This window comes from Cnephaeus nilssonii (genome assembly GCF_951640355.1).
Source record: "Cnephaeus nilssonii genome assembly, chromosome: Y".
Lineage (NCBI taxonomy): Eukaryota > Metazoa > Chordata > Mammalia > Chiroptera > Vespertilionidae > Cnephaeus > Cnephaeus nilssonii.
Genome location: NC_137096.1, coordinates 4153095 through 4224918, shown reverse-complemented (window position 1 = coordinate 4224918; position 71824 = coordinate 4153095). Strand labels below are relative to the sequence as shown.

General features: G+C 47.1%; 2 protein-coding genes and 1 pseudogene across 3 annotated transcripts; 1 reads left to right on the top strand and 2 right to left on the bottom strand.

Annotated features, from left to right (window-relative positions):
- Positions 1-32228: 32228 nt before the first annotated feature.
- LOC307096498 (melanoma antigen preferentially expressed in tumors-like) lies at positions 32229-35163 on the top strand (the record flags this gene model as incomplete). The annotated part of the gene is made up of 3 exons (XM_079766163.1): positions 32229-32521; positions 32913-33518; positions 34608-35163. 3 exons carry the CDS (start codon positions 32229-32231, stop codon positions 35161-35163), a joined length of 1455 nt encoding a protein of 484 aa, XP_079622289.1.
- An 11888-nt stretch (positions 35164-47051) lies between these two features.
- Positions 47052-48240, bottom strand: LOC307096476 (non-selective voltage-gated ion channel VDAC1-like; annotated as a pseudogene). The gene has a single exon. The product of its transcript is annotated as a non-selective voltage-gated ion channel VDAC1-like (transcript).
- A 10303-nt stretch (positions 48241-58543) lies between these two features.
- Positions 58544-65255, bottom strand: LOC307096497 (melanoma antigen preferentially expressed in tumors-like; the record flags this gene model as incomplete). The annotated part of the gene is given in 5 exon segments (XM_079766162.1): positions 58544-58725; positions 58728-59098; positions 60209-60502; positions 60504-60812; positions 65002-65255. Coding segments are annotated over 5 exon segments (1410 nt in total).
- Between the last annotated feature and the right edge of the window lie 6569 nt (positions 65256-71824).

The window sequence follows — 71824 nt, the reverse complement described above, 5'->3', positions numbered from 1 at the left end:
TGGGATCGAGGGTCCTTTCTCTGATGCACTAGAGCAATGGTATCCACTTCACCCCTTTGATTAGGAGCTACAGTGATGGGATGTCACATCATCCCATGTCTTATCCATGGGCTAACTGAAACCACATTGACCAAACAGCAAATTAGTCTCCTCCTAGACACTGCAGAGCAGGAAAGTCAATGGATATCAGCCAAATTTGAAGAAGAGTTTACATAAAGAAAATGGGAGAATTGTGAGAATAAACAAATCATCTTTTCTGTCAAAGAACAGTTTAGACCGCCACCATGTTGGACTGGGTGACTTGGCAGCTGCCAAGTTGGCCACATGGTTGCAGCTCTCCTTGGGGCTGCCATATTGAAACAGCAAAGGCAAACCCCTTACTTTGAATTAGCCAATCATGAAAGACTGTGCACCTGAGCTCCAATCAAGAGCAAGGACAGTGTATATCAGGGATTATAAACCCGAGCAGACCGCCTGCTTAGTTGCGCGTGCTGCCAGACCATGTGTGTGCACCCTTCTATGAAGAAGTAAAGATGTTTGCCTTGCTGCCTGGCTCCCAAGTTTGTTTTGTGTTCTACAAAGACCCCTGACGTGGGGGGCTCGCCTTATTTCTAATACCAGCCAGCCCACTCCAAATTTGACTCACTCCAAATTTGACTCACATGAGGTCCTTAATCTTCCCTTTGAGAACTTTACGCTATATACACTGAGTGGCCAGATTATTATGATCTTTGAATGCATAATAATCTGGCCACTCAGTGTATTTGTATTAGATATTTACTCAGAGTTTAAACAGTCCACCTGATTCCTGATAATTTGCCTGAGGAAGTTATATGACTTCCAGGGAGTTGATCAAGCTCCCCCTTTCACTCATTCGGAGTAAGCCTGACTGATAGGGGCCCCTACCTTACTGACTATGTTGAAAAGTGCAGAAGTGTCTGTCCACTTTCTCCAGATGCAGGCCAGGTCCTAGGCTGAGGTCTGGGAGCACCCAGAGACCCCGGTTCAATTCTGCTAAATCAGCAGAGGGGCACCTCCTGGAGGCCTATCTGGCTCCCCTGGCCTCCATACCCAGTCCACGCACCAGAGGCCAAAAGGCCAGTGTATTTAGCCTTCTTCTCCATTAGAGAACCAGTGATGTTACAGAAGAAATGATGCTTACAGAAAACCTGAGTAAAACCAAGCCACATCCAGAGAAATGGAGTTACACCATTTATTTGGCAGTGGGCCCAGAGGGAGATGTCTACCAAATTTCTTGGCAAAAACATGGAGGGAGCTTTCCCTATCTATATCTTTCTACCCGCTTTGTATCCCAAATAAGGGTTTTTCCAGACAGCCAAGTTTATCTTTCCTATTATTCAAGCAGCTAGAAAGCAAAGTTAATTTACTTTGTAAATTAAGGGGCCATCTAAAAATAAGAGCTGACCCACAGAATAAGAGATCGTCTAATAGCAGAGAATTTCAAACAGTAGTTTTTTACAAAAATAGGGGTTAGCCTTCTCAATGCCAGTGACATGAATGGTACCAGGAGACATAAATGTAACACCCAGTGCCATTGCTGCTTCCAGCAAGCAGATGGTGACCGACTTTCCAGCTGTGCAAGACTCTGAGAGCAGACAGGGCCCAGGACCCTGAAAAGAGCAGAAGCACCCTAGGGTGAGCTAACCTGAGATAATGGGAATAGTGTGACATGTTTCTTCTCACTCAGGACACACTGAGACCTAGCGACTGGAGCCAACCACGGATGGCCCTGTCCTTCCTCCTGTGGGCATCAACGTGGTTCTTAGCTGAGGGATTGAGGACTTCCCTCCTGAGACATTGGGAGGAAGGTTAGGACAGGGACTGAGTTTTCTATCAAAACAACCCAATCGCTCGGTTACCAAAGAACCAAGGGCAAATCTGGACTCTTTCATTCTTTCTCAGCCTTTTCCTTGATGCACCTCAGTTGAAATGAGTCTTCATGTACCCCTTGTCCACAGTGTCTGAGGCTCAGGGACATTTTGCCACTTCCCGAAGTAGAAATATTGGGATGCAACAGATACAGGATATTGCCCTCTGTGGCAGACACCCACTCAAGAGAATCTCCTGGTAAACACCTATGAGGACTTCATACAGGTCAGAGGTAAACCACAGCAAGTTCACTCCCCAAATTAGGGCAGAGCCACCCCCTGGAGGCCTCAGATGATTCAACTCCAGCACCAGATGAGGCAGCTGAGAGGGAGGTGGCAGACTCTTCTCTGCCCCTTTCTCCTACTCTTTTAACTCCCATCCAGCTCAGTACCAGGCCCCTCGAAAACTCATACATACATCCAAGCTCAGTTACCTTTTTATCCCTCTTTCTCCCACATGGGCTGACACCTGCCATAGGAGGTGGACCAGACCCTCCTGTTAGGGCCATTGTACATGTTTCTATGTAGTCTTGGCTGAGGGTTAGTGCTCCTGAGGTAGTGCTTGGCCTTGCTTGAGGAGACAATGGATGTTGAGTAAAATCAATTACAGGAGGAGAAGTGGATGAAAAAAAAAATACCAAGGAAAGAGAGACTTCCCACAATGTTGAAGGTAACAATACCCATGAACGAGAGAGTTCAGTGGGATTGATGGCCACTGCAAGGAAAGCAGGAAGTGGAGTTCCTGTGGTTCAGATTCTGGGAGGTAACAGGTCTGACTTGGCAAGGAGCCCTACCCCCAATCTGGTCCTAAGAGTGTGGCAGGATGTCACATCGGACACACAGTGTTCTTCACCATGCCCCTTACATGGTCCACTGAGAATCCTCATCTCAAAGCTGTGTGACTTCTGGAGGAAAAATCTGCCTCATGCACAGAGAGATGGTTGGCCTGGTGTATTCTCCTGGAAAGAGTTGGATTTGGAGAACAGACAAGTCAGGACCGGCTGGTCCTGGCCAGAGTGATATGGCACTGTACTCACGAATGACTGGAAGGTCTATGGATCAAAATACTCCGACAGAGCTAAGGCACAAAGTTAGTGCCCTTGTGCTTACCACACCACAGGCGTTCTGAAAAGAATAAGGCGGTGCCACTATGGCCAAGGGAGGACAGACATCTATGGTGGAGTAGAGCAGAGTAAATGGAACGTGGTTGGCAGTGAAAATTTTCTATGATACCATGGTTTCAGTGTGGGTGCCTAACCATGTATGTGCTCCATTAAGTCAGTTTCCACAATACTGTCTTTAGTGTGAGATAACAGTGAAATGGTAGTAATCTCTGACCTGTTCAGAAATCCACCAGCCGGACCAGTGGTTCAAGTAGACTGGACCCTCATCTCCTGGGAAAACCGTGGCGAGGCCCAGGCACATTCCAGTTATCCTCATACTTCCTGCAGGAAGCAGACCTCTGACCTTCACTAGGTTCCACCTTATCCTCATTCCTCATGCCTTGTTCTGTCAGGACCACAGGAACTGAGAGCCTGTGCTTCAGGAGTCCCCAATATAATTTAACACCATCCTCTACCCATGTGCCCACATGATAATGCATGCATAGAAATGCTAAGCATGATGGCTGCCATAGTAGGCAAAAGGACCACTTGCAACAATGATTAATAACCAATAGAGACAAGCAACCACGTTAAAATACACTAATATTTATTCCCAAGTCATACTTTCAGGTCAAATGAATACAATAATATCCTTTCAGAATCCCAATTAGGAAGAAAGATTAAACATCCAGAAATGGTACATTATTTATAGAAAAGCACCTGACACAGAGGTTCTGTGACACATGGAAGGTCATTGCCCTGTGGTGCTGAGTCCCTGACTGCAGCAGACAGGAGAACATTGCTGGTACATTGGCCATAGTGACGCCTAAAGCACCTCTAATCTATTCCATCAAAAATGACCCTCCTTTCACATCCAATAAAAGTGTAACAGGTGTCCAATAGTGTTACTTGAGAAATGCAGGGGCTATGGCTACCATTTGAGACTCCAAATACCCAGGGAACAGAGTGTGCTTGTTGCTCCAGCAAGGTCTCCTCAGAGATACCCTGATCACGCAACATGTTGCTCCTGGTTCTCATTGTAATAGTCTCTCTTATTAAATAGTGACTTCCCTCTCAAAAGGAAGTGGTGGTCCCACCTTTGAGGAGAAACACTAGAAGGGCAATGGGGTCTCCCACAGTCCTATGCACATGGAAATAATGTGCAACCTACGGGCCTTGCTTTTACAGTCAGGGGGCATAACATATCTCAGATGCCATGGTGGGGGTCAGCAGAGCCGTTTTGTCTCTGCTTCCTACTGGTGTCCAGCACAGGGACATTGCCACACACACACACACACACACACACACACACACACACACACACACACACACACAGAGACACACACACACTCTACAGGCAGGCTTAAGCTATGACCAGCATTACACAGACAGGGGGCTTGTGCTCAGGACCTTATCCTGAGTCTCCAATAGCATGGATCCTTCCCCACCATGCTGTGACCCAACTGGGGAGGGGTCCACTTGTGTCACTGTTACAGCGTGTACAATTAAAGCATGAAGTTACTGACCCTTCACAGGGAAAGAAAGCAGTACCTGGAAAAATGTCACCAAGTGACTTAAACAGAGAAAATTATAGCAAAGACTCAACTTCCAGGTAGGGTGACCATCCATGTCATTTTTAAGACCTGCCATCTGCAGGGTTGGAACTGGGAGAGGGCCTACAACCTTTGGATAATGAGGTCACGCACCAGGACTTAAGACACCTCAGCCCACCTTTGTTCAACAGTCCAAGGCATCTTGGTCTGATAGTTAGGTAGACTTGTACTCTTTGATTCACTTTACCTGGGATTATTGCTGGAAATGCGTTGCAGCATCACAGAAATCTTTGGGGACCCCTGAGGAATGGGCCACCTCCCACAGCTTCTGGAAGAACCAAGCAGCCATTTGGAAAGGCCCCTCGGTAATGGGATGAATGTTCCCATGCAGGACTTCTTCCAGGAGCATTCTTCAGGTATCTGAACAGAGTGGTGATTCTGAGAGAACACAGAACCTTTCACTCAATTCCCCACCTCAAACCTTCCTTGGTTCTGGGAAGTTTTGGGAGCACAAAAAGAAAGAAAGGCAAGGAGGAAGGAGGGAAAAAGGAAGGGGAGAATGTAAAAGATTTTCCTTATTGTCATTCCCACTTCATTTGTTGAGAACTGAATCCGGGTTGATATGCACAGGTATGCAAGGCCAAGGGATGTAAAGTGAGGATTTCCCAGAGGATTGTGGGAAATCTACCCAATGAGCACATCAGGGGCCTCCTTGTGGCTGTTACAATGAATGGATTGGAATGAGTGGCCATCTGGCTGTACAAAACACAAGCAAAGACAACAAAAGAGTAATAGAGAGTTTCCTTCAGGATTGGGTATGAGAGAGGAGACTATCTGAAGAAAAGAAGCTGCATTCTCAAAGCTTTGGGAGAGGAGGGAGGAACAGATAGACAATGAATTCTCATAGGAGCCATGTTGCATGAGCCCCTGCTTAGGGTGGGGAAGCATCTTCAGAGCAAGGAGGCAGCCTGTGAGCCCAGGGCAGGTGTTGGCCTCACTTCCCCATGAACTTGCACCCCTGTGGATAGTGCCACAGCTGGTGTGATGAACAACAGTAATAATCAGCCCCGTCCTCCAACAGCAGCCCGGCATGATCAGTGTAGTCCTGATTCTAAATTTGGAGCCAGAAAAGCGATCAGGGCCACCCAATGGCCACTTTTTGACTTTATAAACCAGGCATTTAGGGATCATGCCCTGTCATTGTTGGTGCCAGGAATCATAATCATAACCACTGAAATCATCGCTGCATCTAGCAAAGGAGGAGATGACCGACTGTCCCAGAGCCCTGGACACTGAGGGAGGCTGAATCAGAGCAGACTGGGCTCAGGACCCTGAAAACAGCCAAAACGCACTCACCTGAGTTCAGTACTGGGGCCCCAGTAAGCCTGAGGAGGAGGCAAAGAATCAGGCCGAGGTGAACCTACGGTCCCTTCCCTGAAGGCCTCACCTGGGCTCTGAGTGAGGAGGGTGAGCAGGAGCAGAGGTCAGGTCATGGTGGAGATACCCCAAGAGTGCTGCCTTCTGACACCCCAAGCCTGAGACTGGCTCCCTACACTTCTCTTATCCTTTCCCCTGCCTCAGAGGAGGGAGGGGCCTCCATGCAAATCTGCTTCCTTCTCCGGCCTCACCACATCCCACTCCAACCTGACCTAGATACCCCTGCAACCCTGGAAAGAAGAGCTTTATCAAGAATTAAGCTCTTGCCCTGGCCTGGTAGCTGAGTGGGTTAAGGATCATCCTGCTCCTCTTTGATCCCCGGGCAGTGAATATACAGGAATCCACCAATGAGTGATTAAGTAAGCAGAACAACAAATCCACGTTTCTCTCTCTCCATTCCTCTCTCTATAAAATCAATCAGTAAATATACTTAAAACAGTCAAGCTCTTTAATTTACTCTAAGTAAGGTCAGACTGAGCCCAGGACAGTTTGCAGAAATGGATCCGGCCAGGATATACCTGCCTTTTCTGTTGTGGGAGTCCTGGTGGCTCCTGGGTGAGAAATCACAGGACTTCCCCTCTTTGTGGTATGGACCAAGGTGTGGACAGCTTGGCTGAGAAGGTTCAGGCACTCCATTCCCTGGGTGTCAATGGCAGAGCTGGGGACTGCATATTGCCCTCCATTCCTTCTTATTCCCCTTAGTGAGGATGGTTCCTCCGCATGGCTCCATCCTCTGTCTTTGCAGTGGTTTGAGTCTGAAGCTGAGCCCTAGGCCATATTAGCTCTTTTAAGAGATCATGTATTGGGCACAACAGTTTGGTGACTTCAGGGGCTCCCAGGGAAGCAGCGATTCAAACTACATCCTCAGACTCATAAAGCCAAGCTAATACCTTCCCCTCATCCAGGCCCTTGATGCCCCTGGGGGGCCTTAGATGGTACAGCCTCCTGGTGGCCCAAGACTCTGCATTCCTCAGGGAAGGCAGCAGAGTGGGAAGGGACTATCCCCAATTACTTCCTTTGCATCATCTGTCTTTTCCAGCTCAGTACCGGGCCCCCTGACCCCTTCTATTTCCCGGTGAGCCCATTGCCCTTTGTCTGTCAACTTCCTCTAGCCTGGAATGTGTCCCCTGCCACACCAGGTGGCCCAAATGCTCATCTCAGGTCTGATTAGCATGTCCCACTATAGACCAGGCACGAGGGTGTTGCTTGTGAGGCAGCGCTGGGCTCAAGGCTGAGGACACATGAACTGAAACCAACCCAAATAGGAGGGTTGGATGAGAAACATGGGACCATGTGAAGACAGACTGACTTGTCGAATTGTGGGGAGAAAGGATATTGCACAAAGAAAGGGCTCTGGGGGACTGAGAAGCCCCAGGGGCTTAGAATAGCAGGAGTCAGGGTGAGAGATGGGCTGGTTTCTTCTGGAGATTCCTGGGAGAGTCTGTTTTCTGGCTCCTCCAGTTGCTAGGCTGCCAGCATTCCATGACTGTAGCTACATGACTCCAATATCTGCTCTGTGATCCCATCTCCTGCTCCTCTTCTGTCCTCAAATCTGCCTGCTCACACCCGGGAATCCATTGCCTTTGCATTAGTCAGGGTTCTCCAGAGCAGCTGGAGATTATGAGGACTTGGCTGGTGTGATTTCAAAGACTGAGAACCCCATGATCTGCAAGCTGCGGGGCGGGGCAGGAAAGCTGTTAGTCAAATTTGGCCTGAGTCTGAGGACCTGAGAACCAGAGGAGCTGATGGTGTAAGATGCAGTCTGAGGACAGAGGCCTATGAGATGAGATGTGATGTCCCAGCCCTCCAGTGATTCAGGAATAAAGGGGTGAGCTCCTCCTTTTGTCCTAGGCAGGCTCTCAGTGCATTGATGCTGTGCACATAGGGAGGGTCATCTCCTTTTAGGAGTCCACCAATTCAAGTGCTAATCTTCTCTGGAAGCTGGTCAGAGGCACATCCAGAAATCATGTTTAAGGTGGGCTCCTGTCCTGTCCGTGGGCCATGAAGCCAAGGCATACAATTAACAATGACAGTCCCTATCTCAAAGCCTTCATCCCATCTGCAAACTCCATTTTGCCTTATTAGGTAACATTCCCAGATCCCAGGGATGACCACCTGGATATCTCTGGGCGCTCATTCCTCAGGCTCAGGAACCAGCCTTTGAGTCCTGCCCAGGCACAAGCATGCATGAGCATGCGCGTGCGCGCGCACGCACACACACACACACACACACACACACACACACACACACAGGATGTTTTGCATAGTAGCTCACTGACATACACCTAACACAGGAACTATCCAAAACCGACTTTTAAACATCTTTTAAGATGACCCAGCTGTCCTTTTCTTGAAATACTTTTCATATTAATGGAAACCTGACAGGCTATCCCCACTGCTTGAGCCTGCACACACAGCAAGGGAAAGATCTAGAATACGCATTGGTGTAACCCAGCCTTGCTCACAGTCTAACTTCTGCAGCCCTCACGAGTGCTTGCCATTAAAATATGTCTTACCATAAACCAAAGAGGACATTCTCCTTCTACAATCAAAGCCATTTTAGGAAGTCACTTATGAATTCCCACACTGGTCCCCAAGGGGTTCTTTTTTTTAAGGGATTCCTTCCCTCCCATCCCAGGCAGGAAGGGGCTTTCAGTGTGGACGCTCGATGACATCCGGTGGTACCTGTCAACTTTCTGCCCTTTCCCTCCTTGATGTCTGAGGAGGCACGGGGCCCAGCCCCTAGCTAGCATTACAGAAATGAAGGACAGGTGATCAGGGTGTGACTCCACCTGAGAGAGGAGAGGCCTCCCCCTGGTTTCTGTGAGGAACTATTCAGGAGGGAGGAAGGAGAAGCATGAAGTGTGGACTGATGGCTACACTCTGGGTTTGGGAAAATACTGAAGGGAGAAGAGCTGGGTACACCAGACTCCAGAAGCACAAGCCCACGTTTGTTCAGAAGTTCCACACTAGACTCAACATGCATGACGCCTGTGGGTGGATTAATCTCTTCATGCGTTTGTCTAGTCCTGTTAGGTGGATGCAGTTAGGAGGAAGTTGGCTCACCAGACAAACTCCGATGCTATCTTTTGATGGGTGGGACAAACGAGCCAATTGGGAAACATTTCATCAAGATGGAAAGGACACTGTGCCAAGCTTGGTACAAGGGCAGTGGGTTGGGACTTTGGGGAAGTCAACTCTCTACAGAGCACAGGTTTTGTCCCTCCAATTCTCCCCCAGCTCAGTCCCCATGAAATACTGATTGAGTGTTGGGTCAAAGGAGACAGCGAGCCTAATGGAAGGTCTCATCTGTGTTCCTCTCTCTTCCTTCACCCCACCAATTCTTCAAGGCATCCCTCAGTTACCAGGGTTTCAGCAATGGACCTGCATAAGCAAGGCCCTAGTAAAGGACCATGCTGACTAGATTGCAGGCGAAGCAAAGTTGAATACGTGGTGTCCTGTGTGGTACACTTGTTTTTCCATTGGCCACCAAACTGGAGTAGGTTCCTCATGTCCATGATGAGAGGCGAGAGGAGTTCAGAGAGCACTCCAGCCACAGAGACATAAATGACCCTGCACACAGGGAAGCAGGAAGTAAGCAAGCAGGATCCTGTGAGCTCAGGGCAGGTTTGCTCTCATTTCCCCAGGGGGCTTGCAGCACTGTGCTAAGGGCCACAGATGGGATATAAAACAGTGATATCATCCCCCTTCTCAGGCTGGAGCCTTGAGATGGTCACAGAGGCTGGGGTGCTGAACCTGCAGCCAGAGGAACAGTCTGAGATCCCCGAAGGCTAAGAACTGACAGCATCCTTCAGGAATTTAGAGGGAATGCCCAGGCCTTATTGGTGTCAGGCCACCTCATTATAACCCCCACACACTGCCCCCAGAGTCACTGCCTCTTCCAGAGCTTCTGTCCCAGACCCCTGAATGCTGAGAGGTAGAGTCAGGACAGAACAGAGTTCAAGATCTTCAAAATGAGAACAAAGGCACAGACAGATTTGGTAAGTCCAGGACCATGGCTCCAGGTGAGTCACAATAAAATAACTGGTCACCCAAGAACCCAAAGGATGGTGTCTCACCTGTGGAGTGATCTGGGTGGTGAGGAGCACAGGAGCCCAGCCATGCTAGAGGCACTCTGAGTGCCTCCTGAGCCCAGAGCTGGACAGGGCAGCCTACCTATGGGGTTACTGGTCTCAGCAGGCTGCCCTGTGTTGGGGGTGGGGGTGGGAAGGTGGTTACGCATATTCATTCACAGGACTTCTCTGAGCATGGACAGTCTTTCCTGTCCCCTCTCACTTCAGACCCCTGAGGGTGGGCCTTCAAGAGTGTCCTTTCTCCTTGGGACCTGGCCAAGGGGGTGTGGCTGGTATATATGTTTACAAATAGATCTGCGAGGGGTTCCCCATGGGGACAGGGCCCCTGAGCAGAGTTACTCAAGGGAGAAGAGCTGAAATCAGAGGTCCCCATAACTGTGAGCCAAGGTTTGTTCCACAGTTCCACAGCAGTCTAAACAAATGGTCATGATAAGTATGCATAAGTCACTCTCTCATCGATTGGTGCAATTGGAATCTCAGTTAGGAGCAGTTTAGGGCACCTGGAGCCTCAACCACACCCCATACCCCACACCCCACACCCACCTTGGAGGTTTGGCAGAGCCCACAGACCTCTGCTCAGCACAAACTTAGTGAGCCCTGGACACTGGAGCCCAAACAAAGGCTCCCTGCTGTGCCCCTTCCTGTGGCTGCAGCTGCTACACAGGCAAACAGAGTTGCAGTGTCTCCCCTTGGACAGTCCCACCAACAGCAGCCCCGCTCCACCCCAGGAAACAATGTATTCAGCCTTGTAGTACCAGCTGTGCTGAACATAGCAGATGGTCAGACCTCCCTGTCCAGTATGGTAGTCACCAGCCTCATGTGCTGAGTTATCCCTTGAAATATATCTAGTGCACTTGAGGAGCTGAGTTTTTATTTTAATCTAACTTACATCATTTATTGTTTAGAACACCTTGGGTGTATGAGTGAATCTATTTTTTCAAATGTTAGGAAATGCAAATAAAGACCCAGGATTTCTAATTAAAAAAGATTAAAATCAGTATTCAATCCTTAGTGAGATGTCCTTTGAGAGACATCAAAGTAAGAAGACTTTGTGCAAAACATGAAGGTAAAATACCTCATTAATATTTTTGTGGTGGCTAAGTTCTTAACTAGGCTGGGCTAATAGCCAAACTAACAGAGAACGATTAATAGGAGAACATCAGGGTTTAATACATGTGCAATGAGGTTTCACATAGACATGATAAATCCATAAATATTTCAAACACTCTGAGGCAACATTGGCTGTATAAGACATTTTTTAAATTTTTAAAACATATTTTTATTGATTTCAGAGAGGAAAGAGAGGGAGAGAGAGCAACATCAATGATGAGAGAGAATCCTTGACTGGCTGCCCACTGTGGGCAGCACTCTGGGTATCCAGCAAGAAACCTGGCATATGCCCTGATGGGATATAGAATGTTGACCTCCTGGCTTCATAGGATGACATTCAACCACTGAGCCAGGTCGGATGGACTATCTACACTAATAAAAGCAAAAGATGAAAATTGGTCATACCTTTACTATGCCCACCAGCAAAATAGGAGTATACAAATAAACCCAACAAAGATGGTGAGTTAATTTGCATACACAGGCACAGAGGGAAGATTGAAGGTTCCAGCCTGAGCGAAGACTGAAGACTGAAGGCTGCCGTAACCGGTGTGGCTCAGTGGACAGAGCATCAGCCTGTGGACTGAGGGGTCCCAGGTTCAATTCCGGTCAAGGGCATGTACCTTGGTTGTGGGCACATCCCCAGTGGGGGGCGTGCAGGGGGCAGCTGATCGATGTTTCTCTCATTGATGTTTCTAATCTCTATCTCTCTCCTTTCCTTTCTGTAAAAAAAAATCAATAAAATATATTTAAAAAAACATTGAAGGCTGAAGACTGAAGAGGCTTGGCTTTTCTGCTGTGGCTGTGGCAGAGAAGCCTCCAGGCTTGGCTTCTCTGCAGTGGCCTGAATGGAGAAGCCTAGCATTGAGGTTTGGCTTCTCAGCTGCAGCCAGAGCAAAGGCCTGGGTCGCGGGTGCTGGAGGAAAACTGGTGCCAGCAGCCAGGGTAAGGAAGGACTATTGCATGAATCTTCATGCAACGGGCCTCTGGAATCTGACATATTTTGAACAAAGGAGAAAGTGGGGAAATTGTATATTATTTTCCAGAAGTGAGAATGGGAGATTTGCAGGTAGTCGAGGAAGAAGAGAACACACTTGTCAGGAAAATTAAGAAACCATGCGACACGGGTTATCTAGCTGACAGATACCTGCCTGAACCATCAGGTAGCCTATCATTAAGAATTAAAGGGACCAAGACTCTGCCACCCTGAAGCCGCTTTTGGGGATATTGATTTTCAGCTGTTTATTAAGAGGCAAAAGTCTCAGAGAGAACCTTTGGACACTCCTAGCCCAAATGTTTAGAGAGAGGGAAACCTGCTTCAGGAAGGTTGTTGCCTTTGCCTGATTTCAGTGAAACATGGTAAACAAGAGGGCTTCAGCAGGTGTCTATTAGCTAGAGTCCCCTCCTCCCCTGTGACAGCATCAATCAGGCGTGTGTGTGTGTGTGTGTGTGGGGGGTTTCCCCAGACATTGTTGGTCCCAGGTGGTAGGGTTATAAATTCCACAGTGGCTGCTGGGACTAGTGTTGAATATGGTGGCTGTTCAGCTCACCCAGAACACCTCCTGAGCCCACAGCAGGACAGGGAAGAGGCGGGATCCCGGTAGGCTTGGCCCAGGACCAGGAGAAGAGGGGAGAAGGCAGGGAGGGGTGACTCAGGTAAACTTGGAGGGGAGGGAGAGGAGTCAGTCCAGGTACCCACATAAACTGTCCTTCGGAACTGTCTCCTGGGCCCTGAGTGAGAACAGAGAGGGGAGTAGAGCCTAGGACTTGGGGGAGACCCCTCAGGGCTCTGCCTTCTGAGACTCTGACACTTGTAAGGACACCCACGACTGACTCTCTCATCCTCTCCTCCTCCAGCTTCTCAGGTGAGGAGGGATCTCCATGCAAATTTGTTCCTGAGCTCTGAGGATTCTAAGTTCTTTTGTTCCAAGCTGTGAGACTTAGCAACCAGGGGAGCAACCAGTGGACACCCTGTTCCAGGCAGGACTGGACCAGGACTGGTGGGGCAGCCAAGTCCTCTTCCCAAGAAGTTGCTTTGAGGCTGGTCCAAGGCCCTGGAGCTGTGGGAGCCCCTCCTGTCAGTGAGCAGCTGGCCTTCAGGTGAGTGTTCCTCTCCACACACCGGACCTCTCCCCCAACATTTACACACCCGGGAGGGCCCTACCCTCTTCATGTCCAGCCTCTCAGAGGCCTAAATCTGGGAGAAAGAGATGCCGCCCACAGGTGAAGGTTCCTGCCTTCCCCTTGGGCTCCTGGATGGGTACCCCAAAAGGATTTTCAAAAGGTGTGGTTCACCCAAATCAGTACACACACCCTAGGGAATGCTCACCTGCCACCCTGAGTACTCTCCAAGACCTTTCACATAGGCTAATCCTGCAGTGGACTGGGTGTCCAGAGGACATTGCAGGTAACTGTTACTAAATCAGGAGGCTAATGTACAGGGCGTGTGATGGAAGTGCAAGTCAGCCCCCAATTCCTTCCTGATTAGCCCACCCTGCATTTACCTCTGGCTTAACCTTTCTCATCTCAGTGTCTTCACCTGAAAGAAACAACAACTGACAGCATTAATGTTCAAAGTTTCCTGGCATGAGTCTGGCTAGAAAATCACCTTCCACTGATGCATCCCTTGCCCGTCTGTCACTCTTATCATCTCCATTGTACCCCAGTCTCTCTTGTGTCCTCATATTGGCCAAGCACTTTACTCTCCCAGAATTTGTGCAGTCTGTCCTCACGCCCAGAACAGGATCCTTCCAAGGCCCCAATGGACCCTCCTTGCTCAGGCCTCAAGGCAGGAGTCTACCTGCCTCTGTACGTTTCCATACCAGCCCCTGTGTTTCTAGACAGAATTAGTTACAAAGAACCAGTTGTAGACAATGGTATTGTTTGCTTCGGATATGTGTGTGTGTGTGTGTGTGAGTGAGTGTGTGTGTGTGTGTGTGTGTGTGTGTGTTCTATTTTTATTCTAAACCTTGTGAGGAGAGACTGTGTGTAGCTCTGAGCATGGCATTAGCAGCCACAGTTCGACAAATACATGCCAAATGCATCTAGAAGAGAGGAGGGAGGGTAGGCTGAAGCTCTAGTTCCAAGGTGAAATAATTGAGGTTTTTGGTGTTGTAGTTTCCTATCTGCTCTGCTCTAGGTGACAATCCCTGATCCACTGGGGATGAGTGCAGTGGCCTCATTTCTACTCATCCGTTCATCCATGTAGCTGCAACTCTAAAACTCTGCTAGTTCATATGCATGGGGAAAGTCTGGAGGAATGGCGGGGTAGGCTCACAGAACAAGGTAGACTTACCACCCTGCCTGTTACTCTCAACCCCACGACCTTCCCTCAGCCTAAGGTAAAGAGATGCAGGGCCACCTGCATGACAGGGACACAGTGCCCACTGCCACTATCCCTCTCAGGAAAAGTCTCACAGTTGGAGGAGTCTGAGTATTTCCCAGGCCTGAGTGAGGAAGTGAAACGGGACACAATGTGTCTGAGGCTGCCTGTCACTACTTGAGCCAAAATAAGCAGAGACAGGGTAGAAGCACATGTGAGTGTTTATTCCAACAATGCGGTCAATAATGGGGTCAGTAGTTGCTCACCCTGGAAAGGGTGCTCTGACCCCCTGGGGGGAAGATAGCTACCTGTAGCTGCCAGCTGCTAGTGTAACATGGAAAGGGGAGGGGAGGGCCTGCAGTCCGGCCTTCAGGAGCACAGACTACTACAACACGGTGGCTAATCTTCTATGACCCAAGCAACAGCTCAGCCCCTTCCTGGGAACGGAGAATGGTCAGCCTTCCTGAGAAAGGAAGGGTGAAAGCGTGCCCTGTCCTTGGTCTGTTCCCAAATGCAATTATTTTCTGAGTAAGCCCCATGGAGGCAGCTTATGTTTTTAGTACAGCCTGGTTCATCCTCCAGTGTCCCAGGGCCTCTTATTCATAGTTTGGGAGGTGAGTAATGATGAAACAACTGTGGCTCTATTCTTATTACATGCCCTTCCCCCCTGTCTGAAGCTGATTTCAAAAGAACCCACAGAGATGCTTAATGCCAGCATGAATGACAGGGCCTGGGCCTCTGCTTTGCATGTCACCTCTCCCTCTCCTCTCCAGCCTGACTTTTGTCTCCTAAAGAGACTATGGAAAAGCAGGCACCAAAACCTGTCACAGGGAGGTGCCAGCCCCCTGGGCCCCCTGGAGGCACCATCGCAGAGGGGAGCCCAGGTTAAGGTTAATCTAAGGGGCAGCTCTACCAGAGGCTTCCACCAGACTGTGGCTGGTGCCTCCCACCTCTCCTCAGCTTTGTTGGCCTGCTCCCCCTCAGGAGCCTCCTGCCCCTCTTTCTGTTTTCAGGCCCAGTTGCCACTTTGCCCAAAGGGATTTGTTGGGGAGAAGGCGGCTTGGGGGAGGTGAGCAGAGCAAACAGGGCAATTGGGGCTGCAGACAGAGCTCTGGTAACCCAAACCCCAGGGGAAGATGAGGAGAGCAGCTGTGGAGAGAGACACTGTAATTGCATGTGGCCGGCTCTCCTCTGCCCAGGGGTTTACAAATATGTCCCCGTCCAGACAGTAGGGACAGTGGCCTAGCCGGGGCAGGGAGCTCTTTTCTAGACAGAGGGCTGCGGTGGGGGTGGGAGAGGGGCCAAGCCTCGCTGAGGGACCCCTGGAGGTGAGTGGCAGCCCAAACCTCAGAGGGAAGGGCCCTAGGGAGAGGGCTGCAGGGAAACACAGACCAGGGGTGGCAGTGGGAGGTAAGCTGGGGGTCGGGGCCTCCTGTTTCTCCCTGCACATCCGAGCCCACCCCACCCACCCCACCCTCATACCGGAAGCACCGGGTCCCCCACACAGCCCCCCACCGGTTCCCACCCCTTGCAGCTGGTGGGCGGGCCCCAGCGCCCCCTCCTGGGCTCCCTGGGAGACCCCGCTGGTGATCTCGGGATCTCGCGAGGGTTCGCCCCTGAGGACCCGGGCCGCAGCTCCAGGAAGCTCCTGAGGCGGCCACCGCTGCTTTCCCTCCAGCCGCTGTGCTGTGCAGACCAGCTGGTGAGGAGCGCGGCCTGTGGAAAGGGAAGTTCACACTCTGGGTTCTTGCTTTCTCCGGGGTGAACTTGCTTCCTCCTTGGGGCAGCTTGTGCTGGTCATGGTACCCCGCAGCCCCTCCCCGCCGCCATTTCCCTCTGAAAATGAGCTCCCCGGGGGTTGGAGGGAAGGCCTGAGGGAAAACCTGGCTCTTCGTGTGAGGCCAGGCCCTGGGCTGCGCACACGTGGCGCTCGCTGAGGAGACTGACACGCAACAATTCATGGAACTCCGGCATCGGCGTTCATTGTTGGACCTCCGCTGGCCGCCTTTGCACTTGACAAAGGGTGCCCCCCACCCCCCACCCCACCCCACCCCCGGGATCGGCTCCTCTGGCTCCTCAAGTCTGTGGGCTCTCAGGCCAGCCCAGCCCTGCTCCAGGGCGTGGGGGACACAGAAGGGGCAGAAATGTGGCTGCTGGACGGTGGGCAGTGTCCACTTGGGAAAGGTCGCTGTTGACAGAGCATAAGGCCTGTGGCCAACGTCGTCCTCTGGATCAGCCGGTGAGAAAGTGGTGGTCAGGTTTGGGGATAAGAGGTGATGCCCACTGAGAGGACAGGGTCCTGTCCCCTGGTGTGTGTGTGTGTGTGTGTGTGTGTGTGTGTGTGTGAGAGAGAGAGAGAGAGAGAGAGAGAGAGAGAGAGAGAGAGAGAGAGAGATCTCACCTGATGATATGTGTGAGGGTTTCTTTTCTTTGTTATTAAGGTATTGTTACAGAGATTTGGATCAATCAAACAATGCAGGAGAGTTTGGAGTTACACTTTATTCACTGTGGTGGGCTTAGAGAAAATGAATTCAAATTCTAAGCAAAGCTACAAGCAGAACTTCCCTTTTTATTAAGGAACCAGCCCTCTGTGCAATTAGTGGTTATCTCGCTGTTGTCTTTGAAAACAAGCACATTTCTAAAAATTATGGGCATAACTAGTCTTGACCTGCAAGGTCAGACAGCTAAATTTATGGGCATATCTAGTTTCTAAGGTCAGATAGCTAAGTTTATGGTCCTCATTATTCAAGCAGTCTAAAGCAAGCAAGCAAACAAGCATTTACAGAAGCCAAATAGCAGGATTAAAATTCCAAACAGCAGTTTTTACAAAATAGGGGTTTGCCTTCTCATTCCCCGCCGCCCCCTTGTCCCACAAGCTTTTCAGCCTTGTGGTACAATAACCACGGGATGTTATGGTGAACAGGGGTGTTGAAACTCTTTTACTGCTTCCTGCTGTAAAGGGGCGCTGTCCAAAGGGTTAATATCCCGTTTCTTCCTCTTGGAGAGGTTTGTAGGGAATTCTTCTGGCTTGTAGGACCATTTGAACTTCAAATGCATCTAGATGGGATGAGATAAAGCTAGTTAACAGATTTAGAAGACATGGTCCTAGGGTTATGAGTAGCATTAACACTGGTCCTGTCAATGGAAGGAAACATTTCCCGACACCCCCACCTCCCATGTAGCCCAGGTCTGGGATAACTCCTGTCTTATTTTTGAAGCTCGATCAGCTAGTTTCTTGGCCCCATCTCTTACAATACCAGATTGGTTAGCATAAAAGCAGCACTCTTCCTCAAGGAACAGGCACAGCTTCCCTTCCCTGCTGTGAGAAGGTCTAGTCCTCTTGGATTTTGGAGAGTAACAGCTGCCAGTGAGTCAATCTGATCCTGTACTGCAACAATACTTTGAGCTATTTCCTCTAAACTGTCAGCAAGGTCTTTGGATAGGCTCTGATAGTAGGAGAGGGAAGTTACCAGTGCTAACCCCTGCTGAAATGCCAAGTGTTATAAGGAGAGGGATTAGCTGGACTGCTCTTTTGTATTGGATATGGTGTGTTACCGGGTCAGGCAAGGACTGATTGTTGGGGCAATATCTATTTCAGGGGCTAAGTAAACCAGAGTGCAGGTCCCAGTCCAGTTGGCAGGTAGAGATAGGTATTGGTGCCACAGAGGAAGAAAATTCCCTGGGTCTCCAAACAGAAGGTATTCTCAATGGTAAAGAGGTGTGTGAGCTTGCTCTTCTCCTGTTCCCAGACAGAGAGAGTTCCTGCCAAGGTTGCCCCTGTTAGGGGCTGAAAGGGGCCTCGAGGATTATTTTGTGTGGCCCCAGAGGTGGTGTTTTCAAAGGAAATAAATTTCCTGTCAGTCTCCACCCAGAATTTAGAGTGTGTGAGCCCATGGGAAGGGAGGTGACGGCATGAGGCCTTTCAGTTCAATGTGCAATCCTGCCATGGGTGAAACCTTGAGCAGGTGCGGGGTCGGCCTGAGCAGAACTGAGAGGTGTCAGTGGTTGGGAAGGCTGCTGAAATGGTGGGCCCTGCTGAAAATCGAACAGGGTTCCGAAAAGGAGCTGTTTGGGTGACAACATAGTTAACCCAATTAGAGGCAGGTTTTAGGTTGAGAGTAAAATTGCAGAGGCATTGATCAAGATGTCCCAAAGCATCTCCTCCAGGGAGATGCAAAGGGGTGACTGAAATGGTAAGGCAGTGTTAGTGGTTACCAGTCCTAAGGTAGGAACTTTGTTGGATCGGTGTGGTGCCATATCATTTAGATAAGTTTGGAGTAGCTGGACGGCCCTGCCTGTAAGTGTCCCTTTTGTCATCTCCGTGATTTGGAAGTTATAGAGTTCATTGAGGTGCATAAGTTGGAATGGAGGTCCTCCACGTATTTTATAATGGAAGGACAGACTAGAATCAGACCATGCGCGCAGGGAGGTGGGGGCTGCCGTGTAGCTTGTAGATGAGAGGGGAAGACAGAGCCAGCACTCCCTGGCTAGGGCTGGATTGGTCTGATTTAAGAGGGAAAGGGTAAGGTTAAGTGTTCAGTAGAGATAGTGAGGACTTAGGAAGCTCTTAAGGGGCAGAGTGTAGACCTGTGTGTGGTCGAGATTAAGAGAGTTCAGTGACAGTGGAAGAATTAGCCTTAGCTTCATCGTGATCCTTTGCTGTGTAGGGAGCAGTAATTTTATGGTTCTTCTGTGTCCCAGCTAGGGCAGAAGAGTTCTCATCCTGGAACTAGCCTTGGGTTCTGAAGGCACTCATAAAAAGACAAAATGAGAATTATTAGAAAGATAGAAACAATGAGCATCCAGAAATACCAGAGCATCTCCAATTTAAGAAAAGATAAAGAAAGATAAGTGTAAGGAAGAATTCAGCAGGGCGTTTCTGAATCCCTTGGAGCAGGTTGATCAGCTAGGTCCATTGTTTTCTTGAAGGTGAGCCGCAGGGGGTGTTTCTGGTCAGAGGTCACCTTCCACTCAGGCTGGGCGTCCCTCAGCTGGTCGGCTGCTTTCACCCGGGAGTGGCGAATCCAGGTGTTCAGTCCTGCAACCTTTAGCGCTGTGGGAGTGGTTAGTTTGACTGGGTAGGGTCCCTTCCAAATTGGCTTAAGGGGCTCTTTTTTCCAGTCTTTTACCCAAACCTGGTCTCCAGGTTTATAAGGATGTACAGCTGTTCCTGGAGAGATGGGTAGTCTATCAGTAATCTATCTGTGGATCTCAAAGACAGTTTTTCCAAGTCCTTGTAGTTGCTTCTGGATTTCTAAGTTTCCTATTTCCCCCAAATCTCCCTTTGGCCGAATTAAGGGAGGGGGTCTACCATATAGAATTTCAAAGGGAGAGAAACCTACCCTGGCCCTCGGGGCACAGCGTACCCGCAGGAGTACAAGAGGCAAGATATCTGTCCAGGGTAAGGTTGTCTCTTGGCATAGCTCAGCTATAGCCTGCTTTAGAGTCTGGTTCAAGCGCTCTACTTTCCCTGAACTCTGAGGCCTGTAAGTTGTATGTAGGTTCCATCTAATTCCTAAAGCCTTAGTTACCTGTTGTACTATTTCTGCTACAAAGGCTGGGCCATTATCAGACCCTTTGGTCAGAGGCATTCCATACCGCGGAATTATGTCCTTCAGCAATGCCTTAGTGACTTCTCTCCCCTTTTCAGTGCGAGTGGGATATGCCTCAACCCAGCCCGAAAAGGTACAAACAAAGACTAGTAGGTATTTATTTCCTCTGCTAGGCCCTACTTCTGTAAAATCTATTTCTAAGTCCTCAAAGGGAGCTTGCCCACAGCGCTGAACTCCTGTAGGTCCCACAGGACCCTGTTTGGCATTGTTCTGAGCACAGAGGAGGCAATGCTGAGAGACTGAGGCACACAAGGAGGGAAGCTGGTCATTTAGGTAGTATCTGCCTAACAAAGTTTCTAGAGCAGTCTTCCCTAAATGAGTAAGTTCATGCTGCTGGAGGACTATGTTATGGGCTAACTGTTCTGGAACATAGACCCTATGATCTGGGAGTATCCGCCAATCTTCTTTTGTTCTTTTGTCCCCTTCTTGCTGAGCCCATTCCTCCTCCTGCGAACTATACTTTGGGGGTTCAGGTAATTCGGGGGCCAACATGATCTGTGCTGGTGCTGCTTGTTCTTTGGCAGCCTGCTTTACAGTGGCGTCAGCACCCTGGTTTCCTTCTGACACTGAGTCTTTCCCTTTCTGGTGACCTTTGCAATGAATGACAGCTATTTCTTTAGGCTCCCAAACTGCTTCTAGTAACTTTGAGATCTCATTTTGATTTTTTATTCCTTTTCCTCCCGCCATCAGAAGCCCCCTTTCCTTGTATATGGCCCCATGAATATGCAGGGTAGCGAAGGCATAGCGTGAATCAGTGTAGATGTTGGCACGCTTATCCTTACTGAGTTCCAAAGCTCTGGCGAGGGCCCAAAGTTCTGCCCTCTGCACTGACCATCCTTCAGGCAGGGCCTGTGCTTCAATTGTCTCACAGTCTGATTCCACTGCATACCCAGCTCGTCTTTTTCCTTCATCTAAGAAGCTACTGCCATCTGTGAACAATACCATGTCTGGGTTTGGCAGGGGCCTATCCGTTAGGTCTGGCCAGCTGGAGTAAACCTCCTTTAGGACTTCCAGGCAATCATGCTCAGGGGCCCCCTCAGCAATGGGTAGAAAGGTGGCAGGATTAAGAGTTCTTACTGCTTCTAATCATACCCACGGATTCTCACTTAACAATCCTTGGTATTGAGTCATCCGAGCATGAGTTAGCCAGTGCTGTCCCTTAGCTTCCATTAAAGTAATAACAGAATTAGGTACTTTTACATTTAAGTTTTGTCCTAGGGTGAGTTTATCTGCTTCTTTGACTAATAATGTCGTGGCTTCAAGGGCCCTGAGACACGGGGGCCACCCAGAGGCAACTGGGACCATCTGCTTGGAGAGACAGGCTACTGGTCTTTGCCAAGGTCCAAACTCCTGTGTTAGAACTCCAAGGGCTACCCCGCTGTTCTCATGTACAAAGAGATTAAAGTCCCACATCACTTCTGGTAGCCCTAGTGGTGGGGCCTCAGTGAGTTTTGCCTTTATGGTGATGAAGGCTTTCTTCTGCTCGAGGCCCCATTCTATAGGTGCCTTCTCTTCCCCTTTTAAAGCTTCATAGAGAGGCTTGGCCAGATCTGAAAACCCTGGGGTCCGATTCGACAGAACCCTGCTGCTCCCAGGAATTCCTGAATCTGTCGTCGGGTGCTAGGGACTGGGATGGCACATACTGCCTGCTTTCTTTCAGTCCCTAGCCTTTGTTTCCCTTGGGTGATTCGGAAGCCTAGATACTTGGCTTCCTTCTGACAAATCTGTGCCTTTTTCTTGGACACTCTATAACCTGTTTCAGTTAACAGTCTCATGAGGGCTCACACCCCATCCCAGCACTGAGCTTGTGTGGAGCTGACTAGTAGGAGGTCATCTACATATTGGAGTAGAACACACCCCAAGTCCTGTCCTGGGAACTTAGACAGATCAGATGCAAGTGCTCCACTAAAGAGAGTAGGGGAGTTTTTAAATCCTTGTGGAAGTCTGGTCCAGGGGAACTGCTCCTTGGCTCCCGTATTTGGGTTTTCCCACTCAAAGCAAAAAGGGCTGACTGAAGGGGGCTAACCTGAGGCAGAAACGGCATCTTTCAGATCTAGGCATATAAACCATTCTGCTTCTGATGGAATGAGTCCTAGAAGTGTGTAGGGGTTAGGTAGTGTTGCATGCAAGGTGTAACAGCCTCATTAACAGCCCGTAAAACCTGTACCGGGCGGTAGTCATTAGTCCCAGGCTTTTTGACAGGCAAGAGGGGAGTATTCCATGGTGACTGGCATCTTTTAAGGAGTCCCCACTGAAGTAGCCTGTCTAAGTGGACCTGAATTCCTAGGCGTGCCTCCCGTGGAATTGGATATTGTCGGATTTTGACAGGCTGTGCCCCAGGCTTTAAGTCAATTAGTATCGGGGCATGGTCTTTGGCCAGGCCAGGGGGATTTCCTTCTGCCCAGACCAGTGGGAATTCTTCCTCTAATTCAGGCTCTAAAGGTGAGGCCTTTGACTGAGGGGCATAAAGTCTCCATTCTTCCTCCCTGGGCACTGCTAAGGACAAGATCATTGGAGAAGTCTCCTCACTCAGGCGAAGCTGTGCTGAGCCATTTGGAGGGAAAGTGATTTCTGCCCCCTTTTTGGCTAAAAGGACTCTACCCATCAGAGGTACTGGACAGTCTGGCAAGTACAGGAATTCATGAATTACTCAGTGGCCGCCAAGTTGGCATCGGCGAGGCCGGCAGAATGGTCTACGGTTCTGGTCCCCAGTAGCTCCAATAATGGTGACCTCTTTCCCTGAGAGAGGCGCTACTTTCTGTGTGACTACTGAGTGTTCAGCTCCTGTATCAACCATAAAGTCCACAGTCTGGCCCCCAATTTTCATTCTGACCATGGGCTCGTGGGGGCCCAGCTGAAAAGAGCCCGGTCTGTCCTAGTCAGAGTCAGCTGCCACCAGCCCAATAAGGCCTGCTTCAGGTGGTTCTGGTTGATAGCGACTGGGTGGAAAAGGGGGCCCTGTTTTCTTGCTTTGCCGTTTGGGACATTCATTTTTCCAGTGCCCTGTTCCCTTACAATAGGCACACTGGTCCCATCTCAGGCTTGCTCTTCCTTTCCCCGCTGATCTGTCTTCTTGCTTCCCTTTCTGATCTGTCTGGGAGCCCGAACCTCTGAAAGCCGCTGCTATTACATTGGCCATTCTTTGTATCCTCTTTTCTTCCTCCTTTCTTCCTGCCCAGCCTCGGTTGATGAAAACCTTGTTGGCTATCTCTAGCAGTTAGCAGCATTTCTTTCCTGCAAACCCTTCCAGCTTCTGTAATTTTCTCCATGTATCAGGCTGAGCTTGGCCTACAAAAAGCGGCATTTGCCATGGTTTGAGTGTCTGGGGCCCCAGGGTTAAAGGGTGTATAGGTCCAGTGTGCCTCACTCAGTCTCTCATAGAAAGCTGCTGGACTTTCATCAGGCTTCTGGAAAATCCCATAAAATTTAGCCATATTGGTGGGCTTCTTGGCTCCGGCCTTGACCCCCTGGAGGAAAGCCAGCCAATATCTGTCTATCCTGGCCTTTTTGACTTCTGAGTTCAGGGACCAATCGAGTTCCTTATCCGGGAGGGCCTTCTTTGCCCATCTGTCTGTATCTAATGTCCCTGCCGGGGCCTGGGTCTGGAGCCACTTCCGAGCTTCTGTCATTACTCTCATGTGCTCCTCAGTGTTAAAGAACATGAAAAGGAGCTGCTTGCAGTCCACCGGGGTGGGCTTTTGGGTCTGGAAAATCATTTCTAGGAGGTCTACCATGGCCTGAGGTTTTTCAGAATAAGCTGGGGTGTGTGACTTCCAATTCAGAATGTCACTTGTGGTAAAGAGCTGATAGTAATAGACTGGCCTTGCTTCCTGTAAGGTCCCATCTTCACCAAGCACTTGGGCACCCCGAATCTCCCTGAGAGGCATCTGATGTGCTGGCTGTTGTTTGGGCCCTTGATCGGCTGAACGTAAGCTCTGCCCAACCAGCTCTGGAGAGCCTGGTGGAGGGGAGATGGAGGGAGGCGGTGTTTCCAGACTTTCTGGACCTTCCAGGCTAGCAGGGGGAGCACTTGGTGCTGCCTGTGGTTCATATGGAGGTGGTAAAACTGGTGGGACTTCCTCGGGGGGGGGGGTCCTGTAGAATAGGGGGCTGAGCTTCCTTCTGAGGGACCTGCTCCTGCCCTGCCTGCCTCTCCTTAGCCTGCACCTTCCCTGCCTGCCTCTCCTTAGCCTGCACCTGCTCTGCTTGCCTCTTCACTCCTACTACTAAAACCTTACTCTGTCCCTTCTTACACACAAAGAACCGGACCCAAGGCGGCAAGGTTTGAGCAATTTCTAACCAGCTGTCTATGTAGGGAAACTGATCTGGGTGTCCAGGATCTCCTGTGACTACATTCCACACCGCCCTGACCAATCCTTCATCTAAAGAGCCTTCCGAGGGCCAGCCAACCCCGAAGGCCATTCCACTTCACAGAATTTCCTCAACGTTTCAGACTTCATTTTAATTCCATAATCTCCATCAAATCCCTTTTTAAAATTTTTCAACATGCAATTGAGAACAGTGGGTTTACTCTGTCCCGACCCCATGATGATCGGTGGCGAGAGACAGACAAGGGAGGGAGTGACCTGTTTTCACAGATCCTCACTCAGATGCCCACCTGGCCGCTTCCCTTTGGAGCTTAGATTCATCTTAGCTAAGGTGCACCCGTATAAACCCTGTGTCTGGTCACCTCCAAGTGGGGGTGAGTCACCGTTATGCCATATGACGAATTGTGGAACCGCAGGTTGGGGCCCACTTGGACTCCGTAACCGAAGTCGTGGAGCCACACAAAGGAGAGGGAAGGGCAGGCCCTCTCCCTCCACACTCACACACTTTCACCAGACATTCACTCAGAGTTTAAACAACAATCCACCCAATTCCTGATTAATTTGCCTGAGGAAGCCGAATGGCTTCCGGGGAGGTGACCAAGCTCCCCCTTCCACTCACTTGGAGTGGGCTGAACTGATGGGGCCCCTACCTTAACTATTCTGTCAACAGGTCCAGAAGTGTCTGTCCGCTCTCTCCAGATGCTTGGCCGGGTCCTGGGCTGAGGTCCTGGAGTGCCCAGAGTCCCCCGGTTTAATTCTGCTAATTTAGCAGAGTGGCGCCTCCTGAAGGCCTGTCCAACACCCCCGAGCCCCTAACCCTGTCCATTCACCAGAAGCTAAAGAGCCAAGCATAGTTTGGTTTTCCTGGCCAATGCACCAAATTATGTTACAGAGGTTTGGATCAATCAAACAATGCAGGAGAGTTTGGAGATACACTTTATTCACCGCGGTGGGATTAAGAGAAAATGCATTCAAATTCTAAGCAAAACTACAAGCAGAACTTCCCTTTTTATTAAGGAGCCAGCCCTCTGTGCAATTAGTGGTTATCTCGCTGCTGTCTTTAAAAACAAACAGAGTTCTAAAATTTATAGGCATACCTAGTCTTGACCTGCAAGGTCAGACAGCTAAATTTATGGGCATATCTAGTCTCTAAGGTCAGATAGCTAAGTTTATGGTCCTCAATATCAAAGCAGGCTAGGCAAGCAAGCAAACAAGCATTTACAGAAGCCAAATAGCAGGATTAAAATTCCAAACAGCAGTTTTTACAAAATAGGGGTTTGCCTTCTCAGTATTACATATGTGCTCTTATTGCCCCATATCCGACCACAACCCTCAATCATGCCCTCCCCCTCACCCCCGGGTATCTGTGTCCATTGGTTAGGCTTGTATGCAGGCATACAGGTCCTTTGGTTGATCTTTCCCCCTCACCCCCACCTTCCCCTGCCTTCCCTCTGAGGTTTCAGCAGCTGATCATGCTTCTCTGTCTCTGGATCCATTTTTGTTCATCAGTTTGTATTGTTTATTATAATCCACAAATGAGTGAGATCATGTGATATTTATCTTTCTTTGACTGACTAACTTCACTCAGCATAATGCTCCTCAGCCCCATCCATGCTGTTGCAAATGGTAAGAGCTCCTTCCTTTTTATGGCAGCATAGTGTTCCAATGTGCAGATGCACCACAGTTTTTTAATCCACTCATCTGCTAATGGGCACTTAGGCTGTTTCCAAATCTTAGCTATGGTGAATTGTGCTGCTATGAACATAGGGGTGCATATATCCTTTCTGATTGGTGTATCTAGTTTCTTGGGATATATTCCTAGAAGTGGGATTACTGGGTCAAATGGGAGTTCCATTTTTAGTCTTTTGACTAAAAGTACTGTTCTCCACAGTGGCTGCACCAGTCTGCATTCCCACCAACAGTTCATGACGGTTCCTTTTTCTCCCCATCCTCACCAGCACTTGTCATTTGTTGATTTGTTGATGATTGCCATTCTGACAGATGTGAGATGGTACTGCATTGTTGTTTTGATTTGCATCTCTCAGTTAGTGACTTTGAGCGTGCTTTCAGATGTCTCTTGGCTTTCCTTCTGTCTTCTTTTGAAAATATTCTATTTAGGTTCATTGTTCAATTTTTATTGTCTCATTTATCTTTTATTAAGTTTTATAAGTTCCCTGTAGATGTTGGAGATTAAACCGTTATCAGTGATAACATTTGCCTATATGCCCTGCCATACAGTGGACTTTCTTGTTGTTTTGTTGATGGTTTCTTTTGCTGTGCAGAAGCTTTTTATTTTGATGTAGATTCATTTTTTTTCTTTAGTTTTATTTGCCCTTGGAGCTGGATCAGTGAAGATATTGCTTCTGCATATATCTGAGATTTTGCTGCCTGTGTATTATTCTAATATTTTCATGGTTTCCAATCTTATGTTTAAGTCCTTTATCCATTTGGAGTTTATTTTTGTATATGGTGTAATTTGGTGGTCTAGTTTCATTTTTGCATGTATCTGACCAAATTTCCCAACACCATTTATTGAAGAGACTGTGTTGAATCCATTGTATGTTCTTGCCTCCTTTATCCAATATTAATTGAGCATAGTGGTTTATGTCAATTTCTGGATTGTCTATTCTATTCCATGGGACTATATGTCTGTTCTTTTGCCAGTGCAGGCAGTTTTAAGAATAGTAGCTTTGTAATACAGCTTGATATCTGGTATTGAGATCCCTCCTACTTTGTTCTTCTTTCTCATGATTGCTGGAGATATTTGGGATCTTTTGTTTATTCCAGATGAGTTTTTGGAGCTTTTGTTCTAGGTCTGTGAAATATGCTGTTGGTATTTTAATGGGGAGTGCATTGAATCCATAGATTGCTTTGGGTAGTATAGACATTTTTGTGATGGTGATTCTACCAATCCATGAACACGGTATGTTCTTGCATCTGTTTATGTCTTCCTCTATCTTTTTTATCAACATCTTGTAGTTTTCTGAATAGAGATCTTTTACCTCCTTAGTTAAGTTTATTCCTAGCTATCTTAATTTTTTTGGTGCAATGGTAAATGGGATTGTTTTTTAAATCTCTGTTCTGTAAGTTTAGTATTGGTGTGTAAAAATTCCATAGATTTCTTGGTGTTAATTTTCTATCCTGCTACATTGCCGAATTCATTTATTAAGTCTAATTTTTTTGACGGAGTCTTTAGGGTTTTCTATGTACAGTATCATGTCATCTGCAAATAATGATAATTTTAGTTATTTTTTTTCCAATTTGGGTGCTATTTATTTCTTCTTCCTGTCTGATCACTGTGTCTAGCACTTCTAGTTCTATGTGGAACAGCAGTGGTGAAAGCAGGCATCCCTGTCTTATTTCTGTTCTTAAGGGAAATAGTTTTAATTTTTGATCATTGAGTAGTATGTTGGTTGTAGGTTTGTCATATAAGGTTTTTATTATGATCCTTCTATTCCCACTTTGCTGAGTGTTTTCATCAGGAAAGAGTGTTGGACTTTGTCAAGTGCCATTTCTGCATTAATTGATATGATTATGTGATTTTTGTCTCTCAGCTTGTTTATGTGAGTATCACGTTTATTGACTTGTGGATGTTGTACCAGCCTTGCATCACTGGAATAAATCCCAATTGTTCATGGTGTATGATCTTTCTGATGTAATACTGGATCCGGTTTGCTATAATTTTGTTGTGGATTTTAGCATCTATGTTCATCTGGGATATAGACCTGTAATGCTGTTTCATTGTGGTGTCTTTATCTGGTTTTGGTGTTGGGATAATGCCAGCTTCATAGAAAGATCTTGTAAGTATGCCTTTCTCTTGCATTTTTTAGACTAGTCTGAGAAGGATTGGTTTTAGTTCTTCTTTGAAAGTTTGGTAAAACTCCACTGTGAAGCCATCTGGTCCAGGGCTTTTGTTGGCTGGAAGCTTTTTGATTAATGTTTCAATTTCATCAGTAGTTATTGGCCTATTCATGTTTTATTTTTATTATATTTATTCCTGATTGAGTTTTGGAAGCTTGTATTTTTTTAGGAATGTGTCCATTCCATCGAAAAGGTCCAGTTTGGTGGAAGCGTGTCTGCTCAAAGGCTGGGTTATGAGAGCTGAATGTGGGAAAGTCGATGCATGGGAACTGGTCCCCAGGGCCTCTGAAGGCCCACAGAGGCAGGGCTTGCTCTGGAACCCAGGAAGGGCATCCTCCTGCCTCCTGAGTGCCTCTCTGGATACAGGGAAGCAGCTGGGATGTTGTTTGTCCTTCTCCACATTGTAGCTTGTCATGTTCTCCAAAATAGCTCAGATGAATTGGGGAGAATTCCTGATTTCTGTCATCAGTGGGTGTCCCCAGCTTCAGGCCCATGAGAGGTTGGCTGACATTCCAGGAATGCATAAAGAGGGCTCCCAACCTTAGGAGCACATACTAAGGACAAACCCTTACCCCTAAAGACAAAAGGTGGAGAGGGCAGATGCTTTGACATCCCAGTAGGAATTCTCTGACTGGAGCAAGGACGGTCCCACTCGTGTGCTCAGAGGCTAATGTGGCCTCTACATAAGTGAGGGCCATGATTAGAGCAGGTGGCAGGTGACCAGGATGTGGTAAAAACATCCCCCAAATTCATGTGTGAGTGCTGGGAGTCGGCAGGGCCTGTGCAATACTGGGCAGGAAGGACAGCCTTTGATGCAGATGTGCTCCTGCCTCCAATGCCACAGCTCATGCCCTGGGAAAGCAGGCTCTGCATGGGGGTAGAAAAATGAATGTTTCTTGCTCAGGAAGTAGGCATGATCGGCTCAGACTTGTTTCTAGGTCATTCTAAGTGGTCCCTCCTGTCTCCTTGTATCTCCTGGGCACTGGGATCTCATAGAAGCTGCCAGAGCTTGGGCTCCTACAATTTTCCAGTTTTGGCCTGGTGCATGTAATGTCAGTGTTAAAAAGAAATACAGTCCACAGGTGGCACCACTCGTGCTAAAAGCCCAGGATACAAGTCTAGATTCACTCACTGAACTCATTACAGTTTGAACCACTTCCAGAAATCTAACCAACCAGTCTGGAATTTTCTGGTCAAGACCACTGTGATAATCTGTCACATGGTCCCTCTCTCTGGAATATGAGTTGTTTGGGCATCACATTGCAGGGGGTAGAGAAGAACCTGCAGAAAGTTGTGCCTCTCTCTCTCTCTCTCTCTCTCTCTCTCTCTCTCTCTCTCTCTCTCTCTCTGTCTCAGTCTCTCTGTGTCTGTCTCTCTCAATTTCAAAGGATCTAATGTATGACTCAGTGCATCATGGGGATATACCCAAATATGGCAGATGCTTACATGTCAAATACAAGTACAGCTTGAAAACTTTTGAAGGGGAAGGTGTATGTGTGCACTGTGCTAAATCCTGAGAGAGGACACTCTTCCCTCACAATCTGAGTGAGCATTTTAGGCCTGGTCCAAGAGGGAACTTTTTGAAGCCAATTTGCATGGGTTGTTTTATAGGGTTTAGCAAACATTAGTTATCCATACAGACTTTGGCAGTCATGTTTAGGGCCAGGGCCCTGGAACTTGCCTGGGCCTAATCTGCTGCCTGTGGAAGGTCGGGATGTGAAAAAGGAGGCGTGAGAAAGAGAAAATGCCCTCTGGGAGCAGCTCCTTGATAAGGATACATAGGTGTTTTGGCCCACGTGTATTTTTCTATGTGCCTTCAAGATTCCAAAGAGCCCACAACTCTCGCCCCTCAGTGGCTTTCAGAATTGGATAAGTCACTTCCCAGGTTCCACTGCCACACCTCTCCTCTGGCCTCTGCACGGCCCACATTTTTACATTTAATTTTCTCAAGCCAGTTTGCTGAGCTCATCTGGCTCTTCTGGAGGAAATGCCCTTTACCTCCACAGAGGGAGGGTGATCGAACCTCCTGCCCTTACTCCCCACCAGCTTGGGTTTAAGGGATGCACCATATTTTCTTCTTAACCACCAGCCTTTTAAGTTCTCAAGTTTATCCAGTAAGAGCCTTTGAGTTTCCCAAGTGTGCACCTACTCTTGGGTGATTCCCTTGGTCCCATTACAAACTTGCAGCCCCTCCCTTCTCCTGATCAATCCCTAGATGTGATTTTGGCCCTACCTCCTTTGGGGAAGGCTTGATCCTCAAAATCTGGAAGACCAACTGTCCCTCTGTTCCTCTTTGAATGGGCACGGATTTGCAATTGAGGTAACATCAAGTGTCAGGGACTATTTGGTACTCGATATTGTATTCCTTTTTCTCTTGAGAGGATACCCTGTCTGCCTAATGGTGTGTTAACATGAACATTAGGGAATTTAGATGTGGTACCAGCAACCCATCAAGTCTACTTCCAGGTTGGTTTCATTTTCTGTTCCTTTCATGAATGGACCTAGGATTCAGTTGGAGGTGTGCAGAGTGCAAAACCCAATCAGGTTAACTGCCTGGAGATCCAGTACTAAGGTTCAGATTTCAGTTGGAAGTTTCCATTTCAGCTAGGACCTCAAAAGGAAGGTGTGTTCAGATGGGGTATAATGCCTTCTGAAGAGGCTGAGGGGTCAGAGGCTAAAGCATTAGAGTCACTGCCCAGGTATGAGCAGAGAGCTCCCTGCACCATGTGCGCTCTGGTGAGTCTGGAGCCTAAGGTGGCCCTCAAGGACCTGCAGACTAAGGTCCCACAGAGAATTGTCCTTTCTTTCCTTACAAATGAGCAGACTTTGCCTTTTCCTCTAGATGCAGGTTAGCCTTAATCCAAACGTTTTCATTTCTGTTTTGATATATCCCATTCATAGAGTTTTAAGGGCAAGTTTCCCTGCTATCTGAAAATAGAATGTTTCTAAGGAACCTATTGTAGGCCAAAGTGGCAAAATCCTTTTTGGATGTTTTAGCGGCCAGGCTGTGTGTCTGACAACAGGTCTTAAGGAAGGTCTTTCATAAAAGCCAAGTGATGTTTAGAAAGAGAGGAAGGTAGAAAGAGAGAAACATTGATGTGAGAAACATCCATCAGCTGGCTCTTGCCCACCCCCTACTGGGGTTGGGGATGGAGCCTGCAAGTGATCTTAGCTGCAAGGGAGGATGCTCAACCAACTGAGCCACACTGACCAGGGCTTGAAGTCTCTTTTGAGAGGAGGTTTAGTTGTGACATGTGAGCCCTCTGTTGTCATGGATTAAGTGGTCATTCTAATATTCATAGAAGGGACACACAATAAACTGAACATCTCGGAATTAATGGTTATTTTTCTCACCTCTAGTTCCTCCATGCTTTAGAAAACTTTTGTGCTGCTTTTACTCTTTCTCCTTTAAAATATATCAAAGGCCACAAGGAACGCATTGTGTTTCTTAATCTTCCCCATCTGTTTTATTTGTTGGAGCTTAGCAAGAGGTGGTGCTGGACCAGGCACTGCTGCCTACTCCAGGTGCTTTCAGTTTTTCAGTGATAATCAGAAAGGTTTTCCCTGAAAAGGGTGGGACCATCTCTCTGGTTTCCCAGTACTCATTGTACAGCAGAATTACAGGTAGGCAGTGGGTAGATGTGGGAGGGGTCCAGAGGTCATCTCACTGCTCCTTGGTGCCTGGTGAGGTGCTTGTCCTGCCACCAGTGAAGGAGAGACAGGGCTGAGTGGCTTTGCGGCCCCTAAGAAGAAAATGGGATTGGGCTAAATTGGGGACACTCAAGTTGTTGTCACAGCAGTGCCTTTGGCCTTCACTTGGTTCCTCTGAAGGGAGAGGGAACGGGTTTGCTCATGCTCAGCCTGACAAGATGCCATTCTCCCGTCTGTATCCCATAATCTCTTTCAGAATTGCTTCATCAGGATGAACCGCCAGGCTCCACGCAGACTCCTAGACCTGGCATGCCAGAGCCTGCTGAGGGATGAAGCCTCGGCCATCGCTGCTGTGGAATGGCTGCCTATGGAGCTCTTCCCACCTCTGTTCACAGCGGCCTTGGCCGGGAGGCACAACAAAGTCCTGAAGGCCATGGTACAGGCTTGGCCCTTCCCCTGCCTCCCTCTGGGGGCCCTGATTAACCATCGGCAGCCTTACCATGATATTTTGCGGGCTGCGCTCGATGGGCTCGATGCCCTGCTTGCCCAGGAGACTCGACCAAGGTGAGGGGGATTCAGTACCCTTGTTAGACCCTGGGGATCTAAGCAGTTACAGCTGGGATCCTGGAGAATGCAGGTGCAAAGGGAGAGCTCAGGGAGGTCTTGGAGCCACTACTGGGATCATTCTGGGAACAGGCTTTAGATATATAGGGCTGATGAAGATGCAGAGGGTGACCGAAGGGACATGAGCCCACCCTTCCTGGTGGCACCTAAAGGTACCAGAAATGGGGACCACGAAGGATCCCAGTAGGGCAAGGAGCAGCTGATTCTTGGATTATGGAGTAAAAGTCCCGTCAGGTGTCTGGCCCACATGCCCAGATTCCTAGACTCATGGCTATGTTCTTATTCCCTGTTATCTTAATGCAACCCAGGCTACCTCCAATTTTCTCTGCAGGAGATGGAAACTGCAGTTCCTGAATTTACAGAAGAGAGCTCATCAGGAGTTCTGGATCGTGTGGGCCGGAACCAGTGCCGATGTGTGCTCACTGCTGGAGCCTGATGCCCCACAGCCCATGAGGAAGAGGGGGATAGTGGATAGCTTAAGATCGGGGCCAAATATACCCTGGGCCCCAGTGGAGTTGTTAGTAGACCTTTGCCTCAAGAGAGGTGTCCTTGATGAGTCACTCAGCTACATTATTAAGAAAGTCAGTGAAAGGAGAGGTTTGCTGCACCTTTGCTGTAAGAAGCTGAAGGTTTATGCTGTGTCAAAGCGAAACATTAACATCCTGGATATGGTGCAGCTCGACTCTGTCCAGGATTTGGAGGTAAATTGTACCTGGAAGCTGTCTACTCTGAGGAAATTCGCTCCTTACCTGGGCCAGATGTGCAATCTGCGTCGGTTCCTCCTCTCCCACGTCTTTACATCTTTTCACACCACCTTGGAGCAGGAGGAGCAGTGTGTTAGTCTGGTCACCTCTCAGTTCCTCAGCCTGTCCCACCTCCAGGAGCTCTATTTGGACGATATATCTTTCATCAAAGGCCACCTGGACCAGATCCTCAGGTGAGGGGTGGTGAGGTTTCCCTGCAGACCAGAGTAAGCCCCTTCTCATTTCATTCCACAGTGATGGGACCTCCTATGTATGTGCCCGTCTACTAGTCAGTGTTTTGTTCATTGCTCTGTCCCCTTGCATGTTGTCATATACCCCCCCACCCTGAGACAAAGGTAGGATGTGTGAACTAGGACAGATGCTACTAAAGTGATTCCCTGCTAGGAATCCAAGTAATGGGGGCTTTGGGCCAGTGATTGTAGCTTTGGAATCCTTCTAATTGGTGTCTAAGGGAATGTTATGCAATGGAACCAAGTGAGGATGGCAGTGAGGAGAGGAAAGCCCATCAGAGGTGAGGTTTCAGGGGTTACGGTCCACACTTAGCGATTTGGTGATGGCAGCCTTTCAATCCAAATCTGCCTCGAATCACCTGTCTGCCAAGGCTTGCCAAAGGCTCCTGCTAAGGGAATGCCTGGTAAATGCAGGATTCTGGAGGGAGGAATCATGAAAAGGGATAGGTAGTTTGTAGAAAATGCAGTGATCTAAGTTCCTGCAGGGAGGCAGCCCCCACTGGATGTTGCCCGACCATGTCCAGATTAGCCCTTTCTGCAACTATGCCAGTAGCCTCATGGGCTAAGAGATGAGGGTGACAGGAGTCCAGGCTGTGGCTGGAAGGGAGCCCAAATTGAAGGCATTTCGGGTCATGTCTCCAATACTAAAGTTCACTGGTTGCCTCCTGCTTGAGACATTGGGTCAGGCTCCTTTCTGAGCTCCCCCCACCTTTACCTCCCATCATTCATGCTCACAACACCTGTGTGTATGAGGGTGGGGTTGTATGATGTGCTCCTGGTGACAGATGAGCAAATGGAGAGTGCGAGGTTTCATCCAATTGAATCCCTCGCAGAGCAGATAAGGGATGGAGATAGGATTTCACTCAAATTTGCACTGACTCTTTCACTGAGCAACATTGTGGGTTTGAGCATCATCTGGAAGACTTTAGGCTTTGGTGACATGGGCCTCTTTACCTTAAGGCCTGGCTCATGCTCACGTTGCTCTGCCCCCCAGGTCCATCCCCCTCACCTAACTGCTGTATGTCTCCCCAGCTGCCTGAAGACCCCGTTGGAGACTCTGTCCATCACTAACTGCATGCTTTTAGAGAGTGACTTGAGACATCTCTCCGAGCACCAGAATGTCAGCCAGCTGAAAGTCCTGAGTTTCAGGAGGCTCAACCTGACCAACATCAGTTCTGGGCCCCTCCAATTTCTGTTAGAGAGAGCCTCCCCCACCCTCCAGGACCTGGACTTGGATGAGTGTGGTATCATGGACTCCCAGTTCATGGACCTCCTGCCTGCCTTGAGTCACTGCACTCAGCTCATGACCCTAAGTTTCTGTGAAAACCCAATCTCCATGACCGTCCTGGAGCACCTGCTTCGCCACACCATTGGGCTGAGCAAGCTGAATTGCGTGCTGTATGCTGCCCCCCTGGAGAGTTACGAGGAAAGGAGCAGCACCATCCACCTGGGCCGACTTGCCCAGGTGCATGCCATGCTGAAGCATATGCTCCAGGAGTTGGGGCGGCCCAGCATGGTCTGGTTCTGTGCTTACCCCTGTCCTCACTGTGGCTATAGAACCTTCTATAACCCAAACCCCATTCTGTGATCATGTTACATGTCTGTCTAGCTGGGTGCAAATCTCATAGGCTTTACTCTGGGCTCTTGGACACCGAAGCCCAGACATAAGTGTATCATAAATGAACCCAGCAGCCAGTTTCAGACAAGTACTCAGTGATGGGGGTAAATTCTGAGGGGGGGGGGTGTGATGGTTTCTTTGGGGAGATGGGTCCTAAGGAGTTAGAAATTTGCACCTGAATCTCTCATGGGGGGAGGGATTCAGGCATTGGAGGTAGATGAGGGAATTACCTTTGCTTGAATGGTTGTGAATATTGTCAGTAATAAAGGGAACTGAATGTTAACCATCTGGTGTCCTCTATGATATGTTAACCCAATTCTCCCATCTGCAGTTACTGCTCAAATAAGAGGGATGTTTCCTGATCCTGCTGCCTCCTCTGCTCATCTGAAGCCCCTAAAATAGTCTGGGTGCCCAGTACTCAGAGGCTCCCGTGAGTTCGTGGAGGTGGGCCCTTGGTCATCGTTTTTTATTAATTTACTACATTTCTTCTCTGTGCAGTGATCACACTTCCTTTGGAACGGGGTAGGTAGGGAGGGGAAGTGGCTGCAGTGCCCAAGGCCAAGTTCCAGGAGGCCACTGCGCTGTTGGGATCATGCCAGCAGCACTCGTCCATTGATGCCTGGCCTGTACTCTTGAGATTGAACCTGGAGGATTACTGAGGAAGCCATTCCCTAGTTCTGCCCCTCATCTGCCACCTATTGATTGGAATCTGAGGCTCGGGAGGAGGGTGCAAGAGGTCTGCTTTTCAGCTGCTCACCAGTCACCGCTGCCACTAATTGATCAGCTCACACTCTCTCAGCTCCCTAGCCTGGTGTTGGGAAGCCTTCGGTCCTTGTGGATGTTATGATCCTAGCTCTTTATTATATAGACACCATCTGAACCCACACTGATCACTTTTCAGCCTGTTGACAATATACTTATATACTATTAAGATGTAGTTAATTGGTCTCCATATTTCCTCAACAATTATATGATTGCTGGAATCACAAAATATATCTTCATCTATTTATGTGCTTCTTACAATTTTCATTCAACAAGAAATAATGTCTTGTCCTTATAGAGGGTCCTTATCTTATAAGTGAACGTCCTGATACATCTTAGATTTAGACATCATTGACAAGATATCCTCGGAAGAACATGTGTTGAAATCGAGAGTGCATCCTTCCACACTCTACTTGAAATAAGAGCCTTAGTTTGGCTCCATCAGGATACAAACACAGTAAGAGACATAGCAAGTTTCCGTTACTATATGCCTATTGATCATGCCTCAAAACACATTTCCTGTTGGTGCTATTGATCAGAATGTGCACTCACAGTACATAAGGGCCTTCATGCAAAACTCCCTCCTGAAACCACGTGAAAGAGAAGCCTATTGGACAAAAATATTAGCAGGAACTTTAAAATTAAGAGGGATTCTGAAGAGGATTAAAAATGGTGGCATAGTAAGTGGATGCTGCAGAGACATGGCCCCAGGAACAAACTGATATGACAACTAAAACCCAGAAAAACTTCCAGAATAATCAACGGAAAACTCAGGAGAGAAGCGTGACACTGAGGACTGAAAATGGAGACCACGTAGGCACTGGTAGGAAGGGAGGAGGTACGAAAGGGCTGGCCAGACACCCACAGACAGCAACTAAAGTCCTGGAGAGATATCTCAGTTGTGGGGTGTTGCTACTGAGAACTCTAGGGGTGTAATCCCTAAGCAGGGTCACCCAGCAGACAGCACCAGAAATAAGGAGGTACCCACATAACATCTGGCTTTGAAAAGCATCAGGGTGCTGTCTGGCAGGGAGAGACTGCTGGAAATTCAGGCATCATCATAAAGGTCCAACACACAATTTCCTTGTGCTATGGGAAAGGAGGATGAAGTGGACTGAAACTGAGGGCAGAAGCCAGGACTGGGGACTCAGGAGATAGAGATCAGAAAATAGATACCCCAAGATTCCTGTGAGGAGTCATTTCCTAATGCAGAGGAGGACATCTTTCCCACACAGACATTTGCCTTGTCTGGCAAGTCAAGACAATTGGCACACCCTATTGTAAAAAAAAATTTGCTCTGAGGCCACTTAGGAGATGAAAAATGATAGTTGGTCTCCAGGCAGAATCCACTGCCCCACCATGTTGAAAAAAAAAAAAAAACTCTCACCTGAGGATGACTGTTTGTGGGGAGGGGCAGCAATTCAAGTCAGAATCTATCAGTGTGTAGCCATAGGTCGTCTCTGGAGGCTTTGGGACTTTGCCTGACCTAATTAGTAAGAAACAGACTTTAACACTGCCTTGTACTGGAGATTGAGAAGTGTAGAGGATCTACCTAACTCATTGTCACAAACCCAAACAGAAAGACAAAATGAGGAAACAAAGAACCAACTCCAAAATGAAAGAACTAGAGAATTCTTCAGAAGAAGAGAAAAATGAAGCAGAGAGAAGAAATTCATCTGAATGAGAGTTCAGAGTAATGATGGTAAAAATGCTCAACAGGATGAAAAAAGATATAGTAAATATGAAAAAAAGAACAGTCCTAGATAAAGAATGACATAACACAAAGAACACATTGGTAGAAATACACAGCAGATTAGGGGAATCTGAGGATCCAATCAGTGAATTGTAAGTCAGAGAGTAAATAACACTCATCAGGAAACAAGAAAGAAACAAAAACAACAAAACAGGAGGACAGTGAGACTGCCTGAAAAGTAACAATATTAGAATAGCAGGTGTGCCCAAAGAGGCAGAAAGGGAGAAAGGCATATAGAAGCCATTTGAAGAAACAAAGGCAGAAAACTTCCCTAAGATAGTAAAGGAAAATGTCACACAAGTGCAGGAGGCACAGAAAACCCCAAACAATAAGAACCCAAATAGGTCCACGCCCAGACACATCATACTTACAATGCCAAAAATTAAAGACAAAGAGAGAATCTTCAAGGCAGAAAGAAAATAAATCTGTTTCGTACAATTGAGTTCCCATAAGGCTGATACCTGACTTCTCATCAGAAACTCTACAGGCCAGAGGGAATGGCATGAAGTTCTCAAGGTAATGGAAAGCAAGGATCTGACACCAAGATTACTATATCCAGAAAGGTTTTCATTCAAAATAGATGGTTAAATAAAGAGCTTCCCAGACAAAGGCTAAAGGAGTACAACACCAGCAAGCCAGAATTACAAGAAATCCTAAAGGGACAGCTGTAATGAGAAGAAGAAATGAGAGAGAAACCTAGGGAAACTGAATTAAAATGGCAATGGAGAAACCACGATGGTGGCATAGGTAAACACCTGAAATTGCTGCCTCACACAACCACTTCAAAACAACAACTAAAAGACAGAATGGACATCATCCAGAACCACAGGAAGGCTGGCTGAGTAGAAATTCTAAAACTAGAAGGAAAGAGAAAAGCACACTTAGAGGAGATGTGGAAGTAAGGGCAGAGGTATGGAGGCACGCATGCCGAGAGGGCTAGCAACTGAGGATGAGGTTGTCTTTTACAAGTGGGAGGGAGACAGGCTCCTGACTCCTCTAAACTCTAGTTCCGGGCGAGAGTCTGGGGACCCAGACTCATACAGGGAGAAACTGGACTGTCTGGCATCAGGCAGAACTTGAGGGCAGCTTTCTCTCAGAGGTGCTTGCAGCAATTACCGTGGGACACTGAGACCTGGCAGCCTCTTAGGGTTCCATTGATGTTGGCTTCACCCTGAGACCTGGACCCAGCCAAACTGTGCACAGAGGCTTTTGCATATGAATGGCCTGCTCCTTTGAAATCTAAAATTACCTAACAAATGGCAGCTGAATCTGAGAAACCCAGAACCTCCAAAAGAAGGCCCAAGGCCCCACAGCAGCCTTCATTACATCACACCTGGGTCTCATCTGGGCAACTCCAAAACACAAACAAGAGGAATCTGCAGATCTCTCCATAGCTCCTGCTGGATGGCCTCAGGCAGAGGCTAAATTAGCACCTCCTTGGAGATACAAGAGCCAGTGTACCCGGTGGTCAGATTGGGACCATCCATATTACAACTCCTCAGATCCATAAGGGACACACTCAGTGGGCAGACTTAGTGAGCAACAAAGCCCCACTGAAGCAAGTCTTGCCTCATAAGGCTGTCTCCAGCACAGAAGTTCTCCCATCGTAGACTCAGCTGATCCTCACGGCCATTTGGCCTGGAGATCAATTTCTCTCAGTGATACCAACAACAATCAAGACTTAACTCCAACAAGACTGTGCACACAGCCCACAAAGGGGTGCACCAAGAGTGTCCACCTCAGATAACTGGGGAGGCTGAGCCACTGGGCCGTATAGGACACCTAGTACACAATGCCACTCTATTAATACAGGGAAGCAGCCAAAATGCAGGGACAAAGAAATAGGTCACAAATGAAAGAATTGGAGGAAAGCAAAGAGGTCACAAATGAAAGAACTGGAGGAAAGCAAACTCTATGATGTAGAGTTCAAAACCATGGTTATAAGGTTTTTCAAGAATATTCTAGAAACCGCCGATAAATTTAGTGAGACCCTTGAGGCTATGAAAATGGACCAACTAGAAATTAAGCATACACTGACTGAAATAAAGAATAATATACAGAGATCCAACAGCAGACTAGAGAATCACAAGAATCAAGTCAAAGATTTGAAATGCAAAGAAGCAAAAAACACCCAACCGGAAAAGAAAAACGAAAAAAGAATAAAAAAATATGAAGACAGTGTATGAGCCTCTGGGACAACTTCAAGGGTACCAACATCAGAATTATGGGGGTGCCAGAAGAAGGAGAGAGCAATATATTGAAAACCTATTTGAAGAAATAAAGACAGAAAACTTTCCCCAACTGGAGAACGAAATAGACGTACAAGTCCAGGAAGTGCAGAGAACTCCAAACAAAAGGAATCCAAAGAGGACCACAACAAGACACATCATAATTAAAATGCAAAGAGCAAAAGACCAAGAGAGAATATTAAAAACAGCAAGAGAAAAACAGTTACCTACAAGGGAGTACCCAAAGGATTGTCAGCTGATTTCTCAACAGAAAGTATGCAGGCCAGACGGGAGTGGCAAGAAATATTCAAAGTGATGAATAGCAAGAACCTATAACCAAGATTACTCTACCCAGAAAATCTATCATTCAGAATTGAAAGTCAGATAAAGAGCTTCACAGATAAGAAAAAGCTAAAGGAGTTCACCACCACCAAACCAGTATTTTATGAAATGCTGAAAGGTATTCTTTAAGAAGAGGAAGAAGAAGACAAAGGTAAAGATAAAAAATTATGAACAAAAAATATATATCTATCAAGAAGTTAATCTAAAACTCAAGTGAATAAAAAATCTGATGAACAGAATAAACTGATGAATATAATAGAAGCAGGGGCATAGAAAGGGAGTGGACTGACAATCCTTGCGGGGAAAGAATGTTGTGGGGGTCAGGAAGAGACTGGAGAAAAATCATACACCTATGAGTACAGTGGGGGGAGGGAGTAAGGGTAGAGGCTGGGGTGGGAACTGGACAGAGGGGAGCTATGGGGGAAAAAAGAGGAACAAATGTAATAGTCTGAACAATAAAGTTTTATTTTTTTAAAAAGCAATAAATAAGTAAAGATCAAAAATAACCCTTAATGTAAATGGACTACATGCCCCAATCAAAAGGCGTAGGGTAGCAGAATGGATACAAAAATATGAGCCAATTATAAGTTGTGTATAAGAGACCAACCTCAAAACAAAAGACACTCACAGAATGTGAGTGAAGAGATGGAAAAAAATATTCAATGCAAATAAAAAAGAAAAGAAAATATGGAGTAGAAATAAACATATCTAACAAAATAGACTTTAAAATTAGGCCATCACAGGAGACAACAAAGGTCACTACATAATACAAAGGGATTGACCCAAAACGAGGATATAACCCTGGTAGACATGAATGCACCCAATATAGAAGTAACTAAATATACTATTTAATAAGATAGTAATATGCAAATTGACCGTACCTCCTCTACAACTACAAGCCACGCACGCCAGCCAATCAGGAGCCAGTATGCAAATTAGCCCAACCAATCTTGTGTCCATCTTGGTTGGGTTAATTTGCATGCTCGCTCCTGATTGGCTGGTGGGTGTGGCTTGTAGGTGTAGTGGATTGATAATTAATTTGCATATTACTCTTTTATTAGGTAGAATTCTCTTTAATGCAGCAGAATATACATTCTTCCCAAGCTCCCATAATCATTCACAAAGAGAAACCACATGTTAGGACACAACATGTCTCTACAAGTTCAAGAACTGAAATCATATCAAGCATCTCTCAGATCACAGTGGGATGAAATGAGAAATCAACTAGAGTAAAAACATACAAATACATGGAGGATAAATATCATGTTAGTAAACAATGAATGGGTTACCAATGAGATCAGGAAAGAAATAAAAAAACTTCCTGGAAACAAATGAAAATGAACACACAACAACCCAAAATATCTGGGACACAGCAAAAGCAGTCCTGAGAGGGAAGTTCATAGCACTACAGGCATATCTTAAAAAAGAAAGAAAAAGAAAGAAGAAAGAAAGAAAGAAAGAAAGAAAGAAAGAAAGAAAGAAAGAAAGAAAGAAAGAAAGAAAGAAAGAAAGAAGAAAGAAGAAAGAAAGAAAGAAAGAAAGAAAGAAAGAAAGAAAGAAAGAAAGAAAGAAAGAAAGAAAGAAAGAAAGAAAGAAAGAAAGAAAGAAAGAAAGAAAGAAAGAAAGAAGAAAGAAAGAAAGAAAGAAAGAAAGAGGAAGGCAGGAAGGCAGGAAGGCAGGAAGGCAGGAAGGCAGGAAGGCAGGAAGGAAGGAAGGAAGGAAGGAAGGAAGGAAGGAAGGAAGGAGAGAGAGAGGAGAGAAAGAAAGAAAGAAAGAAAGAAAGAAAGAAAGAAAGAAAGAAAGAAAGAAAGAAAGAAAGAAGAAAGAAAGAAAGAAAGAAAGAAAGAAAGAAAGAAAGAAAGAAAGAAAGAAAGAAAGAAGAAAGAAAGAAGAAAGGAAGGAAGGAGAGAGAGAGAGAGAGAGAGAGAAGAAAGGAAGGAAGGAGAGAGAGAGAGAGAGAGAGAGAGAGAGAGAGAGAGAGAGAGAGAGAAAGAGGAGAGAAAGAAAGAAAGAAAGAAAGAAAGAAAGAAAGAAAGAAAGAAAAAAAAAGAAAGAAGAAAGAAAAGAAACAAAGAAGAGAGAAAAGAGAGAAAGAAGAAAGAAAAAGAAAGAAAGAAAGAAAGGAAGAAAGAAAGAAAGGAAGAAAGAAAGAAAGAAAGAAAGAAAGAAAGAAAGAAAGAAAGAAAGAAAGAAAGAAAGAAAGAAAGGAAGAAAGAAAGAAAGAAAGAAAGAAAGAAAGAAAGAAAGAAAGAAAAATCAGCAATACACAATTTAATCCTACAACTTAAAGAACTAGAAAGAGGAAAACAAGAATATCCCAGTTTAAGTAGAGGGAATCCTACCTAATAATAGACAAATATGCAAATTGACCATACCTCCGCTACACCCAAGCCATGCCCACCAACCCAAGCCACGCCCACTAGCCAATCAGGGCGAGTATGCAAATAAACCGAACCAAGATGGCTACAGCCACCGAGAGCAAGGTTTCACAGGCAACAGAGGGAAACAAGCTTTCTGCCTGCCCTTGACAGGCCTAAGCCTCCACTCAAGCTACAAAGTTTCAATTATAGAAGGTAAACAAATTCAAACAGAATGGCAGCAGCCACGGAGCTGGAGAGACCAGGCCAGGGTTGCCTGTGGTAACGGAGAAAGCAAAGCTTTCCGCACACCCTGGCCAGGCTCAGGCCTCTGCTTAAGGCTACAAAGTTTCAATTATAGAAGGTGAATTAACTCAAACAGAAATGGCTGCCGGTGGAGCATGCAGGAGGCTTGGCTCCGCTCCAGGCTACAAAGTTTCAATTGTAGAAGGTAAATTCCAGATACCAGTGCCTCCTCTTGGGTCCCCAGGGGGCATGGCTGGCCTGCAAACCACCACAGGCCCCTTGCTCAGGCTGCCCCATGCCCCAAGGGAACCCCCAACCTTATCTGGGACACCCTTCAGGGCAAACCAGCTGGCACCCACCCCTGTACCAGGCCTCTATCCTATCTAATAAAAGAGTAATATGCAGATTGACCACCACTCCAACACACAATATGTCTGCCCCCATGTGGTCAAATATCCTGCCCCCATGTGGACACAAGATGGCCACCACAAGATGGCCAGCAGGGGAGAGCAGTTGGGAGGCACCCGGCCTGCAAGGGAGGGAAGTTGGAGGCGATCAACCCTGCAGGGGAGGGCAGTTAGGGGTGACCGGGCCGGCAGAGGAGGGAAGTTGGGGGCAAACAGGCTGGCAGGGGAGCAATTAGGCATCAATCAGGCTGGCAGCAGAGTGGTTAGGGGGTGATCAGGCTGGCAGGCAGAAGTGGTTAGGGGCAATCAGGAAGGCAGGTAGGCAAGCAGTTGGGAGCCAGCATTCCTGGATTGTGAGAGGGATAACATCCCTCGAGGGGTCCCAGATTGGAGAGGGTACAGGCTGGGCTGAGGGACACCTCCCCCCTCCGTGCACAAATTTTGTGCACCGGGCCTCTAGTGAAATAATAAAGATTTGAGAAGAAATATATAACATAGAGACCATATATGTGTGTGTGTGTGTGTGTGTGTGTGTGTGTATTCTACCTAATAATAGACAAATATGCAAATTGACTGTACCTTCGCTATGCCCACGATTGGCCAAGAGGCGCGGGGGGGCAGGACTCGGGGTGGCCGGGGTGGCTGATTGGGCCGGCGGGACGCTGACCTCGCATCGCCAGCGGTGGCTCGAGCTCAGCATCTATGCTATGCTGTGCTGTGGCACAGAAGGGGCCTCTGGGGCAGCGAGCTCATGTCCCACCGCGGACCATCAAAAGCGGGGGAGCTGGGTGCCTGTCCGCTCAGGCACCAGGCCTTTCAGAAGCCTCCAGTTGGGCGGAGGCTTCTGAAAGGCCTGGTGCACCAGCGGACAGGCACCCAGCTCCCCCCCTAAACGTGCATGATTCAATCATGCACTGGGCCTCTAGTATATATATACCATCAATTAGCCCCACTCATCAAGGAACAGAGAGGACCCAAATAAATATAATCAGATATAAATGTGGAGGATTAACCACTGGCACCACAGAAATACAAAGGATTGTAAGAAAATACTATGAACAACTTTATGCCAACAATCTGAACAATATGGAGGAAATAGACAAGTTCCTTGAAAAATACAAACTCCCGAAAAACAAAAAAATGGCGGCAGAGTAGGCAGACATGTCCCGTGCCTTGTTCTGGAGCAGAAAGAAAGAACAGCTGAGGGTCACACAGGGAGTGTTTGTTGGTGAGTTAAGGGACAGCTATACACCAGGGAAAGGTGGGGGACTGCTGGACGGGAATCCCCTGACCTGGCAGCTTCCGCTGCTGCTGGGTTCCCTCCCGGAGCAACCCGCTCAGAAGCGGAGACTGCACCATCTTGAAGGGGCAAATGGATGTTATTGGAAGCCTGAAAATCTACAACTGCGGCCCCCACCGAACAGCTGCGAACCCCAGAACACTGTTCCCCAGTTGGTGCAAACACGCGGATTCAGAGGAGTTCTACACTCCACCACGGAAAGGTCAGATTTTGCCTGGGATAAGGTGAGGTCTCTCGTCCCAGCAGGAGCTGGAGGACGAGGGGAAGTCTGCGCCTAGAAAAATCCATGGCTGTTGGGGCTTGCGTGATCCATGAACGATGGGGGTTCTCAGAGCTGCTAACAGAAGGGATCTCTAAAAAGCAACCCATTTTGATTTGACTCAAAGGACAGCCTAAAAATTTTAAAAGTGTGCCAGCTGCTTAGACCCAAGGGGGAAAGAGGGGCTTATGCGCAGCTCTGTTGTTCGCACACTTGGGCTCTTTCCTCTTCAAATCCCTGCTTCTGATTACTAAGCCCAATACATAGGATCACCCAGTTGGGGACACCCTGGGAGACAACAGGGGAAAGTTGTTTTTCTGGACCCTGGGGATCGGAGCGGGGAGTGACTGTCAGAGAGCCAGCTCTGGGGCAGCCACAAACTGGTAGTGAGTGCCACAGGGAAAGCAGGATCTAAATATAGGCTAGAGAGGACTTATAGACCTGAAAGTCAATCCAGAAACACTGCCACCCAGGGGCGGAATCACAAATTGACTCTTGTGTAATCACAAATAAAGGAATACAAGGAATTAAGACACCGCCTGCTTAAAAATCAGGACTGGCTTACAACACTGAGGAGTAGTGGAATGCAGGGAACTGCAATACTGTCCTGACTGGGAAACAGGCATGCCAAACAGAACAATAGAGGAAGTGAATGACCTTCACTACTGCACATTTTTTTAAAAATATATGTTATTGATTTTTTGCAGAGAGGAAGGGAGAGGAATAGAGAGTTAGAAACATCGATGAGAGAGAAACATCGATCAGCTGCCTCTTGCACACCCCCTACTGGGGATGTACCCGCAACCAAGGTACATGCCCTTGACCGGAATCGAACCTGGGACCCTTGAGTCTGCAGGCCGACGCTCTATCCACTGAGCCAAACCGGTTTTGGCTGCACATTTATTTTTTATTTTTATTTTTTTCATCTTTTACTTAAGAAACTAATTTTTTTCTTTTTTCCTCACTTGATTTTACCTTTTTAATTATTACATTTTTATTTTCAATCAGTATTATTATCACTACTATTTTACCTTTTTTTTGAAGTGTCATTTTATTTTCTCTTTATTTTACTTTGTGATTAGTGTCCTACATTCTATTTTCATCTTTCCTTTAGCATTGTTTTACTTAATCTCAACTCTACTTTTATGCCATCACCCTCTTCCTAAGTTTTCCTCTTTTGGTGTCCTGTTTCTCTTACTCTTTTCCTGCTTTAGGTTTTCCCTATTCTTTTTTACCCCCTGTTAAAATTTCACCCTACTTATATATCTAATTTCCAATCCCCTGCTCCAAGTCCATACACACCTCTCTCTTCTCTGCCTTAACTATCCAAAAAATTGTTTTTCTCTCTGTCCTTTTGTTGTTGTTTGCTTGAATATTGATTATATCGATTTTTTATGCTTTTTTGTGAGATTGTTTTGCTTATTCTTATTTTTGTTTTGTTTTTTTTTGTTTGCTTTGTTTTTGTTTGTTTTTTTTTTTTTTGCTTCTGTTTTCCATCACCTCGCTTGATATTAGATGTTGTTTGTAGTTTGTATTAATCTCCAGGTACTTGTTGCAGGCATTTGCTGTGATTAGTGGCTGCTTTATTGGAGTTTTCTCCCCATATATATAGTTTGTTTCCCTTTTCTTTCTTTTTCTTTCAATATTTTATTCAAGTTTTATTTTAAGTGATGTTAATTACACCATTTGAAAGGGATGATCTAATTCCACACAATGGAAGACTCTAAAATGTACCCATTAAACTGCTAAAAAATAAACCGAGTGGCGAGAATACACAACAGAAGTCTAATTTAGGTTCTGAGTGTTGTCACCATGTGATTACAGTCACAGACTCTTCCCAGCTTGCAGCTGGAGCTCTTGGAAGCTATTTCATACTCTGGTGCAAGGGCAAAAGACCACAACATGAGAGGGAATTAACTCCTGAATTTATTGGCTTCATCACATCCACCTTCTCCACCCCAAAATGGCACAAAAGAAACTACCACACCCTGCAGACTACTTTTGGTGCAAAAGAGGTGATCGACTGGGGTGGAAACATGTCTAAAAAAGTCCCATCAGTTGAGTTTGTGCACACCATCAAATAGCAAGCCTCTCTCAGTTAGGGTAGTAAATCAAGATTCAATTCTCAGGAATTCATAATTTCATACATTTAAGCAATACAAATTTACAAAGTGCTTACAAATCATCATCAGCTTCCGCTTGTAGCCATTTCTCGATAAAAAAGAAACCTGATGTCTCTAGTGGGGCTGCCAACTTCCCCCAAGTCTACAGCTGTGAGGACCTGTTTTTGAAATGGGTTTCTTCTGTACCTCTGAAAGGGTAACACCTTAAAGCTGAATCATCTTTAAACTGGAGGTCTAACATGATAGATATTTAGCAATACTTGCATCCCAGACATACAACATTAAAAGGTACACTAAATTCTGAAGGTAGCTATGCTGCAAAATAGTTTAAAATTAAACGATTGTACAGTGTTCATTTATGCTTGAAATTCCAGTCCTAGACCAAGCTTGTGGCCACCAGCATTGACATTCTTGCCATCCAGCAGAGCTGACAGCATCAGTTTGATACCTGGCTTTAGTGTCTGGGTGTATCCTAACCTTATCAGGCTGGAGTTGTTCACTTTAGCCGAGAAGCAGGCTTCGGGGTCGATCTGGTACTTGGCTGCTATTCCAAAGTGAGTGTTATTGTTTCCTGCTGTCCAGGCGAGGTTAACGGCAGTCTCCAACTTCTTATTCACCTTCTGATAAATGGAGCCACCAAACTCCGTCCCTTCGTTTACGTTAGTGTGAAGCTGGAATTCATCAGTCTTGTAGCCAATGGCAAAGTTGCTCTGGGTCACTCGGGACTTCGCTGTCTTGAAATTCATCTTGTAGCCAGCCAGCCAGCCCTCACCAGGGCGCCCCGGATCGAAGGCCCAGCGATGTTGAAGTCCACATTGCAGCCCAAGTTGATGTGCTCCCGCTTGTACCCTGTCTTGATTTTAGCATTTTTCCCCCCAGTGTTTGGAGAGAAGGATGAATCAAAGGTCAGCTTCAGTCCTCGTGCAAGCTGGTCTTCCACAGTAATCTCCGTGCCTAGTGTGTTGTCCATGTACCATTTCTCTGTAAAGGTCAGACCACACTCAGTCCACCTGTACTTGGTTTCTAGACTGCCATTCACTTTGGTGGTCTCAGTGTTGGCTGAACCTGAGCTTGTAAATCCAGTCCACTCTCAGATTTTGTTTTCAACTCAAGTTTTATTAAGCCAAATCTATAGCCCTTGGTGAAGACGTCCCTGGCGGACTTGCCAAGATCAATATACGTGGGAGGCACAGCCATCTTCTGCTCAGGCAGTGGCGGCAGGCTCCACGGCGGGTACAGCGGGGGCTGCGGCGTGAGGAACCCAGTGAGCAGCGGGGCTCCCTTTTCTTTCTTGTTCTCTTTCTTTCCTCTCTTACTATTTTTTTTCCTTTTCCAAACATAATTTTGGCACTACTTTTTTTCCTCTCTTCTTCTTTCTTTCCTATCTCCTAATTTGCCTTTCTCTGGTGGTCACCTTTATTTGGGCTTATTAATATTGTGAATACACCTCTGTTCAGTGCCTTGTGTGTTGTACATGGTTGGTTGTATTTTGTGCCTTTAAATCAATGCAGGAGAGAGAGAACTACATAACCAGACACCTGGAGAAGAGAGATCATGGGGAGAAAAAGAAACAGCCCACATATGATAGAAAAGCAGGCATCACCAGAAAAGGAAGTAAACAAAATAGAGGCAAGAAACCTGCCAGAGAAATAATTCAGAAAAATGGTCATAAGGTGGCTGAAAAGAATGGAAGACAAATTCGAAAATATGAGTAAGAACCAAGGGGAAATGAAGAAACCCAAGAAGAAATGAAAAATGACATCAGTGCTGTAAAGAACTCAATAGAAAGCATCAAGAATAGACTAGAAGAAGCAGAGTACTGCATCAGTGAGCTAGAAGACAAGGTGGGGAAAAATACCCAAGTAGAGCAACTTCTAGAAAAAAAAAATTAAAAAGCAGGAGGAGAGCATAAGGGAACTTTGGGACAACATGAAACAAAAGAACATTCGCATAATAGGAGTTACAGAAGGAGAGGAAACTGAGCAAGGGATATAAAACCTGTTTGAAGAAATAATTACAGAAATCTTCCCTGATATAGGAAAAAAAAAACAACACACACACAAATCCAAGAAGCTCACAGAGTCCCAAGCAAAATGAACCCCAAAAGACCGACGCCAAGGCACATTATAATTAAATTGGCAAACACCAATGACAAAGTAAGAATCTTAAAATCGGCCAGAGAGAGACAGAAAGTTACATACAAAGGAACCCCCATCAGACTAGCAACTGATTTCTCAACAGAAACTCATCAGGCCAGAAAAGAATGGAATGAAATATACAAAGTCATGCAAAGTAAGGGTCTGAATCCAAGAATACTGTACCCAGCAAGGCTATAAATTAAAATTGAAGGTGAAATCAGGAGCTTCACAGATAAAAAAAGGATTAGGGGAATTTACTACCATCAAACCAGCAATGCAAGAAATGCTAAAGGATCTGCTGTAAAAAAAAAAAAAAAAAGTAATAGGAAGCAAATAAGGAACACCAGGGTAAAGAATAAAAATGGCGACAAATAAGTACCTATCCTATCTAATAAAACAGTAATATGCAAATCATCACTCCGCTACACTCACAAGCCACGCCCACCAGCCATGCCCAGCAGCCAATCAGAAAGCGAATATGCAAATACACCTAACCAAGATGGCTGCAGCCTCGGAGAGCAGCAGTTGTTGGAACTGGGATATTGGAGCTGAAGATCAGAGGGGAAGATCGGAGCCAGCAGGGGTCCCCTGCAGGCGATCAGAGCCAGCTGGGGGTCCTTCCCAGAGCCCAAGCCTCAGCCAGAGGCTTACAGCCTTGGCTGGGGGTGGAGCCAGGCGATTGAGCCAGCTGGGGTCCCCTGCGGGTGATCAGAGCCAGCTGGGGGTCCCTGCCCAGAGACCAAACCTAGAGGCTTGCAGCCTTGGCCGTGGGTGGAGCCGGGCGATAGAGCCAGCTGGGAGTCCCTGCCCAGAGCCCAAGCCTCTGCCAGAGGCTTGCAGCCTTGGCCGTGGGTGGAGCCAGGCGATTGCACCAGCTGTGGGTCCCTGCAGGCAATCGGAACCAGCTGGGGGTCCCTGCCCAGGGCCTGAGCCTCAAACAGAGGCTTGCGGCCTTGGCTGGAGGTGGAGCCAGCTGGGGGTCCCTGCCCAGGGCCTGAGCCTCAAACAGAGGCTTGAGGCCTTGGCCAGGGGCAGAGCCTGGCGATTGAGCCAGCTGGGGGTCCTCTGCCAAGGGCTGGAGGATTTAGGCCTTGGCTGGGGCGGAGCCGGAGATCACAGGAGATAGGTGTGAACTACAGAAGAAATACCTTTTCTGACCGCTCATTGGCTAAGCTCCCTGTATGCCACTGGTAATATTCTTAGTAACTTGGGTATAAGAATCCAAAAAGGTGATCTAGGGCTTTTCCACCACACTCCTGGAGAAAAAAACGAAGGTCCACTGCTGGAGGGCTAAGAAATGTCATAACCTGCCCTACACGGTTTGACTCAGTGGATAATGCCTAGGTTTGCCAATCGCAGAGTCCAGGTTAGATTCTGATCAAGGGCATGTACCTAAGTTGCAGGCTCCTCCCTGGCTGGGGCCCAGGTCAGGGCTCATGAAGGAGGCAAGCAATCTAAGTATTCCTCTCACTTCGATGTTTCTCTCTGTCTTTCCATTTCTCTTTCACGTTCTCTAAAAGTCAATGGAAACATATACTCAGGTGAGGATAAAAAAAAAAAAAAAGAAAGAAATGTCATATTCTATGAAAGACACATCTTGAAAATGCCTAAAGAAAGTTGTCATTTTTCTTGGTGAAGGGACTGGAGTCCGTGTTGATGAAAACACCTTGGTGGCTGCGGTGACTTGCAGTGGCTCCAGCAGCGGGGTGATGGGGCTGGTGCCTTTCCCTGATCAGCCTGGTTGTCTCTCACAAAGGGAGGCCAGACTGCGGCTTAGGCCCGCTCCATATGGGGAGCAGGCCTAAGCCGTCAGTAGGACATCCCCTGAGGGCTCCCAGTATGTGAGAGGGGGCAGGCTGGGCTGAGGAGATCTCCCATCCCCAGTGCACGAATTTCGTGCACCGGGCCCCTAGTCAATAATAACTTTAAATGTAAATGGATTAAATGCCCCAATCAAAAGACATAGGGCAAAGGATTGGAGAAAAAAAAAACTAGACCCATATATCTGCTGTCTACAAGAAATCCACCTCAGGAAAAAAGATGCACACAGACTGAGGGTGAATGGATGGAAAAAGGTTTTCCAGATGAATGGAAATGGAAAAAAAAAGCTGGGATAGCAATACTTATATCTGACAAATTAGATCTCAAAGTGAAGGACATAAAAAGAGATAAAGAAGGCCACTTCATAATACTAAAGGGAGCAATCCAACAAGAAGAAATAACTCTGGTAAACATATATGCACCCAATACATGAGCACCCAAATACATAAAAAAAAACTCCTGGAGGATATCAAGGGAGAGATTGACAGCAATACAATCATAGTAGGAGACTTTAATACCCACAATCACCATTGGACAAATCCTCTAAACAAAAAATCAGCAAAGAAACATCAATCCTAAATGACTCACTAGACCAGATGGAATTAATTGACATCTTCAGAACATTTCACCCCAAAGCCATAGAACATACATTCTTCTCAAGTGCACATGGGTCATTTTCAAAGATAGACCATATGTTGGGTCATAGGCTAAGTCTCTTCAAATTCAAGAAGATAGAAATTATATCAATCATCTTCTCAGATCACAGTGGCATAAAACTGGAAATTAACTACAATAAAAACAATCCAAAAAAATCAAACACATGGAGACTAAACAGCATGCTATTTAACAATGACTGAGTAACCAGAGAGACCAAGGAAGAAATAAAAAACATCATGGCAACAAATGACAATAAAAACACAACAATCCAAAATCTATGGGACACAGCGAAAGCAGTCTTGAGAGGGAAGTTCATAACTCTACAAGCCTACTGCAAAAAACAAGAAACAATGGTAATAAATTACTTAACCCAACAATTCAAAGAGTTAGAAAAAGAGCAACAAGAAAACCCCAGTGTAAGCAGAAGGAAGGAAATAACAAAGATCAGAGCGGAGATAAATGACATAGAGACCAAAGAAACAATACAAAAGATCAACAAAACCAAGAGCTGGTTCTTTGAAAGGATAAACAAGATTGATGAACCTCTAGCCAGGCTCACCAAGAAGCAAAGAGAGAGAGGACCCAAATAAACAAAATCAGAAATGAAAGAGGAGAAATAACAACAGACTTCACCAAAATACAAAGGATTGTTAAAAAAATACTATGAACAACACTATTCCAACAAACTGGACAACCTGGAGGAAATGGACATATTCCTAGAAAAATATAACCTTCCAAAACTCAATCAGGAAGAATCTAAACCTCTCAATTGGCCAATAACTATGGAAGATATTGAAGCAGTCATCAAAAAGCTTCTGGCAAAAAAAAAAAAGCCTGGGGCCATATGGCTTCACAGGGGAGTTTAATCAAACATTCAAAGAAGTTTGAATTCCAAAAAATTCAAGAGGAAAGAATACTTCTAAGCTCCTTCTATGAAGCCAGCATCACCCTAATACCAAAACCAGATAAAGACAACACAATGAAAGAGAATTATAGGCCAATATCTCTCATGAACATAGATGCCAAAATCCTCAACAAAATTCTAACAAACAGGATCCAGCAGTACATCAGAAAGATCATACACCATGAACAAGTAGGATTTATCCCAGCAATGCAAGGATGGTACAATATCCACAAATCAATAAAAGTGTTACATCACATAAACAAATTGAGAGATAAAAATTTGTCATATCAATTGATGCAGAAAAAGCATTTTACAAAATCCAACACCCTTTCTTGATAAAAACTCTCAACAAGGTGGGAATAGAAGGATCATACCTCAACATAATAAAAGCTATATAGGATAAATTCACAGCTAACATCATATCAATGGGCAAAAACTAAAACCATTTACCCTCAGAACAGGAACAAGACAGGTATCTCTCACAACTCCTGTTCGACATAGTACTAGAAGTATTAGCCATTGCAATTAGACAAGAAGAAATAAAAAGGCATCCAAATTGGAAAAGAAGAAGTAAAGCTGTCCTTATTTGCAGATGATATGATATTGTACATAAAAAACCCATAAAACTCTGTCAAAAAACTAATAGACTTAATAAATAAATTCGGCAATGTAGCAGGATACAAAATTAACGCCAAGAAATCAATGGCATTTATATACACCAATAGTGAACTTACAGAAAGAGAGACTAAAAAAGTAATCCCATTTACCATCGCACCAAAAAAGTTAAGATACCTAGGAATAAACTTAACTAAGGAGGTAAAAGACCTATACACCAAAAAATACAGGACACTAAAAAATGAGATAGAGGAAGACATAAACAGATGGAAGAACATACCATGTTCATGGACTGGTAGGATCAACATCATTAAAATGTCCATACTACCAAAGCAATCTATAGATTCAGTGTACTCCCCATTAAAATAACAACGGCATATTTCACAGACCTAGAAAGAACTCTCCAAAAATTCATCTGGAATAAAAAAAGACCCCGAATAGCCACAGCAATCCTGAGAAAGAAGAATAAAGTAGGTGGGATCTCCATACCATATTTCAAGCTGTATTACAAAGTCACTGTTCTCAAAACAGCCTGGTACCGGCACGAGAACAGACATATAGACCAATGGAATAGAATAGAGAATCCAGATATTGACCCAAACCACAATGCTCAATTAATATTTGACAAAGGTGGCATGAACATACAATGGAGTCAAGGCAGTCTCTTCAACAAATGGTGTTGAGAAAATTGGACAGTGACATGCAAAAAAATGAAACTAGATCACCAACTTACACCATACACAAAAATAAACTCAAAATGGATACAAGACTTAAACATAAGATGGGAAACCATAAAAATACTAGAGGAATCCACAGGCAGCAAAATCTCAGACATATGCCAAAAGAACTTCTTCTCTGATACTGCCCCTAGGGCAATTGAAGCTAAAGAGAAAATAAACAAATGGGACTACATCAAAACAAAAAGCTTTTTTACTGCAAAAGAAATGATCAACAAAACATCAAGAAAGCCCACATATGGGAGAACATATTTGCAAATGTTATCACTGATAAAGGTTTAATCTCCAACATCTGCAGGCAACTTATACAACTTAATAAAAGGAAGATAAACAATCCAATAAAAAAATGGGCAACGGACCTAAATAGAATCTTTTCAAAGGAAGACAGAAGGAAGGCAAAGAGACACATGAAAACATGCTCAAAGTCACTAATTATCCGGGAGATGCAAATCAAAATGACAATGCAGTACCATATCACACCTGTCAGAATGGTTATCATCAACAAATCAACAAAGGACAACTGTTGGCGAGGATGAGGAGAAAAAGGAACCCTCGTGCACTGCTGGTGGGAATGGAGACTGGTGCAGTCACTGTGGAGAACAGTATGGAGTTTCCTCAAAAAATTGAAAATGGAACTCCCATTTGACGCAGTAATACCACCCCTAGGAATATATCCTAAGAAACTAGAAACACCAATCAGAAAGGATATATGCACCCCTATGTTCATAGCAGCTCAATTACAATAGCTAAGATTTGGAAACAGCCTAGGTGCCCGTCAGCAGATGACTGGATCAGAAAACTATGGTAAATCTACACAATGGAATACTATTCTGCCATAAAAAAGAAGGAATTCTTAACATTTGCAGCAACCTGGATGGAACTGGAGAGTATTATGCTAAGTGAAATAAGCCAGTCAATGAAAGAAAAATACCACATGTTCTCACTCATTTTTGGATAATAAAGAACATTATAAACTGATGAACAAAAAGATAGATACAGAGGCAGTAAAGCATTAAACAGACTGTCATATTACAGTGGGAAAGTTAGGGAGAGGTGGGGAAGATAAGAGATCAACTGCAAGAGTTGTATGCATGCATATAAGCATAACCAATGGACGCAAAACACTGGGGGATGAGAGCATCTATGGAAGTGGGGGGGATTGGTAAGATATGTAAACATATAATACCTTAATAAAAAAATGAAAAAAAGAAAGAAAAATACAAACTCCCAAACTGAATTAGCCTAAGTACCCATCAGCAGATAAATGGATTAAAAACTGTGGGTTACATCTACACAACAGATACTACACTGCTGTGAAAAGGAAGGAAATCTTTCCATTCAAAAAAAAGCAAAATAAGCTAGGCAGACAAAGAAAAAATATCACATTACCTCACTCATTTGTGGAATGTAATGAACAACCTAAACTAACCAACAAAAATAGATCCAGAGACAGAGAAGCATGGAACTAACTGTCAAATGTCAGAGGGAAGTCAGGAGGCTAGGTGTGGTAAGAGATCAACCAAAGGATTTGCATGTATGCAAATAAGCATAACCAATGGACCCAGATACTAGGGAGGTGAAGGCATGTGATGAGGGTGGGAGTGGCCCGGGAGAGCACAATGGGGAAAAAATGATACATATGTAATACTATATGTAATACTTGAAACAATAAAGAATTTTAAAAAAATGAGATCCTAGAAATATATCTTTTATTATTTATTTATTTATTTATTTATTTATTTATTTATTTATTTATTTATTTATTTATTTTTACATAGAGGAAGGGAGAGGTATAGAGAGTTAGAAACATTGATGAGGAGAAACATGGATCAGCTGCCTCCTGCACACCCCCTACTGAGGATGTTCCCGCAACCAAGGTACATGCCCTTGACCTGAATCAAACCTGGGACCCTTGAGTCCGCAGGCCGATGCTCTATCCACTGAGCCAAACCTGTCAGGACGAAATATACCTTTTAAATATAGTACTTTGATTAACATACATACCTAAATTCCGCAATCTCCCAAAAACTTCATGATGGTTGATCTTTTAGCCAAATCAACATAACTTATGTAAATATAACTAAGCCATTGTAATTGCTCCATATAAAACTCTTTGGATGTCTGGCATTATTTTTGTAAACAAGTCTGAAGCCATGTATTCCACCACGATGTCTGGCAATGATGAGCCCTGACACAAACTAAACAGCCACAAGACACAGTTTCCACCTTAAGGAATCACTTGAGGTTTCTGAGTCCAAAATATTTCCACTTATGTATGCACCACTGCCTCATTCCCAATGTTTGAGATTCAGCAAACATCCCTTGACCCCCTTAATTTTATGAGTAAAAACAATATCCCCTGCTCATACAACCTCCAAAAATAATTATCTCCCATATTTCTCCTCTAATCTTTTTGTGCATGATTGTACTTATTTTCTTTCGCTTGCATATTTGTTATTTTTATCATCTATTTATATATATTTAAAAAGTCAGTGACTGGAACACCATAACAACCAGAACAACTGGTCACTATGAGGCCCACTGCGACCAGCAAACCAGCTGGCTCTGGGGGTGGGCTCAGCTGGCCAACTCTCCCCTCTCCCTGACCATCCCCAACCCTGATCCCATGCCACCACAATAGGGAGCAGGGCCAGCCAACCTCCTGCAGCCCCTCCCTCCAACCATGCCCACCCCAGATTGGCCCCCTCACCTTGATCAGGGGGAGAGCAGGCTGTAATCCCTCCCCCTGGCCAGACCAGCCCTCAATGGACCCCCACCACCACTATGGGCCCACAGCCTCTCCTCCTGGAGAGCTCTGCCCCCAATTGGTCCCCCACTCTGATCAGGGGCAGGACTGGTTAGCCAACTAACCATGACCTCTTCCCCAGCCACTGGCCCCTACAGGGCCCCCCTAACCCCATTTATGGACAGGGCCCACTGGCCCACTGTCCACAGCCCTTCCCCATGGCTGGCCCCAACCCCAGTCAGCCCCCATCACCCTGATCTGAGAACGGCACCTCATCCCAGCAAGCTCTGCCACACACACACCAATAGGGGGCGGGGCTTGCTGGCCATCTCCAGCAGTCTCCTCCTCCTGACAAGCCTGGCCCCAATCAGCCCCACTGGGGCTGAGCCCGCCAGACTGCATTCTTACACGAATTCATGCACTAGGCCTCTGATAGAAAATAAGTGCCCAATAAATGGGGATTTTTGTCTTATTCAGAATCATTATGTAACACAGAGTGTAGGCTACTAAATATCACTTTAAAGTAGACATCCTACCTAATAATAGAAAAATATTCAAATTGACCGCACCTTCGCTATGCCCAAGCCATGCCCACCAGCCAAGCCACGCCCACCAGCAATCAGGACGAGCATGCAAATTACCCCTACCAAGATGGTGGTTAATTTGCGTATCAAGACAGCTTAGAAAGAAGCCAAGAGCTTCAGAAGGGAGCAAAGCTGCGGAGAAGCAAGCAAGCCGGGGAGAGGAAAAGGGAGGAGTGGAGGCGGGGCCAGGGGAGAAGGAAGGAGAGCGGGAGGGCTGGCGGAGAAGGCGGGGCGGGGCGGGGGAGAAGAAAGGAGCCCAGGCGGGGCCGGGGGAGAAGGGAGAAAAGCAGGTGGGCTGGTGGAGAAGGCGGGGCAGGGGAGAAGGCAGGAGAGCAGGCAGGGAGGGGTAGAGTGCAGCAGGAAACCCTAATGCAGGATTCTTCCTGCAATGGGAACGCTAGTTTAGTAATAATGTCTATACAAACTACATTTTCTTTTGCTTAGAAACTAGGGAAACAAAACCAACTATTCTTCATAAATCAAATAAATGGACTTCTGAACTCAAGAAAAATCATGAGACACATCCAACTCTTAGCTGCCATCAAAACCTAAAAGATAAAGGTAAAATAAATGTACTGACCTTCTTCAATGAACCATAAAAAAAAAGCTCTCCAAATAAAGGAGAGTTATGTACTGGAAGCCATTGAATTATCAACAACTTAATATATGGTATAATGAGCATATACACAAATTAACTTAAATATAAGATTTAAAAATTGTAGCAAAAGCACAAACTCGGTTACCGATGTAGAAATCTGCATATGTTTCCTTGATCTGGGGAAAAGTGATTCTAATAAATCCAAAAGAACAAGGCTAAAATAATGTTAGGATATATTGGAAATGTCTGAAAATATAATAGAACCAAAGAAAATATGTACCAAAAAAGAGGCCATAATGGAGTAACTTTGAGAGATACTTGTGCAACAAGTACCAAGAACTTTGAAGGAAATAGGACACACTTACATTGGCTAGACTTTAAGATCAAGGAAGAATAAGACTATTTCCTTCATGAGTACATTAAAGACTCAATAAAAGGAACTCTCATTCACTACTTGAAATTAAATCAGGATATATATATATATAATTCCCCCCCCCCCAAATCAGTCTGGTTGCACAATTTAAAAATAATAAACCAGAGAAAAGTTAGGTGCAGGAAGGTCAATTATTTATGTCATGCCCCATCTACTTAGGACCCATCTCCCCAAGGAAACCATCAACCCCCCATGTCTGCATTTCCCCCCACCACTGAGTAGTTGTCTGAAACTGGATGCTGTGTTCCTTTACGATTCACTTATGTCTAGGCTTCAGTGTCCAAGAGCCCAGAGTAAAGTCTATGAGATGTGCACCCAGCTAGACAGACATGTAACAGGGTCACAGAATGGGATTTGGGTTAGAGAAGGTTATACAGCCACAGTGAGGACAGGGGTAAGCACAGAACCAGACCATGCCAGGCCGCCCCAACTCCTGGAGCATATGCTTCAGCATGGCATGCACCTGGGCAAGTCGGCCCAGGTGGATGGTGCTGCTTCTTTCCTCGTAACTCTCCAGGGGTCAGGATACAGCACGCAATTCAGCTTGCTCAGCCCAACGGTGTGGCGAAGCAGGTGCTCCAGGACGGTCATGGAGATGGTGTTTTCACAAAAACTTAGGGTCATGAGCTGAGAGCAGTGGCTCAGGGCAGGCAGGAGGTCCATGAACTGGGGGTCCATGATCCCACACTCATCCATGTTCATGTCCTGCAGGGTGGGGGCGGCTCTCCCTAACAGAAATTGGAGGGGCCCAGAACTGATGTTGGTCAGGTTGAGCCTCCTGAAACTCAGGACTTTCAGCTGACTGACATTCTGGTGCTCGGAGAGATGTCTCAAGTCACTCTCTAAAAGCATGCAGTTAGTGATGGACAGTGTCTCCAACGGGGGCTTCAGGCAGCTGGGGAGACATAGAGCAGTTAGGTGAGGGGGATGGACCTGGGGGGCAGAGTGAAGTGAGCATGAGCCAGGCCTTAAGGTAAAGAGGCCCATGTCACCAAAGCCTAAAGTCTTCCAGATGATGCTCAAACCCACAATGTTGCTCAGTGAAAGAGTCAGTGCAAATTTGAGTGGAATCCTATCTCCATCCCTTATCTGCTCTACGAGGGATTCAATTGGATGAAACCTCGCACTCTCCAATTGCTCATCTGTCACCAGGAGCACATCATACACCCCACCCTCATACACACAGGTGTTGTGAGCATGAATGATGGGAGGTAAAGGTGGGGGGAGCTCAGAAAGGAGCCTGACCCAATGTCTCAAGCAGGAGGCAACCAGTGAACTTTAGTATTGGAGACATGACCCGAAATGCCTTCAATTTGGGCTCCCTTCCAGCCACAGCCTGGGTACCTGTCTCCCTCATCTCTTAGCCCATGAGGCTACTGGCATAGTTGCAGAAAGGGCTAATCTGGACACGGTCGGGCAACATCCAAGGGGGGGGGGGCTGCCACCCTGCAGGAACTTAGATCACTGCATTTTCTACAAACCACCTATCCCTTTTCATGATTCCTCCCTCCAGAATCCTGCATTTACCAGGCATTCCCTTAGCAGGAGCCTTTGGCAAGCTTTGGCAGACAGGTGATTCGAGGCAGATTTGGATTGAAAGTCTGCCATCACCAAATCGCTAAGTGTGGACCGTAACCCCTGAAACCTCACCTCTGATGGGCTTTCCTCTCCTCACTGCCATCCTCACTTGGTTCCATTGCATAATCTTCCCTCAGACACCACTAAGAAGGATTCCCAAGCTACCATCACTTGCCCGAAGCCCCTGTTACCTCGATTCCTAGCAAGGAGTCTCTTTAATAGCATCTTTCTTAGTTCATACATCCTACCTTAGTCTGGGGGTGTTTTACTTGACAACATGTAAGGTGACAGAGCAGTGAACAAGACACTGACTGTGACTCAGGCTCTCTAGCACTGCTGATGGATGGCACATAGGAGGTCCCGACACTGTGGACTGATATGAGAAGGGGCTCACTCTGGTCTGCAGGGAAACCTCGCCACCCTTCACTTGAGGATCTGGTCCAGGCGGCCTTTGAGGAAGGAGACATCATCCAAATAGAGCTCCTGGAGGCGGGACAGGCTGAGGAACTGAGAGCTGACCAGGCTAACACACTGCTCCTGTTGCTCCAAGGTGGTGTGAGAAGACGTAAAGACATGGGAGAGGAGGAACCGACGCAGATTGCCCATCTGGCCCAGGTAAGGAGCAAACTTCCTCAGAGTAGACAGCTTCCAGGTACAATTTACCTCCAAATCCTGGACAGAGTTGAGCTGCACCATATCCAGGATGTTAATGTTTCCCTTCGACTGCAAAAACCTTCAGGTTCTTACAGCAAAGATGCAGCAAACCTCTCCTCTCACTGACTTTCTTAACAAGGTAGCTGAGGGAATCATCAAGGACACCTTTCTTGAGGCAAAGATCTAAAAACAACTCCACCAGGGCCAAGGGTGGATGTGGCCCCGCCTTTAAGCTATCCACTATGCCCCTCTTCCTCATGGGCTGTGGGGCATCAGGCTCCAGCAGTGAGCACACATCAGCTCTGGTTCTAGCCCACACGATCCAGAAATCCTGATGAGCTCTCTTCTGTAAATTCAGGAGCTGCAGTTTCCACCTCCTGTGGAGAAAATAGGATGTACACTGGGGTGAATTAAGATAACAGGGAATGAGACCATGGCTATGAGTCTAGGAATTTGGGCACCTGAGTCAGACACCTGACGGGACTTTTACTCCACACCCCAGAAATCAGCTGCTCCTTGCACTACTGGGATCCTTCGTGGTCCCCATTTCTGGTACCTTTAGGTGCCACCAGGAAGGGTGGGCTCATGTCCCTTCGGTCACCCTCTGCATCTTCATCAGCCCTACATATCTGAAGCCTGTTCCCAGAATGACCCCAGCAGTGGCTCCAAGGCCTCCCTGACCTCTCCCATTGGCCCTGCACTCTCCCATATCCCAGATGTAACTGCTCAAATACCCAGGGCCCAACCAGGCTACTGAATCAAGCAGGGCATCGAGCCCATCGAACACAGCCTGCAAGATATCATGGTAAGGCTCCCGATGGTTCATCAGGGCCCCAGAGGGAGGCAGGGGAAGGGCCAAGCCTGCGCCATGGCCTTCAGGACTTTACTTTCAGAGAGCAGGGAAACTTGCCCTGTAAACCTCTATGAATGGCACACATCAAAACAGAAATCAAAACGTTTTGGATTAAGGCAAACCTGCATCTAGAGGCCAAAGCAAAGTCTGCTCATTTGTAAGGAAAGAAAGGACAATTCTCTGTGGGACCTTCGCCTGCAAGTCCTTGGGGACCACCTTAGGCTCCTGACTCACCAGAGTGGACATGGTGCAGGGAGCCCTCTGCTCATACCTGGGCAGTGACTCTCATGCTCTAGCCTCTGATCCCTCTTCAGCCTCCTCAGAAACCATTATACCCCATCTGGCCCCACCTTCCTTTTGAGATCCTAGAAGAAATGGAAACTTCCAACTGAAAGCTGAACCTTAGTACTGGATCTCCAGGCAGTTAACCTGATTGGGTTTTGCACTCTGCACACCTCCAACTTAATCCTAGATCCATTCATGAAAGGAAAAGAAAATGAAACCAACCTGGAAGTAGACTTGATGGGGGTGTTGGTGCCACATCAAAATTCCTTAATGTTCATGTTAACACACCATTAGGAAGACAGGGTATCCTCTCAAGAGAAAAAGGAATACAATGCAACAGTATTGAGTACCAAATAGTCCCTGACACTTGATGTTACCTCAATTGCAAATCTGTGCCCATTCAAAGAGGAACAGAGGGACAGTTGGTCTTCCAGATTTTGAGGATCAAGCCTTCCCCAAAGGAGGTAGGGCCAAAATCACATCTAGGGATTGATCAGGAGAAGGGAGGGGCTGCAAGTTTGTAATGGGACCAAGGGAATCACCCAAGGCAAGGTGCACACTTGGGAAAATCAAAGGCTCTGACTGGATAAACTTGAGAACTTAAAAGGCTGGTGGTTAAGAAGAAAATATGGTGCATCCCTAAAACCCAAGCTGTTGGGGAGTACAGGCAGGAGGTTCAATCACCCTCCCTCTGTGGAGGTAAAGGGCATTTCCTCCAGAAGAACCAGATGAGCTCAGCAAACTGGCTTGAGAAAATTAAATGTAAAAATGTGGGCTGTGCAGAGGCCAGAGGAGAGGTGTGGCAGCGGAACCTGGGAAGTGACTTATCCAATTCTGAAAGCCATTGAGGGGAGAGAGTCCTGGGCTCTTTGGAATCTTGGAGGCACAGAGAAAAATACACGTGGGCCAAAACACCTATGTATCCTTATCAAGGAGCAGCTCCCAGAGGGCATTTTCTTTGGCTCAGGCCTCTTTGTTCACATCCTGACCTTCCACAGGCAGCAGATTAGGCCCAGGCAAGTTCCAGGAGGCTGGCCCTAAACCTGACTGCCAAAGTCTGTATGGATAACTAATGTTTGCTAAACCCTATAAAACAACCCATGCAAATTGGCTTCAAAAAGTTCCCTCTTGGACCAGGCCTAAAATGCTCACTCAGATTGTGAGGGAAGAGTGTCCTCTCTCAGGATTTAGCATAGTGCACAGATATACCTTCCCCTTCAAAAGATTTCAAGCTGTACTAGTATTTGACATGTAAGGACATGCCATATTTTGAGATATCCCCATGATGCACTGAGTCAGACATTGGATCTTTTGAAATTGAGAGAGACAGACACATAGAGAGGCAGAAAGAGACTGAGAGACAGTGAGATAGCAAGAGACAGAGAGAGATAGACAGAAAGAGAAATACAGAGATTGAGAGACAAAGATAGAGAGAGACAGAGTGAGACAGAGAGAGACAAAAATAGAAGAGACAGAGAGAGAGAAAGGCACAACTTTTCAGCAGGCTCTTCTCTACCCCCTGCAATGTGATGCCCAAATAACTCTCATATTCCAGGGAGAGGGACCATGTGACAGATTAGTACAATGGTATTGACCAGAAAATTTCATACTGGTTGATTAGATTTCTGGAAGTGGTTAAAACTGTAATGAGTTCAGGAAGTGAATCTAGATTTGTATCCTGGGCTTTTAGCATGAGTGGTGCCATCTGGGGGCTGTATTTCTCTTTAACACCAACATTACATGTACCAGGCAGAAACTGGAAAATTGTAGGCACTCAAGCTCAGGCAGCTTCTATGAGATCCCAGTGCCCACGAGATACAAGGAGGCAGGAGGGACCACTTAGAATGACCTAGAAACAAAGTCTAAGCTGAACATGCCTTCTTCCTGAGCAAGAACCACTCCTCTTCCCATCCCCACGCAGAGCCTGCTTTCCCAGGGCATGAGCTGTGGCACTGGAGGCAGGAGCACATCTGCATCAAGGGCTGTCCTTCCTGCCCAGTATTGGACAGGCCCCGCCGACTCCCAGCACTCATACATGAATTTGGGGGATGTTTTTACCACATCCTGGTCACCTGTCACCTGCTGTCATCATCGCCCTCACTTATGTATAGGCCACAGTAGTCTCTGAGCACATGAGTGGGTCCATCCTGCCTCCCTACCTTCTCCAGTCACAGAATTCCTTCTGGGATCCCAAAGTATCTGCCCTTTCCACCGTTTTTCTTTTGTAGATGTGGGGTGTCATTAGAATGTGCTCCCAAGTCTAGGAAACCACTTTATTCATCCCTGGAATGTCAGCCAACCTCCCAAATGCTTGATGCTGGGGACACCCACTGATGACAGAAATCCGCAGTTCCCCCCAATTCATCTGAGCTGTTTTGGAGAACATGACAGGCTAGAATGTGCAGAAGGAAAAACAACATCCCAGCTACTTTCCTGGATTCAGAATGGCACCGAGGATGCAGGAGGATGCCCTTCCTGGGTTCCAGAGGAAGCCCTGCCTCTGTGGGCCTTCACAGGCCCTGGGGATCAGTCCCCATGTATGGGCTTTCCCACATTCAGCTCTCTTAACCCAGCCTTTGACCAGACAAGCTTCCACCTTGCGTCTTTCCCTCTGAAGTCAGACCTCTTCTTACCCTGACGTATATTGTCCTCTGTGCCTTTTAGAAACTCAAAAGTCTCTGCTCACACTACCTGCCCTGCCTGTGCCCAAAAAGGCCTGGTTTCACCTCAGACCCAGTGACATCTAGACTAAACAATGGACTGCCCGTCTTTCTTCCTCCACAAGGAGGGCATGCCTGACGTCCAGGGCACGCCTGGCTCTAGCCATTTAATGCCAAGGGAGGTGCTTCTAGAGGCACAGGAGAGGTGGGTGGGGATGATCACTCCCTCCATGCTGGAGGGAATGGGAAGAGAATGGCCCAGAGACTCCCATGAGGAACCTTAGAATGAGGGACAGGAGGGAAATGGCAGCAGAGCAGGGGCCAGTCTTCCTGTCTCTGACAGAGCCGTATCCCTTAAATATTGGGGACCTATCTACTGGATTGTGCAGTTGGGGAATGGGTTTGGGATGCACGGGTGGCATTTTGGGTGAGGACTTAGAAGCTGGGAGTGTCCTGAGGGTCTGGGTTTATTTGCCCTGGCCTAGATGAGGTATCAGTGACTTTCCCAGACGCCCAACCCCAAAGGCACAGAGTCATGCCAATGGAGAGTGCAGAGTCAGGGGTGGGGGGAGGGTCAAGCACAGATCCTGGACACAAAGATGAGGAGAGGTATGGAGGGAAGTGGACGGCCCAATCATGGCATTTAGGTCTGCAGAGGGATGCTCCTGGTGATGTTTGCACTTCTGCCTCATTAGTCGGTAAGAATTATGCTTCTGACCAGAGAAGGAGAGAACGGCGTCTGCTACTGCATCCCTGGAATCCACTGACCCTAAATCTCCAACTCCAAGCCATAGGAAGCCCATTGTGGCTGAGAGCAAAACCAGATGCTCTAGGTTGTACAGCCCGTTCCACTGCAGTGCATTCCCCTGGAGGGGTGCCATAAGCCTCAGGGTCACAGAAGGACAGGCTCCATGCTGGACAGGAAAACCGCTATGCCCTGTGTTGAGTGCTGGCAGGAGGCACTGGCACAGAGTGGACATGTTCTCAGGGATGTCCCGGGTCAGCGGATCCTCACCGGCCATAGCCAGACCCCTCTGTTCTCCTTCAATCCTTGATTTACTCACAAAGATTCCTGAGTGCCTAAGGTACATCCACTGCTACTCTGGGTCATTGGCAGGGACACCTCATGAGAATGTCATGGTCTCCTTCAGAGCATCTCTGAGTCATGGACCCTCACTCTATTGGGTAGACAAACGAAAAAAAAACAAGTGAGCTGAAAAATGGGTAAATCACAGACTGGTGTTGGTTTGCACAGTAGAGCAGGGCACAAAGAATGGTACCTCGAACTAATACAGTGCCAGCAATCTTAATAACCATTGGAAAAGTTACTTTTCAATGGCCATTATAAATTTTTGTCACAACACTAAAAACTCTGTTATAAATATACCATACATGTAAGTAAATAAAGTAGTAAAACCACTATTTAGCACCCTGTGATTTTAAATGTTTGATGATTAAAAACTGAAATGAGCCTTTGTAAAAGGTTTTCAAGGGTAGTTTAAACATGGCTTGCGGTTCTTCTGATCATACAAGTTTCCACACAGAGTGGGAATCTTTTCCATGCACTGGTGAACTGTCACACTGCTTTCTATGTTTGGATTACCTTCCAAGGTCCCATCCTTCCTGCTGCCTACGTGGGGACCTGTCTCTGGATGAGTTCCTTTAGTGTGAAGCTTTCTGCCCTCATGGCTTCCTCGGGAACCTCTCCATCCTTTTTTTGGTCACAACCATGTTCCTCATTTACACTTCTCTGAGAGCTGGCATTGTAACCTTGAAGCTGGATTCTGAGTCACTATGGTGAGTAAAAGAAATGCCTCATGTTTGGCAGAATTTAAGAAATTACCGATGCATTTCACTTTCCTAGTCCCATTTCTTATCTCTCAAGACATGAGACCTTGGCAGGGGCCTTAAATTGACTTCATTTTCCATGTGCAGTAACTGAGGCTTGAACGAGTGAGTCACCTGCACTCATATCTCGGAGTGGGTCATGGGATGGTGACACAGAACAAGGCCCCGGTTCCTGGTCTAAGGCTCCCATGGCCATCACCTGTGCCAGCCTGATGGGGGTGTGCCTAGAGAAGTCACCAGAGGATGGGAACATGCCACTCTATGGATGGCAACGGTGGACAAGATCAGGGTCATGGGCAGAGAGCAGGAGTCTCCATTTAGGTGACAATCACCCACCACAATCCAGGTGCTCAGCAGGTCTGTGCTCAGCCCTGGTGTATGAACCCAGCCAGGTCTTCCAGGAGGATGGGGATGGGATGGTGGGATATTCCCAGCGAGAACCAGGAACGACGCGCAAGCTCACAAATTGGGTGTCACCCTCAAGATCTGGGCAGCAGATGTGCTTGGAGGCCCCTCCCATATCTGAGGGAGAGGGTATGAAAGGGGTGGGGAGCCCAGCCCAGCCCCGGGCTACAGGAGGCATAGCTCCAGGTCGTCTCCCCCTTGGCCTGGGCTCTGCTCTGCCCCTCCTCTTCACCCTCTGCACAGGTGGGTCATATTAAAGATGGCACCTTCTGGCAGCCCAGGGCTGACCCTGCTCTCTGCCCCAACCTACTCTGGAGTCATGGCCTTGACCTCTCCTCTCAGGTCCTGGGACCAATATGTCGTTTCATAGCCACTCTCAGTGTGGCTGAGACAGGTAACACGAGGGGTTACAACTAGGTGGCCTTAGTACCAGCAGCATCTGTGTGCAGCCTGATACTCCCAATGCATGAGGGCCTGGTCTATCCAGCCCCCTTCCCCAGCTCCAAGGCCTCCCTGACCTCCTTGGGCTGTAGCCAGAGGACAAGATGTGCTCTATTGGTACTTTGTTTCAAGAAGCATCCCTTACCCACAGTGGTGCAAGCTCAGGGGAAGAGAGACCAAAACCTACTGACACCAAACACCAGTCAAGTAAGTCTGAGGGCTCTCATGCCAGCCCTGCTCTGAGCAGAGTTGCTGAACATGGCGTGCCTAACACACTACAGCTTCTTGTCTCTCACTCGCTCTCCATTACCTCATGAAAAGGCAATAGAATAAATGATTTCCTGGGGGAATGACCTGAGAATATAAGGGTTGCTCCTGTTTCTGCTCCCCAGGAGGTGCCTGAGGATGCAGATCCCACCTATTTCCTGATGATGAGAATGGGAGAGGTGCAGGGCTCCTCCAGGACCCAAGGCGGCTCCCATAACCAGCTCACCTGAGGATGTCTTCCTTTCACACTGATTCAGCTCAGAATGGCCTCAGGCCCTCCAGAACTTGGTGGCCCTGGTGTCCTATGGTCTCAAGTCACCTGCGTCCACCCAGGTCTGAGAATAAGAACCAAATGCTCCCCAAACAAGGAAAGAGAATGTCAATGCACGCATACAGGAAGCCCTGGGCTCCTGTGAAAATCTTTGAAAACACTGAGGAGGAAACTGAAAACTGGAGACACGCCCTGGCTGGTTGGGCATCTTCCTGAGCATGGAAGGTCACATGGTCGGGGCGCACACAGGAGTCAACAGTATTTCTCTCCTCTCTCTCTTGCCCCCCCCCCCTAACTCCTCTCTCTCTTTCAAATCAATGAAAAGAAAAGATACCAAGATTACTTGAGAAGGTGGCGGCTGGCAGGATAGAGGTGAGGGAGAGGATGTGAGTGAGGGGGGAAAGGAGAGGACGTGGATGTGTGTGGTGTGTCTGTGTGAGTGAGTGAGGGACAGTTAAATCTGGCAGGAGCAGCAGGAGCTGGCAGAACAGGCTCTCCTGGACAGGGAGCACCTACCCCCACTGGGGACACTCCCCGGGCTGCAGGTCTTAGGCACGGAGCCCATGCCATCTTGAAGGGGAGAGCGGCCTCTTCTAGGAACTCATCAACACCACCGCACAGACAGGCTTTGGACACTGCCTGCGACCCAGCAGCCACTCCAGCCAAAATCCTGCTACCCCAAGCTCGGACCTGCAGACCCTAAGACCTCCACCTCCAGAGGTGCAAGCTTTTCCAGAGCACAGGCCTTTTGAGCCCACTGCTCCACAGGCCATTCTTGGTGCCTCTGTGAGCCCCTGCTGTGCACACTTTTATCCAAACAAGGGCATGGGGCCCCGGCAGTAGAAATTCTGAAATCCCACTTCCTGGACATCTGCCCACAGACACCTCGGCCATGCGGCGTCAGCACCAGGGGCCCTCAGAGTGCATCAGTGTGCTGCACTGGCAAACTCACTGCGGGTACCTACCCCTGTGAGCAGCCACTGTGTGTGCATGTACCCAATGACGGGGGACAGCAGCAAAAAATGAGCCTTGCCACCTCACAGCTGCAAAATTCTGGTCAACACTGGCACCTTTCCAGTGTGCAGGCTTCCTGAGCCCACCCCTGCACAGGCCGCTCTTGGGTGCCGCTGTGAGCCCCCACTGGGCAAGCTCTTATCCAAACAAGGGCACAGGGCCCTGGCTGTAGAAATTTTGAATCCCCTCTTCCTGGACATGTGCCCGCAGACACCTCTGTCACATGGTTTCAGCGCCAGGGGCCCTTCAGAGTGCATCAGTGTGCCTCGCTGGCAAATGCACCGTGGGGCCCCTGTGAGCTGCCACTGGCCATGTACATATCCAACCACAGATGCATCAGCAAACAGTGATTCTTCCCACCCCACAGCTGCAGAACTCTGGACACCACTGTTGTGCCTTTCCAGTGTGCAGTCCTTTTGAGTCCTACCACCCCAGCAGACAGCTCCTGGGTGCCTCTGTGAACCCCAGCTGGGCACACGCGATTTCAACCACGGGCACAAGGCAGCAACAATTGGGACACACACCCTCCCAGCTGCTTACTTCACCACCGCATTTGCACCTTTACAGCAATCAGGCTTATGGAGCCCGCTGCCCCTATAAGCAGCTCCTGGGTGCCTCCTGAGCCCTGGTTGGGCGTGCTCCTATCCAAACATGGGTGCAGTGCACCAGCAGTAAAAATTTGGACTTCCCCCTTCTCGGCTGCCTACCCACAGACACTGCAGTTGTGTGGTTTTAGCAAGCAGGCCTCCTGAGGTCACCATCCCAGCATACAACTCCCTGGTGCCTCTGTGAGCTGCGACGAGGCACACTCGTACCCAACCAAGGGCTCAAGGCCCTGGCAGCAGAAACTCGGACTTTCTCCTCCTCAGCTGCCGACCTCTGGTCATTGCATTGCACCGATCGAGCACACAAGCCTCCTGAGCCAGCCACCCCAGCAGGCAACCCCTGGGTGTTTCTTTGAGCCACTGCAAGGCACAACCATGGCCACTGGCATCCAGTGCCTGTGGTAGTGACACTCCAGCACTAAAGCCCCTGGAGCCCACTGCCCAAGCAGATAGCTTCTATACAACTCTATAAGCAGCCATTGGACATCCATATCTAACAAAGGGCACACATTCCCCAAAGCAAAAACTGAGAATTCTGCCTCTGTGGGACCAGTGGAACATCACAATCACTCCAATCCAGCATGTGGGCCCCACAAGCACACACTCCTTGCAGATAGTACTTGGTTCTTCTGTGTGCTGCCACGGGGCATGTGTCTCTCAAACCAATGGTGCACAGCTCCCCCAGTAGGATCCACAACATCCCACTCATGGCCAACAACCTCTGGACAGCCTGCTGCTGGATCCTGAACCCCTTCATGATACAGAGAGGGAAATCAATGTGACCAGAGTCCCAATGCCTCAACCACAGACTATGAGACATCCACCCACCCTACCCCCACTGTCACGGGCTCTGGGCCCCTTGTAGTGAGTTGCAGAGTGACACTAATTTAGCAAGTGTCACACCACACCGAGCAAAGTCACAGTGTCTGAGCATCAGGCCATGACCCCTTCCTCCTAGGCCGTGAACTCTGGGAACTCACAGTGAGCATATACTAGTGAGACCTCTGACAACCTTTTCCACAAGAGCGGGAACCACAATCACAGCGAAAACAGTTTGCACAAGGAAGCTGGGGGTGAGTCACATTGCTAACCTGTAATGAGACTTCATCCACAAATAAGAAACTAACATTCAAGACACAACCACATCAAGAGAACCCAAATTGCTCAAGTAAGGAGCTCCACTAGATTACCAAGCCCAGGAGTCATGAGAGATGACATCATAGCACCACTCTCAAAAGAATCTGGGTAGCAAAACAGTTGGATCTAGGACACAGAAACAATTAAAACATTACAGCAAAACATTGGGGAGACAAAAAAGCAATCCCCAAAGGAAAGTAAAAGATGAATCAACAGAAAAGGAGTTAAATGCAATGGAGGCAAGTGATATGTCAGATAAATAATTTAGAGTAATTGTTATAAAGATGCTCAAATGGCTGGATGACAAACACACAACTCAATGAGAAGTATAAGGAGCTGAATGAAAATGTCACTGACATGAAAAGGAACCAAAAAGAAATGAAGAATGACATAGCTGCAATAAAGAACACAATGGAAGGCTTATATAGTAGACTAGAAGAGGCTAAGGACCGAATCAGCAAATTAGAAAACAAGGTAGGAGAAAACACACAAACACAGCAGCAACTGGAAAGAAAACTTAAAAAGAAAGAGTAGAGCTTAGGACAACACAAAAGCAAACAACATCCACATAATAAAGGTACCAAAAGGAGAGGAAGTGATCCCCGGAGCAGAAAACCTGTTTAAAGAAATAATGACAGAAAACTTCCCTGTTATTGGACAGAAAAACCCTATGCACATTGAAGAAGCACACAAAGTCCCAAACAAGATGAACCTAAAAACACCAACACCAAGACGCATCATAATTAAATTGGCAATCATCAATGACAAAATAAGAATCTTAAAGGCTGACAGAGACAGAAAGTTATCTACAAGGGATATCCCATTAGAATATCAACTTATGTCTCAAAAGAAATACACCAGGCCAGAAGGGAATGGATTTAAATATACAAAGTGATGCAAAGCAAGGGAATGAATCCAAGAATTCTATACCCAGCAAGGCTATCATTCAAAATTGAAGGTGGAATTAGGAGCTTCATAGACAAAAAAGAGCTAGGAGAGTTTATTACCACCAACCCCAAAATGCAAGAAATGCTAAAGGGGTACTGTAAAAAGAAGAAACAGAAATTCAAGAAGAAACAAAAACATCCTATCTAATAATAGAGTAATATGCAAATTAACCATCACTCCGTGACAAAAATGGCAGCCCCCATGGCCACAAGATGGTGGCGCCCAGTCCGCTCAGCTCCGCTGTTGGAGTGTCCAGCCTGTCAGCAGGAGCAGCAAAGCTGGATCCACCTCTGGAGGGGTTTTTGATCCGCCCCCAGACACGGCAGTCAGAGCCTGGACAGCAGGGCATGGCGGCTTCCATGGCAGCAGGGAAGCCCCAGGCCCTGCAAACAGAGCCCAGACAGCAGGGCATGGTGGCTTCCCCGGCAGCGAGGAAGCCCCAGGCCCTGCAAACAGAGTGAGGCCGGGACAGCAAGGCATGGAGACTTCAGTAGCAGTGGGGAAGCCCCAGGCCCTGCAAACAGAGCCCGGACAGCAGGGCATGGTGGCTTCCGCAGAGACGGAGAAGCCCCAGGCCCTGCAAACAGAGTCGGGTCGGGACAGCAGGGCATGGAGGCTTCCCTGGCAGCGGGGAAGCCCCAGGCCCTGCAAACAG